At 44.8% G+C, this 68,749-nt stretch overlaps 8 protein-coding genes and 1 pseudogene across 8 annotated transcripts; 4 read left to right on the plus strand and 5 right to left on the minus strand.

Moving 5' to 3' along the window:
- The first annotated feature begins 8,564 nt into the window (after positions 1–8,564).
- On the plus strand, positions 8,565–10,409 carry LOC113454359 (uncharacterized). The gene is made up of 2 exons (XM_026725738.2): positions 8,565–8,696; positions 9,643–10,409. Exon 2 carries the CDS (start codon positions 9,655–9,657, stop codon positions 10,039–10,041), a length of 387 nt encoding a protein of 128 aa, XP_026581523.1. The 5' UTR covers positions 8,565–8,696; positions 9,643–9,654; the 3' UTR covers positions 10,042–10,409.
- Positions 10,410–11,525: 1,116 nt separating this feature from the next.
- LOC113454392 (feather keratin B-4-like) lies at positions 11,526–11,936 on the minus strand. The gene has a single exon (XM_026725768.1). It carries the CDS (start codon positions 11,934–11,936, stop codon positions 11,526–11,528), a length of 411 nt encoding a protein of 136 aa, XP_026581553.1.
- On the plus strand, positions 11,555–15,899 carry LOC148124589 (feather keratin-like). Its single transcript, XM_087914217.1, has 2 exons — positions 11,555–11,647; positions 15,454–15,899. The coding sequence occupies exon 2, from the start codon at positions 15,477–15,479 to the stop codon at positions 15,897–15,899; it is 423 nt and encodes a 140-aa protein (XP_087770343.1). The 5' UTR covers positions 11,555–11,647; positions 15,454–15,476.
- A 2,260-nt stretch (positions 15,900–18,159) lies between these two features.
- LOC113449175 (uncharacterized) lies at positions 18,160–20,047 on the minus strand. The gene is made up of 2 exons (XM_087914216.1): positions 19,973–20,047; positions 18,160–18,998 (listed from the first exon to the last, which is right to left on the minus strand). Exon 2 carries the CDS (start codon positions 18,974–18,976, stop codon positions 18,503–18,505), a length of 474 nt encoding a protein of 157 aa, XP_087770342.1. The 5' UTR covers positions 18,977–18,998; positions 19,973–20,047; the 3' UTR covers positions 18,160–18,502.
- A 7,457-nt stretch (positions 20,048–27,504) lies between these two features.
- Positions 27,505–29,478, minus strand: LOC148124590 (uncharacterized). Its single transcript, XM_087914142.1, has 2 exons — positions 29,383–29,478; positions 27,505–28,294 (listed from the first exon to the last, which is right to left on the minus strand). Exon 2 carries the CDS (start codon positions 28,278–28,280, stop codon positions 27,879–27,881), a length of 402 nt encoding a protein of 133 aa, XP_087770268.1. The 5' UTR covers positions 28,281–28,294; positions 29,383–29,478; the 3' UTR covers positions 27,505–27,878.
- An 8,167-nt stretch (positions 29,479–37,645) lies between these two features.
- KRTAP6-1 (keratin associated protein 6-1) lies at positions 37,646–39,345 on the plus strand. Its single transcript, XM_087914160.1, has 2 exons — positions 37,646–37,750; positions 38,588–39,345. Exon 2 carries the CDS (start codon positions 38,613–38,615, stop codon positions 39,051–39,053), a length of 441 nt encoding a protein of 146 aa, XP_087770286.1. The 5' UTR covers positions 37,646–37,750; positions 38,588–38,612; the 3' UTR covers positions 39,054–39,345.
- A 6,005-nt stretch (positions 39,346–45,350) lies between these two features.
- Positions 45,351–47,032, plus strand: LOC148124592 (uncharacterized). Its single transcript, XM_087914168.1, has 2 exons — positions 45,351–45,589; positions 46,471–47,032. Exons 1-2 carry the CDS (start codon positions 45,474–45,476, stop codon positions 46,940–46,942), a joined length of 588 nt encoding a protein of 195 aa, XP_087770294.1. The 5' UTR covers positions 45,351–45,473; the 3' UTR covers positions 46,943–47,032.
- A 9,179-nt stretch (positions 47,033–56,211) lies between these two features.
- On the minus strand, positions 56,212–57,869 carry LOC148124593 (uncharacterized). Its single transcript, XM_087914161.1, has 2 exons — positions 57,617–57,869; positions 56,212–56,757 (listed from the first exon to the last, which is right to left on the minus strand). Exons 1-2 carry the CDS (start codon positions 57,730–57,732, stop codon positions 56,226–56,228), a joined length of 648 nt encoding a protein of 215 aa, XP_087770287.1. The 5' UTR covers positions 57,733–57,869; the 3' UTR covers positions 56,212–56,225.
- Positions 57,870–62,895: 5,026 nt separating this feature from the next.
- LOC148124594 (uncharacterized) lies at positions 62,896–64,652 on the minus strand (annotated as a pseudogene).
- Between the last annotated feature and the right edge of the window lie 4,097 nt (positions 64,653–68,749).

Here is a 68,749-nt window from a genome sequence, read left to right on the forward strand (position 1 = left end):
GTTAATAGGTTTGCAAAATGGTTTCCCCAATCCTTCATTCCTTGGTGTGAGCTCACAAAGTTGTGTGTAGGATCTTGAGAGGACTTCCTTGTCCAATCGGATGGAGCCAAATGAATTGATCCTATAATTCATGGGGAATTCCCCTTAACAATCCCGACTGAATTGATGGTTTGGATAAAATTAGGTTAGCTCATTCCCTTCTAATGATCTAATTTAATAATTTATTTATTCACCCAAACACAATGAAGTGTTTTTGTACAAACCATGGCTTATGAACCACAAGGTCATGCAACCCACTATTCCAAACTCAAATAAAGCATGTTTTGTCAAGAAGGCCACCATATCAGCTAAATTAATATTATGGAAAGCCACCCAAGAGACTGTATTCTACCACACGGTGATGGCACCTTGGTGGCCGCCATAAGGAATGTTGGACTAGATGGACGTTCAACGATATGTTGGACTTCAGTTGGTCTTCAACCAGGGGGACAGAAGTTGCCTCCAGAAGTTGTGGGTGCCCATCCATGGAGGAGATGGAGAAGAGACTGGACAGGTATTTGTCTGGAGTGGTCTACGATCTCCTGTTTGAGGATGGAGTTGGACTCCAGAAGACCCCCCAAGGTGCCTTCCAACTCTATTATTCTGTATTCTTTTCTGGTGTTAAGTCCACCAAGTTTGGTGTGGGATGAACCCTTTGATGGAACTTCCAAACAGCTATGAAATTAAGTCCAGTCATAAACTCCCTCATGTGAAAGGCAGTTGAGGGTGTTAGTTAACATCATGCTGACTTTACAGCAAGATGCCTTTGATACACTAATGGCTTCAAAGAAGGAGAGAAAAAAACAAACAATTAAAGTAATTAGGATGTTACTTGCTCAACTTATCAAGATTCATAATTAATTGAGATTAGAAAATCTAGTGTGCTAGAGCTGCCTCATGATCAGAGAAGTATAAAAGGAGAAGACAGACAGGAGAGCTTCAACAGCTTCACTTGGACTTTCCAACCTTCTGATATCCAAGTAAGTTCTTGTAAGGCGTCTTCTTTACTTTTCTTTGCTTGGAGAATTGGCTCAATTCTGAACTGTCCTTCTTTGAAAGGTCCACTCTTGGATCTGTTGACAGAACGTCTCAAAATGAACAACCCAGGGTTGTCCGTCTTGAGAAGTTGGGTTGCCTTCTGTGGATGGAAGGCATGGATTTCCACCAGGATGTTTGATTGGACCCCTTCTAAATCATCTGATGGTGGCTGAGGAATTTGGGGAGTTGGAGTCCACCCTTTTGGTTCTGGGAGGATGACAAAAGTAGGAATGTTATCGTAGAGGAATGAATGAGGACATGTCTCTTCCTTCTGAGATCCTTCTCCAACTCAACAAGGGTTCTTCTGAGCTGAAAGTGATCTCCTTTCATTGTTTTGTGTCTCGTTTCAGATCTACCCATCTTCTTTAAAGCAAGATGTCCTGCTATCCAAACCAGTCCTGTTATGATCCAAGCCGTCCCAGACGTTTCTCCGCTGGAAGTAGCGGGTTGAGGAATAGAACTCGCTGGAGTAGCGGAAGCTGCTATGGCAGTTACGGCCGGGGTATCCGTTATGTACCCTCTTGCGGTTATGGTTATGGTGGTTATCAAAGCCCGGCCTACGGAGGTATCTGCTATCAGCCCATAGGTTACAACTGTGGTTATGGTTATGGTTATGGCAACAAATACTGCTCACCTGTGTACTACGGAGGCTACGGTTCCGGAGGTTATGACTATGGAAGTAGATATGGTGGTCTCTATGGCCGTCGCCAATCCATCTGCTACGACCCCTGTTATCGCCCTAGGTATCAATATGGGTCCAGGCGTGGCAGCTTCTGTGGGCCCTGCTAAGCTCTGAAGAATCCATGAAGATGCTGAGTGACCCAAGAAGCTCTCCAAGGGGAAGCCAAGAGGCCAAGTCTTCAGAACTTCCTGAAGGAACATATGATGGCTTGGTGCTTCTTGAAAGCCCCTTCATCATCTGCTTTTTCCCCCCAAGGACATTCTTCTCCAGATCTCTGTCCTTCGAGGACTTGCTGACCCACCTTTACAGGTGTGTGTGAAAATGTTTAATCTCTCCTTTGATTGCTCACCTGGTCTCTACAATCTGTCTTGATGCTTATTTGTTATTTCTGCTCCAGAATGAATCAAGACGGAGCATAAAATAAAGCTTGTTTTGCATGACAGTTTTGGTCTTCTTCTCATTTTGTGATGTGATCCACGTTTACTATCAGGTCCTCACTCCAGGGTGAAAGGGACAGAATAACAGAGTTGGAAGGGACTTTGTGGTCTGATCAAGGCTTCCTGAGACTGTAATTAAGCACATGCTTAGTTAAAACAAATCTTGTTTATTTCAACGCTGGGAATTATGTTCATTCCCAGCCTGTAGTGAGTCCCAAACAGTCCCTCGAGATAAGCACCCACCTTTCTCTCCTTTGAATGGCTGCCAACAACTAAAGTGCCAAATGAACTATTTAAAAAAACCAACCGAAGTACAAAGTCCACACAGAGCTTCAAGGATTAATCTGAGCAGAGCGAATGACCTTGCTTCCTGCAAAGGTTTCTTCACCTTTGCCTGTCCTTTATACCCTATGGGAGGGGCAATCACCTCCAAGACTTACTCCCGAGTTTCCCCTTTTGTCTTTGCTGCTCTTGCCTTCTAGCAGCTCTGCACGCATGTGCACTGGGAACAGGCTCCCCTTGTTTGGTGGTCCCTGAGGTCCAAAAGGTTGGCGACCCCTGGACTAGAAGACCTCCAAGGCCCCTTCCAGTTCTATTCTGATTGATTGACTGATTGAAGATGGTGGACTTTTGAATATCAGGGGAGAAAGTTGATATTTGGACTCTGGATGAGGCCCAGAAATAATTAATTGGGGGTGGTGGTGGTAGTGGGGTTGTAAGGTAGAAACAGCTGATCCCCAGTTGAAATTGGGAGTCAATACAGCTTGGACAGAATTAAATAGAACACAGGTTTAACATTTTATTTAAGGGGGAAAATGCTTTGAGTCAGCCTCTTCCCAATCCTGAAATCTCCTCACCCTGCTTTGCAAAATGTTTACGCTGATCAAATCTCCCCTTCACCTCTTGCAAAGAAGCCTCACTCTGCATGTGCTCAGGAGCCCATTTTTTGTGACTCACGAATTGCACGCTTAATCCTGACCTTCGGTATGTTTCTTTTTACTCTGAGAAGAAAAGCAAGATGTGGGAAGAGGAAAAAAGCAGGCTGTATTCTTAAAATTCTTGTTGTTATTGTGCTCTGAAACGCAAATGCTTCGTGAAGAATTCATTCACAGTGGGGTTCGAGTTCTTTCCATCCAAAACTGATCAATGAAAACTGGAAATGTCCGTTCAAATGCTCCTTTTAATACCTATTTTTCCCTATATTTTTTTTATACCTATCCATCTAAATATCATCTAAATATAACATCAGGGATATTATAGTGAAGTGTCAGCCTGACCTCTGGTGGAGTCTCTTTGTATTTCCAGATTTATTTCTGATTATTTTAAGGATGTGTTGCAGAGATGCTCCAGTAAAGAGTAGGAGCAGACAGGGAGATACGTTTAAACGAAAATTCCTAGTCCTTAAGATAGTTACTGTTTTGGAGAAAATGGTTGCCCTGAACGTTTGAGAGGTGGACCAAAACTGAATGATTGAGTATGCATTTTTTTTTTTTTTTTTGCAGGAGTTATACTTCTCGGAGCTGCACTTTTAAGCACACCGTGTGTGTGTGTGTGTGTGCATGTGTTTTGCATGTGTGTGTGTTTTGTATGTGCCTTCTCTGTAATTGCACTATTACTTCCCACATTTGCCATACAATTCTGGGCTAAAACACTGAATAATAACGCCAGCAATATGTCTACTATGGAAACAATACCAAGCTGGTTGAAAAACTGCCGCTTCATTTTGAAATAGGTTTCTAGTCCTTATGGTGTATAATCCTGGCTTGGTGCAAAGGCCTTTTGGCACCTGTCCTGCTGTCTAAACTTTAGGAACTTTTTCCTGAGGTCAAAACCAGAATCTTGACCATTTTTCATCTTCCTGCTCTCGTCTTTTCTGCAAAATGCTCTCATTTCTGCAAAATGACTGTGCATTTTCTTGCAGGTTTTTTTTTGGTGGGGGTGGATCTTGTGGGTGCTGCCAATCTCAGCACTCAAAAAGGCAAGATAAATAGGGAGATTGGCTGGCCCTCAAACTCACTGTGTGCCTCTCAAGATCGGGCTTTCATTCCTGCTTAAGTTGGTAATCCCACATCCCAGTGGCAGCCTTCAAGTCAAGAATCGATTTTAATTCTGGTTTCTGTAATATTATTTGGACAGTGCCTCTTGTCCCAAAGCTTTGGGCAACAGATGATCAGCTGGTCCAGGCTTAGCTAAACCAACCCTGGGGTTTATAATGGGCTCACGCATCAAAAAGGAGACTGGCAGATCTATTTTTCTCTAGCTGTTGACCTTTATTGATGGATTGATTGATGAAGATGTTTTTAACCACGAAACTCACTCTCAGTGACTCTGGGCACCTTACATTTTATATATGCACCAAGACAAATTTGTTATGTGTCTAATCACACTTGGACAATAAAGAAGAAAGAAAGAAAGGGTCCTCTATTCCAATTCAAACTGGGGATTGACAGAGAGAGAATCAAACAACTTTTTCTAATTTAGGTTTCGAACTGAAGTATATTTGAATATTAGGAACTCGGGTTGGTCATTGGGCTGAAGGTTTGATCTCTGAGCTTGGCCATTTGGTTGCAAACATTTCATCACCGTTCGAGGAGACATCTTTAGTGTGCTTTGAATTGTCCTCGTCTGACAAGCACAATTCAAAGCTGCGATGTCTCCTCCAACGGTGATGAAAAGTTTGCAACCAAATGGCCAAGCTCACAGTTCAAATCTTCAGCCAGGTTTCAAACGCTCCCTGTTTGCAATTGTTTTGTGCCTGAAATTTAATGTGGGATGAAATTTTCTCCCGTGGGGTGATCTGTAAATCTTTTCCGTGGTTCCTACTCAGTCAGATTGGGCCTACAAACGGTCCTTCACTAACAATCATTTGTTTTATGACTGGTTGTAAGTCCATATTTTGTGTGCCTTTGTAACTTTCAACGCACAGTTGAAATCTGGCTGATTGGAGAAGGAAGCAGGAATGGAGTAATCTGGGTGTAACTGCTCGATCAGCGAGTAGCAATTATTTTCCCCTGGGCTAATCACAACCACCACCTCTTGCCTTTGATATTGTTCTGTCCTGAAAGTGTACACCCTTGTTTCAGAAATCCAATCGGTGTTTTACATGCTCCTTGACTTGAAGATGACACGATAGGATTCTGGGGCTCAGGCCATGCTGTGTAAATGGGAGAACCAACCACACAGAAGGCCCTGAGTTGCGTGCTGCAATGCACAAAGCTTTGAATCAGAATAGAGCTGGAAGGGACCAGCCCAAACCCCTGCTCAGACCGTACACCCCATAGTACTTCAGGCAAGTGTCAACTCATGTGGTGGGAAGCATTGGCAGATGGTTCTTGCTTCCATAAATCAAGCCAAACGCAGCTTAGTGTAAAAAGGAAAGGGTCTTTTCATGGGTCTTTTCATGGGTGTACTAGTCGGTCTAGCTCATTGCTCAGTGACAATAAAGGACAACATCTTTTGCTTAACATATCCACCAACCTCCGGTTTTCCATTCTTAAGAAGTTGTAAGTTGGGTCCACAATAATCATGGTTGGATCTCATCGTGGTTTGGGTTTTCTCCATTCAGTTGAAAACAAAATCCATGGTTTGCCCTCATTTCTGGACCATAGAAGATCCATTAGGAGAAAGGAAGGTAGGGAGGTAGGAGAAAGGAAGAAATAGAGATGATTCATGGCTGGGTATTCCAGTTTCGTAGGGGAGGGGAGAATTCTTTGAGGTTCACTCCTTCAAGGATGGGGCAGTCTTAGTCCCACACCGGGCTTCCAGCGGTATCCATGGCCTACAATCCTTTCTCAGAACACGAGGTACTTCTGAATAAGACCTGGCACTGGGGCAAAAATGTAGCCACTGTGTTTTGGTTGGGTGTTTCTGAACAGAGACTCACCTCCCCTGGAGGCCACGGGAGAAAGACTTGATAAGATCTCAGCTGCTGTTTGCCCACAAATCCTGTGCTCTGCATTTTCCCACGCTCTTTTACATGAGCTCTTGTAATCCTTGTTTAATCAGCTTAGTGATGTCCTGGTATGGCCCATCATTCATGGGAAGGCCCGCCCAGTGTCCTTGCTATGGCTTGCTTGACCTCTTCAAAGAATGGAGAACTTTGGTTGCAGGAGGACTTCCCTAGCTAGCTTCTGTGGTTGGAGACTTCCCTGGCAAACTTTCTACGCATTTTCCTCAGCGTTGAAGTGCCAGGAATTCTAAAATGCCAGACTTGAATTTTGGGTCCAGAGCTTTGTAAACACCTTTATCGTTGTGCCAAAAAAAAAGAAAGAAAGTCAAAACAAGCATTTATTTCCCCTGGAGATATTCTCCATTGAGCAACACTTTCCCAGTCAAGCTCTTTCACATCCAGTTGTTTGAAACTGAACAAGGAGAGATTCAACCTGGAAACAAGGAGAAACTTTCTGACAGTGAGAACAATCAACCCATGGAACAGAAGTTGCCTTCAGAAGTTGTGGGAGCTTCATCACTGGAGGCTTCCAAGAAGAGATTGGACTGCCATCTGTCAGAAATGGTGTAGGGTCTCCCGCTTGGGCAGGGGGTTGGACTAGATGACCTATAAGGTCCCTTCCAACTCTGTTATTCTGCTATTCTTCCTTCCTTCCTCCCTCTCTCCTTCCTTCCTCCTTTCTCTCATTCCTTCCTTCCTCCTTCCCTCCTTTCTTCATCCCTGGAGGTTTCCAAGAAGAGACCAGACTGCCACCTATCAGAAATGGTGTAGGGTCTCCCACTTGGGTGCGGGGTTGGACTAGATGGTCCCTTCCAACTCTGATTATCTGTATCTATCTGTTTAATTTCTTTTAAATGACAATTTTCTTCTTCCAGAGAAGATCAGAGATCTGTGGGGTTACCATAAAGAAGTGTCGTTTATCAATTCATGTGGTGTGAGGCACTGAATGTGTAAACGAATCTTTTCTAAATAGTCAGACAGGGAGAATCTGTAATGGCAAAATGCGATGGGATTCCAACTTCCATCAACCTCGTCGGCTAAGAATGATGGGAATGGTTGCTCAGAAAGCCCAGCAGCTCCCCCTGCTGGATTGTAGAAGAACTTGATCATATAAATTGTGTTGACCCAATCCGATACTACACTTTGGATAATCTATGAATGTAAGGAAGGAAATAGGCTGAGTAGCCCTTTAGCATCCATATTAACCTTAGATTTCCGTCTGGTAGAATGCAAAGCTACTGTATGTGAAGAGGTGTGGTTTGTGTATGGCACTGTGCATTGGGACAAGCTAGAACATTCGATGACCTGGGTCAAGGTGGGTCATGTGAAGTCAATCCAGGTGCTCCAAGGCTGGATTCCAACCACTTAAGATGGTGTGCTACAGATCCAAGAAAAGTAACATTTTGTCCTACAAATTTGGCTCACTCAGATGAAGGAGCTATCTCAGCCTATGGAAGGAAGGAAGGAAGGAAGGAAGGAAGGAAGGAAGGAAGGAAGGAAGGAAGGAAGGAAGGAAGGAAGGAAGGAAGGAAGGAAGGAAGGAAGGAAGGAAGGAAGGAAGGAAGGAAGGAAGGAAGGAGAACAAAAATGGTGGAAGGAAGGAAGGAAGGAATAGAGAAGGAAGGAAGGAGAACAAGAAGGGAAGGAGGGAAGGAAGGAGGAAGAAAGGAAAGAATAAAGGAAGGAAGGAAGAACAAGAATAGAGGAAGAAAGGAAGGAATAAAGAAGGAAGGAAGGAGAACAAGAATGCTGGAAGGAAGGAAGGAATTTTAAACATCCTTAAATTTAGGTGGATTTAATGACTTGCAAGTCAACTGGCTGGAAATTTAAACACGGTATTCACTGGCTTCTTGAATTTCTGGAAATTATTTCTTTCTTTGCAGAAGTATCTCCTGCGTACCTTTCCCCAAATCACCTGACATTCTGCAATAAGCAGGATTTGGTAGCCCTTAAAAATCTTGGCCCGAGGCCCATCTTCTTAACAACCTTGGAAATACCAGCTTGTTTTTTCTCTCCGCCTCTTGTTCTTCCAAAACAGGCAACCCCCACCCCCACCCTCAGGCAAAACTCCCCATGGATTTTGCCGTAAGCAGTATCTGTTGGTGTTGGGGAGAGAAGTCTAGCTGCTTCAATACATTGCCAGCATGAGAGAGAGAGAGAGAGAGAGAGAGATTGGTGAGTCCCTGAAACTATTGCTGTAAGAAGAAAAGTTTGGACATCAACTTTGGCACCACAATAGAAGCGGCGTCAGTTGTTGCAAGCCCGTCTTCAGGGTGTAACATTTCTGGATTGATGTAACCTGGTGTAGATAATCCAACGGATGCCGAATGGCCAGAGAGGTAAACAAAATCGAAAATGATTTGATAATTTGTTTCATCTGTCCTCCTGTCCTCTCATTAAGAAAGGCCTGTGTGGGAGAGGGGTTGGCACGCCCCTCTCCCACCCCGTACGAGGTCAGGAGGAGTGTATAAAAGGACTTGAAACACAAGACTTCGCACAGTAAGCATCCACCTTCCGATCACCTTCTCCATTCTGTTTCTCCGAGAACCAGGTAAGCTAAATTCAAATCCCTCCCTTCTGCAGGAGTTGGGTTGGCTTTCTCCATGTCTCTGTTTGCTCCATCGTCCATGGAGTTCTGGCTGTGTGCATCTCTCCTGCGCCATGAATATTTTTATGGTAGGGTTTAAGAGGTTTACCTGGGACCTCTTGTGAAGAACATCAAGAGATCCCAGGTGGGTTGGATCCGAAGTCTCTCCAGGAGGCTGCATTTGGAGGCTTCAAGATCTCAAGATCTTTTCAGTCCCACTTGTTGTATCTCTGATTTCATCCCTCAAATCAAACCAGATCAAGCTTTATCATGGTCCATGGGTCATAGTTTTGCCTTTGTGCATTTCTCCTGCCCATGAAATTTATATGGCGGGGATTAAGAGGTTCTAGGTCCTAGTGAAGAACATCAAGAGATCCCAGGTGGGTTGGATCCGAAGTCTTTCCAGAAAAAGAGAAGAAGGGAGGAGAACCGATGAAGGAAAAGGAGGAGGATTTGTGGGATCCTTGGAGTTGTTTGAGCTTGGTTCTTTCCTTGCCAACATTTCATGACCCAACTAGGGAACATCATTAGTGCTAGAAGGGAGTAGGGTTTGCAAGGAAGAGAAGGAGAAGAGGAAGAAGGAAGGAGAACAAATGAAGGGAAAAAAGGAGGAGGAGGAGGAGAAGAAGAACTGAGGAAGGATTCCTTGATGTTCTCTAGCATGGTTGTTTCCTTGCAGACATTTCATGACCCAACTAGAGGACATCATCTGTACTAGAAGGGAGTGGGGTTTGCTCTGTATTTGTACAGTGGGAGTGGGAGTTTGGTTTTTCTCCTCGATTAGGTTGTTAATCCTCTAACTTCCCTTCCCATTTTAAGTAACAAACCCATTCCTACTTCTCACCCTTTCCACCTTGGTCTTAACTGCTCTCTCTCTCTCTCTCTCTTTTTGGTATCATCTGCCTTCCAGAACACTCCCAAGATGTCTTATTGTGGGTCCGTCTGCCATGTGCCTTATGCTTCCAATAGCGGATCCTGTGCGCTGGTCTCATCGTATGGATCCGGCACCCTCACCGGTCTTGCCGCCAACTACTACACAGGGGGCCACGTCAATTGTTCCAGCCAACTCACCGGATCGGAACTCATCATCCAACCTCCGGCCTCAGTGGTGTCCATCCCAGGTCCCATTATATCCTCCACTCACGATCCAGTCTCTGTGGGCCAGGTGACACCATGTAGCTACACTCACCCGCTGAACTCCTACGGGGCGTACGGCCGGCTTGGATACTGGGGCTATGGGAACTACGGGAACTACGGAAACTACGGAGGTTGGAGAAGGTACAGCCGCAAATGCCTGACGTACAACTGAGAACTTTGTGAAGGGTTGACTTCCCACGATGTGGAACCACCTGGAAAGGAAAACGAGATCTCCATTTTGGTCTGTTGTGTTGTTCTCGGTGTACGTGATGCTTGCTAAGTTCTTCCGGCCCCATCCTTTCCAGTTTGCGCCGAAGGTAGAGATGGTGTGCTACTAAAGCTGGAAAGTTCTCTCCCCATTTTTTGCTCCTCCTTTACTCATTTCAAATACACTGTTTTTAACTTTGAATAGCTGTGAAAAAAAAAAAAAAAACCAACAGAACAACGTTGCTCATTTCTGCCTTGTGTACATTATTCCTTAGCACATGTATCGCCTTCTGATCTCACACTTTCATAATAAAGCTTATTGCAGCATCATAACTTCTATTTCTCTTTCTCTCTCAATATATATATATATATATATATTTAAGGTTGTCTGTCAGAGTGTATATTTGCATATTGATTGAGATGGGTGGCTATAGGAATCCGATAAATTAAATGATCAATCCAGCTATATACAGCCTGATCTCAGATGGAAAAGTATTTCCTTAACAGACATTGGGGGGACCCACTTCAACCTTCTAAATACAAGTAGCCTTTGGCTTATGACCACAACCAAGCCCCAAATTTCTGTTGCTAAGTGAGACATTTGATTAGTGAGTTTTCCCCAGTTCACGGTGGTTGCTAAGTGAACCACTGCCATTGTTAAGTTAGTCGCACAGTTGTTAAGCAAATCCAGCTTCCCCACTGAAGATCAGAGGGTCGCAAAAGAGGATTCCAGGACATTGCAACCGTCATATATCCGGGTCAGTTGCCAAGCATTTGAAGATGTGACTGTGGGGGTGCCACAATGGTCACAAGTGTGAAAAACCCACCGTAAGGTCACTTTTCTCTTTGGCGTTGTGACACTGAATGGTGGCTAAATGAACTGTTGTAAGTCAAGAACTAGAGAGCTTATCTAGAGAGCTTTCTTCCTTTTATCGCTCACAACCCCAGATATCTCAATGTCATTAAAAAAGAAACCGAAGAGACCAACGTTAAGATGCAACGTTTTATTAAGAAGGAAGAGTAAAAGAAACCAGAGAGAACAGATTCTTAAACATGGGCACGGAAAAGAGAAAAGCATAGACAGAGAACACGTTGGACGATTTTCCCTTCGGAGAAATTTCGTGGCGGAGCGAAAACAAGAGTTTCTCTTGCCCCCCAAATGTTGTCTCTCTCATCCTGTGTGGTTCACCAGGAGAAGCACCACAAGCTCAGCTCCCTTTAAAATGTGGGTTGTGCAAAAGAGGCGGTGAATAAACAATAAACAAAAGCACAATCTTTTTTTTTTTAAAAAAGGGGGGAGAGCAAAGAATACATTCAGGCTAAGGAAAGTTGAGGGAGGATGATATGGAGTGAGGAACGTCTAGTAGATGTTTTCCTCAGCACCAAAGGTTCTGCCCTTGTTCCTTGCAGGTCCTCTGTCTTCCCCATCTTTGGACCATCCAGGTGAGTTTAACAGGGGCTATAGCAGATGCTGCCTCGGTTACCGACAAACCCATAACGGGAGCCCAGGCGAGGTTGGCCTCCAAGGCTCAGAGGCAACCCTTGACCGAAACTACCAGCAGGAGCACATGGTGAGTTGCCTCCAACGGCGACGGGGTCACAGCTGGCGGACAGGATGGGACCAGGGATGGTGACCACACAGGCAGGGGGCTGGATGGTCACCTCGGAGGGTGGGATCTGGTTGATGCAGGAGGGGACGATTCCGGCCAAGGTGCCCAGGCTTCCTGAAGGCTCAGCCAAGGAGAAGGGTGAGATGCCCAAGCTTCCGGGGACCAGTCCTCTGAAACCAGCAGATCCGAACCCAATGCTTGGGGTAGAGGCACAAGAGGGGACGGCACAGGATGGTCCACAGAAAGCCATGACGATAGAGATGACCTGAAAGAGCCCAAGAGAAGAACCATGGTTATATTATAATTGAGTAGCGTTGCAACGTCCATGGAGAAGAAACCTGGTCCTGTTCTCCATGGACCAGGTCTGTCTCCATCACCCACCCAAAGAGCAAAGAGAAATTGGGAGAAGACAGTTCTCTTCTTCCAGCAGACTCAACTCAACTCAACTCAACCTTACCTGTCTTGAAAGCTTGGAAGCTGAGAGATTCTGGCGAAGCTGTTAAGAAGACAGTCCAAAGCATGGACTTATATACCCTCAGAGGTCTCCTCCCCCATGGCCTTGATGAGGCCTGAAGCTTTAATGAGGCATTAACAAATTGTATCATCAGCATCACTTATAACAAATTACTTTAATAACCGTGAGGATTCAGGACAAATTTGTTTTCTTTAATAACCCCGTTTCCAATTTCTTAGAAGCTTACATTTGCAAGCTTTGTTCTACTTCCTTCCTTCCTCCCTCCCTCCATCCCTCTGTCCTTCCTTCCTTCCTTCCTTCCTTCCTCCCTCCCTCCCTCCCTCCCTCCCTCTGTCCCTTCATCCCTCTGTCTCTCCCTCCCTCCCATCCATCAATCTTCCTTCCATTTTTCCTCCCTAGAAACAATGGTTTATTTTCTCAAGATTAATCTGGAGGTCAACTAACCAGCTTCTAACCAGCTTTAACTAATCAGTTCTTGCTCGTGCTCCCATTTGCCCCATTTCATCTAACCTTGTCATGAAATTCACCCAATATATCTCTGCACTTGACGCTAAATGAATCAAACTCAGAGGATGTAGCCCCCACAAAACCATAGTTAAGGTTGATAATATTAGGAAGTCGGACAAAGGAAGATGCTGGCTTAAATAATATGATTCAGCACATTGCTCAAGGACAGACTAAAAACGCCTTTTCCTGAACTCATTTGTTTACAGAAAGGATGGTGGATTTTCCTCTTCCCCCAAAAAAGAATTAAACAGAGAAAAGGTCTTTAAAAAGATCCATTTGTATAAACTTGCGGTAAAGATGTCAGGTTTGAGGCGGGGATAACTCCAACACCTCCTTCTTTCTTGTGGTTTGTGGTTAACTTAAAAAATAATAATAATAATTAAACCTACCCTGAATGCTTGCAATCAAGGATGTTTTTCATTTTCCAAGCCTTTTTTTTTTTTTTGCAAAGATCAACGTATTCCTGAATGCTGAACTCATCTGAATTCTTTCTGTGAAGGGCTAAAGGCTAGTTTGAAAAACAATCAACTTTAATTGCCCACTGTCCATCTCTTGAAAGCCCAAGCTAATGTCTGAGCGACCCACGAGAAAGCATTGAAACTTGAGCTTAAATTGCATGTGACTCCTAGCCGAGTTTATAGGTATCACCCACGTATATTTCAGCTGACCTGGATTGTTTTCCTAGTTCTGTTTTTTTTTTTTCTTTTCTTCTTTTTTTTAAAAAAGCGTTGAGTGTTACGCTTGTTTAGCAAATTCCATCCCATGCAGGTGAATCTTTATAGCTCAGGGTTGAACAGTGGGGTCCTTGGTGCTCTCTTACCTTTGTGGTTTTCTTGCAGACATCTCATGAACCATCTAGGGGACATCATCATGGCTAGAAGGGAGTAGGGTTGGCGGGGAGAGGAGGAGGAGGAGGAGAAGGAGAAGGAGAAGGAGAAGGAGGAGGAGAAGGAGAAGGAGAAGGAGGAGAAGGAGAAGGAGAAAGAAGAGAAGGAGGATTGTGGGGTCTTTGGTGCTCTCTGAGCTCAGTGATTTTCCTGCAGACATTTCATAACCCAACTAAGTAACATCATCAATGCTAATGCAAGAAACCAACCAAACTCAGGGAGCACCAGGGACCTCTCAAACTCAAATCTGTTTAGGCTGAACAAACCCAGAATCTGAATTAATTCAGATACCCAATTTGAAAGGGGTTGTATGAATGCCACCATTGGTTTCTTCCAGTAAAAACTTATTTATCTTTATTTGAGTTGGGGTCCTCATGTTGAGCATTTTGTCTTCCAACTCAAGGGGGAAAAAAAAGCAAGGGGACAATCTCCTTAATAAATAAACAATCTCCCTCAATAAAGCATTATTTTTGCAATTAAAATATGTTAAATTCAGAAGGGAAAATGCTACACATGGTAGAATTGACTCTTAGTTCCAGGTGGGGATTGAAATGTCATCCTAAAAGAAACCTTATGAAAAGAGAGAGAGAGGGGGGGAGAGAGAGATGGAGAAATTAAAGGATGCTAATTTTTGTGATTCACAAAGCTATGAGATGATGACAGTGAAAACTTTAGGGGATGATTAAAATAATTGGGGCCTTGATGAATCCAGCAGAAGTCAGAGATGGGACAATTATGAATTAATGAAGGCCAAGGGGAGGGATTTGAAGGTGTATATAAGACACTAGACCCTCAGCAGTTCTCATACAGCTTCAGACCTCACCTGCATCAGGTAAGCATGTCTTGGGCACAGCTCTGATGAGCCTTTGGTGAAATGTATTTGCAACTGAACCAGTGGTGGGATACAATTTTTTTACTACTGGTTCTGTGGGTGTGGCTTGGTGGGCGTGGCAGGGGAAGGATACTGTAAAATCTCCATTTCCCTCCCCACCCCACTAACCTGCTTTCCAGCTCTGTTCTCCAGTGCAGGGCAACAAAAGAAGACCCAGCCAATCAGCTGGGACTCGGGAGGCAGAGAATAGATGGGGGTGGGGCCAGTCAGAAGTGGTATTTGCCGGTTCTCTGAACTACTCAAAATTTCTGCTACCGGTTCTGTTGAACCGGTCCAAACCGGCTAAATACTACCTCTGAACTGAACTCGACATAAATTTAATTGCACTCTCGGGAGGAATCGTTGCCTTTTTAAAAAAATTTCCATGAGGCTTTGACTTCCCAGGTTTTAGGAAGGCCTTGGGAATTCTGAAACTCTGTTAGCAAGACTGGGTAAATTTGGATGCTCAGCTCAGGATGGGGATTTAAAGATGGCGGGTATTCTTTTCCTAAATTTTGAGATTAAGAGGTCTGAGGATGGAGGATGTGTGCCGCAAAACAACAAGAAATATTTGGGTGTATATTTTTTTTCTGCTTGCTTTGCAAAGGGAGGGATTATTTAGTGGATCATCTGCTAGAAAAGAGTGGGGGAAGTCTCAAAATGAACCAAAAAAACTCCTGGGTTGTCTTGAATCAAATTTTGTGGCAGAAAAGAAGAATATGTTAGTTGGAGTCTTGATAATATTGGCCGGAGAAATAGGAGATTAACTGTATGCACCTGTATAAGTGATGCCCTTTAGTGTTTTGCTTTGGACTTTCTCTTGGCCTACTTATGTGCTAGACTTTGGGCTTTAAGTCTGGTCTTCAAGTGTGCAAGAATTGTGAGAAAAGGTGGCGTGGGAAAGCCCAGGAAGGAATCCCAAGGAGAAGCAAAGAAGGGTATTGGGATTGGGTTGACCAAGAGATCTACTGATGACAATGGCTCTCACGTATCTTGTAACCATGGTTCTCTTCTTGGCTTCTTTCAGCTCATCTTCATCACTCCACCACTATGGCTTTCTGTGGACCATCCTGTGCCGTCCCCTCTTGTGCTTCTACCCCAAACATTGGGTTCGGATCTGCTGGTTTCGGAGGACTGCTCCCCGGAAGCTTGGGTCTCTCACCCTTCCCCTTGGCTGAATCTTCAGGAAGTCTGGGCACCCTGGGCGGAATCATCCCCTCTTGCATCAACCAGATCCCACCCTCCGAGGTGACCATCCAGCCCCCTGCCTGTGTGGTCACCATCCCTGGTCCCATCCTGTCTGCCAGCTGTGACCCTGTCGCCGTTGGAGGCAACGCACCATGTGCTCCTGCTGGTGGTTTCAGCCAAGGGTTGCCCGCTGGTCTTCTAGGAGGTGGTTTGCTCGGGTCTCGTCTTGGTCGCCGTTATAACTCCATCGGGAAATGGGGCAACATCTGCTATTCTCCTTGTTAAACTCATCTGAGTGGCCAACCAAAGGATGAGTAGAAGATTGGCGGGCCCTGAATTCTTTTCAGGGTGTGCATTTATCATTCTGGACTCTGTTTTCAGTCTTGATTTCACAATCCTTTCTGATTTATTAATGCAGCTCAGGAACTGAGCTTCTAAAACCTTTGAGCTTTCACAATAATCCCTTCCGTTGAATTGGAGCTGAATTACAACGGAGATGACGTAGAATAGATACGAATCATCTCCCATTCTCAACCCAGGAGTAAAACAAAAGCTGTTTGCTTTTTTTCTTGTCCTTCATCTGTGCAAAATCCTGTTGGCTGCAGTTTTCTTTTCACATGCTACTCTTTCTTAATAAAAAAAATTCTTTGGCATCATAACTGGTCTTTGACATCTTCTTCTGAAGAGTCGCTTGTTGGGTTGGGCCAAGGCACTGAGGAAATTAACTTGTTCTTCCTGGTTCAAATAATATTTCGAAAAGAAACAAGGCACTTATTAAAAATAAATAAACCAAGATTGATGTGTTGGGCTTAACAGCCAATCCCTGAACTATTTTTAGCCTGTGGACTTCCTTGCCACAAGAAGACCCTCTAGTGTCTCCTTCAATGATGGACAAGTGGAAGAAACATCAAGAACTTAAACTTCCCACTCTTTCCCTCTCATTCTAGTTTCTCTTCTCTCCATCTCCTCTTTCCAGCCCTCTTTTTCTTCTTCTTCTACAGCCCTCTTGACATACTCAGAGGCTACATTTACATAGGCTTTCCAAAGGATCCCATTTTTTTCTAGCTTAGCATGGTAGATTGAATCCTCATTTGGTGGGGTAGCTTCATCTACTCTACTTAGCCACACAGCCCAACATACAAATACAGTTTTGTGTGAATGTAACTCTTAGTCTTTTGCTGATCTTCTTAACACAGAGAAGTTTGGATAATAAAGAACTTTTTTTTTAAAAAAAAAAAAGGTTGATAAATCTGACATCCCTAATAGGATATCTGGTTAGTTATCCCTTAAGAAGGAGGAAGAAAATAAAGAGAACAAAAAAAAAATTAAGGAGACAGGAATATTTGAAAATTTACCCATTGGGATCTGTAAACTACAATTGCTTTGGCTTATTGGTCAACAAACTCTGGTTCAAAGAAATTGAGTGTAGGATGGTCTATGAATCCAGCTAAAATTTCCTTTTAAACAATTGGTAGATTATTTTAAAGTTTTATTGTATTGGTGATGATTTAAAAGGAAGAAAAAGCAATACAGACTGGCTTTTAAAAAAAATGTTGCTTTGATGGGACACCATTAACAAAAGGAAGACTTCTATTTCAAAATGGGGATAATCAATGGTTGATTACTTCGGTGTGAGGTTTCTTTCTGCAGCATCAAATTTTGAACTTCAGCCCAAAACATCTTCCTCCTCGTTTTAAATAAACTTCGGAAGTGTATAATGGTTTATAGGAAAGTTGACTTAGCAGCTTGAGTCCACTATGGGGCAGCAAAAGGCTCTTGAAAGGATGAAGATTTTGCAGCCAATCTAGGCAATTCATTGTTTGGCTTTAAGGATGTCAGCTGATTTCAAGGCATGACTTTTATAAGCATGAATGAAATCAGAAAGAGAAGGGAGGGTGAAAGAAAAGTGAAAGGAGGAGAGATGGAGGTAGAGAGGCAGGAAAAGAAGAAGGAAGAAAGGGGAATGTGGAGAAAGAAGGAAGATGATCAGAGGAAGGAAGGAAGAAGATGGGAATGAGGAGAAAGAAGGAAGATCATCAGAGGAAGGAAGGAAGGAAGGAAGGAAGGAAGGAAGGAAGGAAGGAAAGAAGGAAGGAAGGAAGGAAGGAAGGAAGGGGAATGTGGAGAAAGAAGGAAGGATCAGAGGAAGGAAGGAAGAAGATGGGAATGTGGAGAAAGAAGGAAGATGATCAAAGGAAGGAAGGAAAGAAGGAAGGAAGGAAGGAAGGAAGGAAGGAAAAGAGAGGAAAATGTGGTTTGTTTAATTGTGGCTGAATGTATTGTATGAATTCAGGCCTTCTGATAGGAAAAATAATGGTCCAGACTTTTCATAGAGTCACACAACCAATGACCTGCTTCACCCATCATGGTTTATACCTCAACAGAGACAATTTGGGCAACTTTCACTTTCCACCCCATCCCACCCAGCCTACTTGGAGAAAATTTCCACAGCCACCCAAGACAAGAGTTTCCCCACCTTCAAATTACAACCAAACAAGAGCCACTGGTTTATTATGCAGAATCACATTTATTAAGGGGGCAAAGAATGAACATGGGGGCAAATCATTAGGTGTTCCAAGCAGACCAAAGCAAACAATCATCTCTCCTTTGACAAGTAATTTCACATGTCGGAAAGGACACAAGGTCTCCTAGATGTTGGCTGAGCTTCTTTCCTTCCAATCTCACATGAAGCTCTGGATTGATCAATTGAGGAGGAAGAGGAGGCTAATTGGTGCTAATGGTTGTTGGAATCACAGGAGAGAACATGGGTAACTCTAGAGTAGAAAGAAAAGAGTCATAAAAGCCACAGGCAGTCCAGAAAAGGGCTCAGATACACCTCAGTCGATCTTCTCAAATCCGTTTTTTGGTCATGGAGAGTCCAGGTTGACTTAACAAGGGAGGTTGCAGATGCTACCTCTGCGCCCCAGACCACAGATGCTGCCACGGCGACCGAGACGCCCCAGGCGGGCTCCGGAGAAGCCACCATAATGTCCGAAACCTCCGAAACTTCCGATACCTCCGATACCTCCAGGGGCACATGGGGTGTTGCCTCCGACGGCGACGGGCTCACAGCTGGCGGACAGGATGGGACCAGGGAGGGTGACCACCACTGCAGGGGGCTGGATGGTCACCTCGGAGGCTGGGATCTGGTTGATGCAGGAGGGCCTGACTCCGGCCAGGGTGCCCAGGCTTCCTGAGGATTCGGCCAAGGCCCCAGCTCCGTAGCCATAGCCCAAACCATGACCATAACCGAGACCGTAGCCAAGACCCCAACCGAGACCTTTGGAACCAGCTGATCCGAAGCCAACAGCTGGGGCGGAGGCGCAAGATGGCACAGCACAAGAGGGTCCACAGAAAGCCATGGTGTTGAGTTGTGAGGTGAATCTATTGCACAAAATAGAGAGAGTTTGTGAGAATTGCATCTGTTCCCTTTTACCAACACATCCCCTGCTTCTTCTATCAACCAACACGATAACTTTAATGAGATTTGATTTGCTCGGACTGGGGTGAATGGTAGCCTCTAACTGGTCTTCTCAAGCTAGGCTTCCTTGACCTGAAATGGTCAAGAGGCTCACCAGTAGAGGCCATGAATTTTGGAAGGCAGAGCTGGAAACCCATTCCTTCCCTTTCATAGAGGGGAGAAAAATAACCCCAACCAAGACCCCTGGCACCAGCTGATCCAAAGCCAACAGCTGGGGCAGAGGTGCAAGATGGCACAGCACAAGAGGGTCCACAGAAAGCCATGGCTGGATGGAAGAGCTGTTGGAAGAAGAAGAACCATGGGTTTTGTGATTCACACCCAGGGCATGAATGGAATCCAAGAAAATAACAGAAGACTCTTCCAGGTATGGTGGCCTTCAACGTAGGACCACTATTGAGGCTGTCATGAATGCATCTAGTTGCCAAGCACCCAAATATTGATCACATGACTGCCAGGATGTTGCTATCATGGTCATAAGACTGAGGATTGGTCACAAGGCACTTCATTGGGAATACTGCAACAATGTTTAGTCTGCCGTTAGGGGGAATTACATTAGTGGACAGTGACTTCCCATCTTGATGGAAAGCCCTAAGATGGATGCTCCACAGTTGTATGAATCTGGACGTTTTTGCTGGTATTTGAATGAAATATAAGTACAGTGAGTATATCATTCTGAGATCAAGCATGTTTTCTGGATACTGCTTTAAGGTCAGAATGAAACATTTTTCTAGGCTCTTCCTAAGAGGAGACAGAATTGTTTCAAATCCTTCCTCCCTCCCTCCCTCCCTCCCTTCCTCCCTTCCTTCCTTCCCAGACCAATTCACAAAACAAAGAGCCATAAGAAATCAGAAAGGCATCTCAGATACAAGGGACTTACCAGAGAGACTCTTGGAGAAGCAGTCAAGAGGAGGAGATGAAGCTGATGGAAACTCTCAGCAGGAGAAGCTCTTTTTATACTGTTTTTCTGTCCCCACCGCTAGCTTAGAAACGCCCCTTTTTGCTCCAGGGTTTCATTTGTGTTTGTGCAAAGTCTCATCAAACTTCCCCAAATTACTTTAATAAGATGAAATAAACTTATGAATTGAAGACTTGGCGTTTTGTCAGACTTGTGTGACATGGTTGTTATTTTGATCTTATCTTTGCTTCCCCTTTTCTTGTTGTGTTCTTTCCACGGAGATAAATGCACTTTATGCCTAGCCTTGCCAAACACAAAGCAGCATTCATATAGTTTGTTTATGATTTCAAATTGCAAAATTCCATTCTATTATTAAATTGCTACCGACATTTCTTTCTTTCTCCTCACGCCTGTTGCATCAGAAGCGGTGATTATCCCTGTTTCATCATTCAGAATAATTGATCTGACTTTCTGTAATCTCTCACAGTGTCATTCGATAAAGATTGGCTTGATTTTTAATTCAGCCTGTTCATTCAGAGGATAGAGGAGAGGGTTTGGAGAAAAAGGGAGAAAAAGAGTATCAAAGAGAAAGGGAGAGAGAGGGGGAGAGGAAGAGAGGAAACTATCTATGAAGTCTTCAAAGAGTGGTTGGATGATCAACTGTTGGATGTGTTGCAGTAGATCCTGTACAGAAAAGGGGTAAGAATAAAGAAGTCCCTTCCAACTCTGTGATTCTAGGAAAGAAAGATGGGAAATGCCCATTCTGTTAAGTCATATTAACTAGGGGTTATCAACAAACCATAGTTAGCAGGGCTTGGGAATCTGTGAGCCAAAGCAGTAACTGGTACTATGATTCCTGTTCTCACCACCACACCATCACCACCACACAGCTTGATTGCTACACTGTGCTCAGCATGGGGCTGCCCTTGAAGACGGTTCCAAGAGTACAGAATGCCAGGGTGCCAGTAGGTTGAGCATTATTCCTTGATCACCATATGGGCCAAAGTCTTCTGGACTGAACTCCAAGCCCAGTTCATAATCCTGGGTGATGGAGTTTAGAAGAGCCATCAAGAACCATCTCCTCCCAAAATATTCCATGGGAACGAGGGGACAAACTTGGAAGTCCTCTGATCTTCATACCACTTCAAATGTGCTCTAGAACACTTATGTTTTCGTGGCTCTTGGAAAGCTTACTAAAGTTGGGTTGGTTGAAATATTTGGGACAAACAGCTTTGGAATGAAGGCCATCATGGAGAAGGTTGAACACTGAGGTTCTGGAGTTGATGTTCTAATGATGGTGGCATCTTCAGGATGCTTTATCCTCCAGACATTACTGCAGAGTAGAGTCAACCCGGAGCAGGGGTTCTCAGGTACAAAGTGAGTTTGGGTTACTACTAGTTTTCAACAAGACCTTGGGAATGTTACTTTTTCCATTTTCCCATGTATTGGGTAGATTTAAGGATCCCTCCAGGGTCACAAGCTCCCCACCTTGAAGTCAAAGTTATCTCTGTGCTGATTCAAGGAAAAGTTACCCATTTTTGGCGGAGTTGCTACTGAGGACAACAATCCAACTTTGATCTTACCTTCATCTCCACCTGTGTGGGTGTTGCTCACTTCCATGATCAGATAAACAAAAACATTTGGCTTGAGGTCAATTAACTTGAAAGGGAGCACAGAAGAAATAGTTTTTATTGTATTTACGGTGACAAGATTATTATGCCTCGCAACGGCAATGTGACATTTGTGCTGAATGAAGTCCTTTTTTTCTCTTTTAAATGCCGGAAAAGAAAATTGTTGGAAGTCATATGAGGTTTTTATGGGCCCCAACTTCCTGGGGACGCCATCCAAATCATATAAAAGCCCTCTTTGCTCTCTGAAGCACCATCAGCTTCTGGTTGACTCCCCTGTCTTCACTACTTCTCTCCGAAGCAGGTAAGACTATCTACTTAGAGAGAATCCCTCCTGGTTGCGAGCAGATGAGGTAGATCTTCCAGCCAGAATCTGAGATTCTGCAAGATTTGGACCTCATCAGGGGCTAGAATGCTTCTGAATGCATCTGCTTTCAGAACCAGATTCTGGCATTCGATTTGAAGGAGTAGGAAGGCTTCATTTTGAGTTTGAGAAGATATAAGTAAGGGTTTGGAGAGAAAGGGAGAAAAAGAGAGTGTCAAAGTGAGGGAGAGAGGGGGGGGGGGGGAAAAGAGGGGGAAGAATGGAAGAGAGAGGGGGGAGAACGAAAGCAATCCAGTTTTTTGAGATAACTGAGGTAGATCTTCAAGTCAGAATCTGAGGTTCTTCAACATTTGGACCTCATCATAGGCTTGAATGCTTCTGCTTTTAGAACCAGCTTCACCCTTTCTATCTGAAGGACTAGGATGGGCTTCATTTTGAATTTTTCTCCTCTCCTTCTCTATTTGAGCTTACCATCCAAAGAGTTTATGGTTAGGATACCGGAAAGCCATCGGTTCTTTTTGAGATAGCTTGGATGGTCACGCTTATAAAATCCAGGTTGTAATGACAAAAGATGGAGGGTCTCCAGTTAACTGATAACTAGAATGAGAGATTGAGACCCAACCTTGACTTCTTACTCAGCGGTCAGTTGAGAAGTGGAGAACTAATCTTAATTTTGGAGAGGGTAATATGAAAAAAAAACTGGGAGGACCTTTTTCCTGATCTCCTTGAGGTTTGGCCACCAGCTGGCCAACAAAAAGAAGCACATTCTTCAGCCTTAAACAAAAGCATATGGCTTAGAGTTAATATTGACAAGACATTTTAATGATTGAAGAAGTCAGGAGATATATAAATGCAGATTCCTATCAAAGGTGAAAACAATTGAGCCTTTGGATTTGATGTTCCATTGTCTCCTATTTCTTCTAGAACTTTTTTCTTTGGACCTCACTGTAGTCAGAAGTCATTTGATCAAGGACCATCATGTTGGGTCCAAAGTGGAATTCCAAAAAAAGGAGAAGTTGAGGGAAACTGAAGTCTTGTCTTCAATTGTTTTTCTTCTTCTCCCTTCTAATAAAAAGGGGTCGATTTTCCAGCCCCCCGCCTTCTAAATTTCATGGCTCACCCTAGTGAATCACTGGGCTATTTTTATGTTGGGGAAGCCTATCTTGAGAAGATCAGTTAGTTCAACTCAGTTCTAGCTGATCCTGTTGAAGTGTTTGCTGGTTGAAGGACGAGGCGGGAGACGGAACGGGGAAGCTGAATGGAATGCAATTCTCATGATGTCTCCCCATTTGTTTTATCCTAGACTCACTTCACAACTCGACACAATGGCCTACTGTGGACCCGCTTGTGCTGTGCCTTCCTGTGCCTCTGCTCCAGTTGTTGGCTTTGGATCAGGTGGTTCCAGAGGTCATGGTTGGGGTCTTGGCTATGGTCTGGGCCATGGCTATGGCTTGGGCTATGGCTATGGAGCTGGTGCCTTGGCTGAAACCTCAGGAAGACTGGGCACCCTGGCCGGAGTCATCCCCTCCTGCATCAACCAGATTCCAGCATCCGAGGTGACCATCCAGCCTCCTTCTTCAGTGGTGACCCTCCCTGGTCCCATCCTCTCCGCCAGCTGCGAGCCCGTCGCTGTTGGAGGCCACTCCCCATGTGCCCCCGGAGGGCTGAGAGGAGGCTGGGGCTATGGAGGCTGGGGCTATGGAGGCTGGGGCTATGGAGGCCTTGGCTTCAAGGGTTATGGTGGTCTTCTTGGGAAAAGGTACCCATGGAACCGTAGAGGAAGCATCTGTCTGAGCCGTCGTGGTAGCATCTGTCTGTAGATGGATGACATTGGCATGGAAGATCCCTCCTGATACTACAATGGCGTTGGACTCATTCCTCTTGTTGGTTTTCCCCAATTTTGCTTTAAAATGCTCAAGTTCCCACTCCCTTTGCATATATATATGTGTTATACATAAAACATACCTTCACCAGCTCTTGCGTGTCTCTTAACGTTGCTTCTCTCTGTTTTCCAATAAAATCAAATGTGAATCATTTGAAACCCACGTCTCTGTCTTCCTTTGATCTCAATTCTCTCTAGCATGGGTTGCAGTGAATTAAATTTCCATGAGGACATGGATCCTTGTCTTTAAAGCCATGACTACCTTCAGGCCATCCAAAGAACTTCAGTAGAGCTCAGATGAACCAAGTCAAAGTCCTTCTTAATCTAACACAGGGGTCTTCAAAACTCAACAGCTTTAAGACCGGTGGACTTCAACCCCTGTAATCCTTCCTCCAGTCATGTTAGCTCAGGAATTCTGGGAGCTGAAGTCCACAAGTCTTAAACTTGCCAAGTTTGAAGACCCTTGGCCTAACAGTTGGTTTCTGCCAAAGGTCAACCTTTTTGGTGCTTGCAAGCTGACATCATAGCATATAGAATAGAAGATAGAATAATAGAGTTGGAAGGGACTTTGGAGGTCTTCTAGTCCAACCCCCTTCTCAAGCAGGAGACCCAATACTATTACAGATAATTGGATGTCCAGTCGCTTTTTGAAAGCCTCCAGAGATGGTGCACCCTCAATGTCTGAAGGCAAGATGTTCCATGGGTTGTCTATGGAGATTCTTGGAGAACCGAAGAAGCTTCTTGGATGAGAAGTGAAATGTCTTCAAAGAAGGCCCAGTTGCCTCTTGAAAAAGAACTTTGGATTCCATTGAAAGGCTCTCACCTTTAGGAAATTTCTAGGTTGCTTCTCTCCAGGGTGAGTTTCCATCCATTGTTCCTCCACCCATTGTCAGATTCCATCGCTTGTTTCTGCAGGCATGTGTCTTTCATGCCATCACAGTCCCCCATCCCTGAAAGTAACATTGGAACTGTAAAGACTAATAGCTCATGGTTGCCTCCTCCTCCATGGTGGTATCTCCTCGCCTTTTAAAACAATTAAATGGCCCATCACCAGATTATGCCATCTTCTCTCTTTCTCATAACTTTCTTCCAGCTCCTCTTCCCCCTCCTCTTCTTCCTCTCCACAAACCCAACTTCTTTCTAGAACTGATGATGTTACCCAGTTTGTAATAGTAGTGCAGACTTTGTAAATAGTTGGACAGTGTTGAGGAATTATTTGTTTAGCAGAGGGATGGCGTTCGGGGAAAAAAAACTGTCTTTTTTTTTCTTTGAAGACATTTCACTTCACTTCTAACATTCTCTTAGATATGTCTCTGAATGACCTAGCTCATTCAGACAAACAGGTATCTGGTGAATTTCACCATCTGTTGGAAATATTTGGATGAACCTCTCACAGAAAGAAATGGCCAAATAAATCATCGAAATTTGCAGGAGAAAAGACATCATAAAGCTCAAGAATCTTTGGTGCATGCAGAAATAAAGAGAAGGCAGACGTATCCCAACAGTTCACAGGGCATCTCTAGTAGTTATGCAAATAAGTACTTTTGTCTTTTTAAAAATATATATATTTTTATTGTTTACAACTGTAAATATACACACCCCCCACATCCCAGACACAAACTGTTTCAACTCCTTCACTCAAAAATGACACTATCGAGCACTGCACACCAAAACACAAGGACAGTTTTTTTTCCCCCGAACGCCGTCACTCTGCTAAACAAATAATTCCCTCAACACTGTCCAACTATTTACAAAGTCTGCACTACCATTACAAACTAGGTAACATTATCAGTTCTAGAAAGAAGTTGGGTTTGTGGAGAGGAAGAAGAGGAGGAGGAAGAGGAGCTGGAAGAAAAAGAAGGCACTGTCCACATCTCTTCTAAAGATAGAAGACATTTAGGAGAATTAAAAATTTATTGAGTTGGGGGGTATCTTTGCATCTCTCTTGAGAGCAGGAGGAGGAGGAGGAGGAGGAGGAGGAGGAGGAGGAGTACTATGGGGTTCTTGATGCTCTCTGAGCTTGGTTGCTTTTCCTACAGATGTTTCATTACCAAACTAGTTAACACCATCAGTGCTTGTCTCATTATTGTCTTTCATTCATTCAATTACTCATTCATTCATTCCCTCATTCAAAGGAACCACAACACCTGGCCCACACAAAAGGGCAGAAGTTCGTCTGATTGAGCAGGGGGCTGGACTAGAAGACCTCCAAAGTCCCTTCCAACTCTGTTATTCTATTAACCTCCTTGGGAACTCCAGAATATTCCATGAACTCCAGAACCTTCTATTCTTCTTCTGGACGCTGTTCATCCAGCCGTTCTAACAAAGCTTAGCTTCTTACACAAATGTAGCAGCTACATCATTCCTTGACTAAGCTAAGATATTGTGTAAACGTGGTTTCTCCACCAACATGGTTTTTCCACCAATAGCTTGGAGGAAGGAGAGTCCCCTCCTATTTTTAGTGTATGTCTTGTGTGTTTTGAGGTACAATACCCACAAGGAAGCACTGTGTGACCAGTTTCATCCGTTTTGGCAGACCAGCCACATGTTTTTCGATGGGAGGTCCAAACCTTCTTTTGAGAATTCAACTCATTCATGTTTTGGATGACTATATATAGTGGATGAAGCTTCACGAGACATCTAGATCTTGCACATTATACCTGTTATTCTACTCATAGCTTTGTGGCTATAGTTCATGAATGCGTTCCCTTTCCTTCCTTTTATGGAGCTGAAGAAAGATCTGAGGTAGACTCCAGTTCCTTTGTCCTGTCCTCGTAGGACACATCCTCAGGCCCTTTGTCTTCTTTGTCACCTCCTTCTGAACTATCTCCAGGCTAAATATCCTTCTGGAGACATAGTACCCAGAACTGTTCTCCAGGTGGAGTCTCAAAATACAGGGAAGGAGAACCAGATGTCAGCCTTGGAAGCAGGGGTGGTATTTAGCAGGTTCTGACCAGTTCTGGAGAACCGGTAGTTGAAATTTTGAGTAGTTTGGAGAACCAGCAAATATCACCTCTGACTGGAGATTTTACAGTATCCTTCCCATGCCACTCCCACCGAACCACGCCCATAGAACTGGTAGTAGAAAAAATGGAATCCTACCACCGCTTAGAAGCTTTGAGGCTGCCACATTCGGTGCCTGGGAATTTGGGAGGGGGGATTTCATCGGGAGGTGGAAGATTAGACTCAACAACCTTCTTTGCCCTGCACCTGGAGGGGGGCTTGTAGAGGAATGTCTCCGGTTTGCGACAAAGATTTGATTGGGCCATGTGATGGACTGATGGGTGCAGGGGATGGATCTTTGAATTTCTTTTGGGGAAGGGAAAACCCAGAATTCTCAGATTTGGGTTTTCCCACATGTGCCAATATGACAACTCTAATCAAATGGAGCTTTGAGGAAATGCCTGCCTTGGAGTTTGTTGGTTTGGAGTTTGTGACTCAGAATGCTGACACCAGAACTGTGATACTCCTTGTAGCAGCCTTGACTGAGGCCCGGCCGAGTTTATATGGATGAGTGCAAAGGGCAAACCCAACCAATGATCTGCTCCACCCACCATGGCTTAATCATCATCAGGGGAACCTTGGCCACTCTTCTCTTTTCACCTCTACCCCACCCAGGCTCCATGGAGAAGTCATCACCCATCTTCAAATGACAACCAAGGAGAACCACAAGTTTGCAATGCAGAATGTTTTTTTTTTATTAAAGTGCCAAGAAAGAACATTGGAAGAAGCCACCGAGGATTCCAAATAGTGCACAGAAATGAAGACCTCCTTTTTAGAAAAATAATTTTAGAGGAAATGAGGCCCTAGATGTTTGGAGAACGTCCTTCGTTCGTGTGAAGCCCTTGACCAATCAATTTGGCAGGGGGCTAATTTCACAGGAAGGCACAGTGCTAACTATTGTTGGAATATCAAAGAAGAATCCAAGTGGTGGAGTAACTCTAGAGTAGATGGAAGAGAGCTGTGAAAGCTAAATGCAGGCCCATGGAGGGCCCAGACACACCTTAGCCAACCTTCTGAAAACCGTTCTGGTCAGGGAGAGTCCGGGTTAACTTAACAAGGGTTGCAGGGAAGACTGCAGATGCTCCCTCGGCGACCGAGACGCCCCAGGCGGCCTCCATAATAGCCACCGTAACGTCCATAACCTCCAGCAGCACATGGGGTGTGGCCTCCAACAGCGACAGGCTCACAGCTGGCGGAGAGGATGGGACCAGGGAGGGTGACCACAACTGCAGGGGGCTGGATGGTCACCTCGGAGGCTGGGATCTGGTTGATGCAGGAGGGGATGACTCCGGCCAGGGTGCCCAGGCTTCCTGAGGATTCGGCCAGGGCTCCAGCTCCATAGCCCAGTCCTCTGTAGCCGTATCCCCAAGGTCCACATCCAGATGACCCAAGTCCGATGACAGGGGCGGAAGCACAGGATGGGACAGCACAAGAAGGTCCACAGTGAGCCATGCCTGGTGATAGGACTGAAAGAAGAAGGAGACAATGTTGATGTACACCAACCAAGGGTGGCCAAAAGGAATTGTGGAAGAACATAGTTATGGTATCCCATCCAGGAGTGGTGGGTGACTTCCAAAGTCAATAAAGTTAGGGATCTTCTGAATTATCCATTTGGTTTAATTTAACGGGTCTGTGAATGTTTGAAGCTCTTTGGGCATTATACCATAGCATCAGTTTTCTAGATCCAATGTTCTAAGAAGTCAACAATCCCCAAGTCTACTTGGCATAGGAAGATCCAAGTCCTCCAAATTCTAATTAGTCCACTACACCAACTTTAGATGTTCTCCAATATTTATACATTATATTTTCATTCTCTGAGCTTTGTAGCACATATAAACCATCAGAATCTCCCATGTTAGAACCTAATGCAAATGTAGTGGTAGCACCCCAAACATCTATCTTGAGTTCTGAATTACCCCAAAATTGGAGGTGTTTGGTTGGGTTTGAGAGCACCTGAGGATCATTAAGAAGCATTGGAATTTGTAAACTTTGAGGAATAACTAGGCTCATCGAGGGCTGAAAGAAAGATACTCTTCAACCTCTTCTCCAAAACAGCAGAAGACAGAACAAGAGGGAACGGATGAAAACGAATGAAGGAGAGATTCAATCTGGAACTAAGGAGAAACTTCCTAACAATGTGGACAATTAACCAATGGAACTGCTTGCCTCCAGAACTTGTGGATGCTCCAACACTGGAGGTTTTAACGAAGAGATTGGACAGTCATTTGTCTTTGTTATTCTATTATTCTGATACTGATTATAATTGTTCAGGCTGAGCTCAGTTTCTGGTGGCTACACGGCCAGAATTGTGTAGTTTTCATGACAAAAAAAAAACCCCAAAAGACTTGTCATTGCTTTTCTCCCAAGCATTGTTCCAACTTTCCAGTCTAGCCTATAGATTCCATGGTGGTGTCCCACCATAGATTCCCTGACTAAATCCTGTTTAGCCTTCCAAGCAAATTCAGACAGACAGATTCTACTAAACAAGTCTTGAGTATTCCAAAGCTGTCAATAAACTTTCTGTTTCCTACAAAAGTAAGAGAGATCAACTTACCTGTTCCTCTCAGGAGAAGAAGGCAAGAGAAGGCGAAATGTGAAGTTGTTGGAAATCCTGTGGAAGACTGGTGTTTTTATACTGTCTTTCTAGTCTTCCAGTGAGCGGACAAGAATGCCTTTGCCTCACCAACTGGTAATTAATCACCATTAAAATCTGCTGTTCCTGTCCTTTGAAAAAAATTACTTTAAAACCCTGAAAGTATTCCATGGAAAAGATTCTGCTGTTGTCAGCACAGGATAACACAAATGGCCTGAAACATGTTAGATAACTTCCTTCCTTCCTTTCCTTTTTACTTTTTTTACAAAAGCTTGCAATTTTCAAGTTGGGAAGTGGAATGTAGGGAGAAGACTGAGATTTGCAGAGGGGCAAAAACTCTGTAGGACCTTTCAGTTGAATCTGAGAGCAAACAATGGGATTGAGTTCCTTTATTTATCGTTCCTCATGTATCACATCTAGCCTCCTTAGTTTTGACCATGGTTTGTTGAACAAACCACAACAGGTTCTCAGCTGCCTACCTGATTTTTTGTCAGCCAGTGGGTCACGGTTAAAAGGACGTTGTAGAATTATCAGGTCAACAAAGCTTTGGAGAACCACTTCCAACAATGACCATGTAGTAGCAGATAGGTCAATGTTCACATGTATTATGGAGTGCTGATCCTTCATTTTCTGGAGAAGTACCTGGCCCACTGTAGAGAATACACCATATCCATGAATATCCATGCTGTGTCCCAATATAAAGAGTCCCATTTGGAGGCTAAATTTGGATGATCTGGAACTTGCACTCTCTCTGAAGCCATATTCATACAACAAACTCCATGTAAAATAGGGTTCCTAGGTTTTGGTTCTATGTGCTGAACAAACTTGGATGCTCTGACTGACCAATCAATTGACAGAGTGTGTAAACCCCAACAATTGGGACCTAGTCCATAGATCAGGGTCAAAGAAGCCATAGTTTACTGGAATGAGTTTTAACAATAATGATATGGGATGCTGTGTTTCACAAATGATTGTGCAAGTACATTAATGTAGAATCCTGGTCTGATACTAGAAGGAAGGTGGAACCATTACTCGAAACCTACCAGCTCCATTCACACAACTGGTTTGCTGAGCGCTCACAATACACATAACCTAAATGAACTTCACCAGCTGGATTTGTTCAACATGCCAACACAAAAGTCCTCCCCACACTTAACACTAACCTAGTCATAGAATGGTGGAGCAATCTTGAGGAACATCTAGTCTAACCCTCTGCAATATGAAGAAAAACCAATTAAACCAGACCTGAGAGGTGGACATCCAGCCTCTTCTCAAAAATTTCCAGAGGTGGAGAACCCACAAAGAAATGTGTCGGCATTCCAAGTAATGCATTCCTAGAAAACAAAATGTTTTACTGGTGTACACAACTGTCCATGAAAATTCTAGATGGCCAGCTGGGGAGAAAAGTTATGGCAAACCTAGACAGCATACAAAAAAAAGCAGAGACATAACCTTGCCAACAAAAGTGCATATAGTCAAGGCTGTGGCTTTCCAGTTGCAATGTATGGCTGTGAAAGCTGGACCATAAGAAAGGTTGAGCACCAAAGAATTGAGGCCTTTGAACTCTGGTGCTGGAGAAGACTCCCGTGAGTCCCTTGGACTGCAAGGCGATCAAACCGGTCAGTCCTAGAGGAGATCAACCCTGACCACTCTTTAGAAAGCCAGACCCTGAAGATGAAACTCAAAGATTTTGGCCACCTCATGAGAAGGAAGGACTCCCTGGAGAAGAGCCTGATGCTGGAAATGATGGAGGGCAACGGAAGAAGGGGACAACAGAGAAGGAGGGGGCTGGATGGAGTCATGGAAGCAGTCAGCGTGAGCTTAAATGGACTCCAGGGGATGGTAGAAGACAGGAAGGCCTGGAGGAACCTTGTCACGATGGGTCAGACACAACTTTGTGAATAACAACAACATACTTTTTTTACTTCTGGACCTCCTTTATCTTCTATGGAGAAGAGTTCCTGACTAATTTCCTTAGGACATTCTGAGCACTGATTTTTTTTATTTTTTGGTAGTACCTGATAGAAGTGCATCTACTGGTTATTCATGTGGTTCAAGTAGCATCAAGAAATACAGGCTCAAAAAGTGTAAAGGGTTGCCATATAAGTCCAACCTTGAAGTTTGTGAGAAGAAGGGTCTCCTCAGTGACGTTCTCCTTGGTGGTAAGGACCTTTTCAAAGCCGTGCTTTAACATGAGAAGAGGGTGAAAAACCTTCGTTCTCCAAGGTTGCGGATTGGTTTCTGGACATCTCATTACCAGGCTGGGCAACATCTTCAGCCAAGTTTAGATGTCAGTGTTCTTCTGTTTATGAGGGCTTAAGTGTGGGTGTATCAAGTGAGGGTCTTCGGATGGGTCAGGTGTGAGTCATCAGTGAGTCTTGTGATGGGTTTTGTGATAAGGAGGTCAGGGTCATTGGGAGATGAACTGATGGTGGGGAGGGGGGACTTGTGTGGGTTGGTTGAAGGTCAGTGGTGCCCCTAGTTGGCGGTGGGGTTGATTTGAATTCTGAGGGGTTCATAGGCTTGTTGTAGGTCCCTGTGTCTCTTGATGGAGTTGCTGATGGAGTGCCAGGCTTCGATGAACTCACAAGCATTGTGGGTGGTAGCGTGGCCAATGATTGTGTTGCTCACAAGATCCTCACTTGACACAACCACAAACCCTCATAAACAGAAGAACACTGACCTCCTCTAAACTCCACTAAAGATGGTACCCAGCCTGGTAATGAAACATTTGGAAACCAACCCACAATATCACTCAGCAACGGTGCTTAGACTTATATACAGTTTCACGGGGCTTTTTCAGCCCTCTCAAAGTGGTTCGCAAGCTCGAAGGATGAACCTTCATCCTACACCTGAGCTACCGATAATCTGTGACTATTGCAAACCTCAGAGCCAACTTTTTTGGGCTCCTTTCAGGAAAAAAACTAGCCAGCCTTAATGTTTTTCTCTTGGAGAACTGAATCCTACACAGGATTATTCCGATAGTATGACTTCCCAGAGTTAGAATTCACAGTCAGCATCACGAGTAAATTGGCAAATTCTTTGCGGTGGGAACTATCTGCTTCCTTTGAAGTCCTGCACTTCCTTTTGGGTGTTGCTAGCTTTTTTATTATTATTTATTTCCTGGTAGAACAGCCTTAAACAGTTTTCCAGAAATGTTGATACAATCAGAATTAATCTGAAGTGTTTTGACCCCTGTAGCAACCTGACCTTTGTTTCGGGTAGCATCTTGGTGATAATTAAAGGTGCGGGACTTGTTGTATAATTATTTACTCATAAAGGAAATGGGTATGAACATATTTTTAAAAGCTTGGCAATGGACCATGTCATTTACTGTAGCAGGTTGATCTGTACCGTGATTGGAAAGATTAAAAAAATTTAGGAATGTAAACTTCTATGAAGTTTTCCTGAGATGCTTAGCCAAGCCACATTCCAATTAAACTGGAGATATTTTTTTCCCTCCAGGTAGAATGAATTTAGTCATGCCACAACACATTTGTGAATCCATATTGGGATGGAAGTGGGGTCAGAGGTTACTGTGTTGAAAAGGGATAGAAACAAAATTGAGTGGGGATGAGGCAGCGGGAAGAAAGAAATGGACAAGTACACTCAGGTCCAGAAAGAGTGAAATGGACTAGCTGTGCAATCTCTTCTACTCAATGAGTACCTATGGAGATTCTTAGCCATCCAGGTCATGGTCCCAAAGGTGCTTTTTCAAGAGACAACTGGACCTTCCTTTGTTTCTCCTTGAAGATGTTTCACTTCTCATCTGAAAAACTTCTCCAGTTCTTCAGTTCAGAACTGAAGAAACTTCTGGGATGAAAAGTAAAATATCTTCAAGGAAAAACAAAGGAAGTCCACTTGCCTCTTGAAAAAGCACCTTTGAGACACTCAACAAGTAGGAAGAAGCTCATTCAAGTCCAGAAAGGATGAAATTGACCAGCCATAAGTCTCTGTTAATCAGCAAACTAAGAAGAAGCTCACTCTGGTCCAGAAAGGGTGAAACTGACCAGCCATGAATCTCTCCTACTCACCAAACTAAAAAGGAACACACTCAGGTCCAGAAAGGATGGAATTTACCATCCATGCAATCTCTTCCACACAACAACTTATCTTCAAAGGCTTCCTTGCTGTTTACAGTCATTTGTATCTTCCACTCACTTAATCATTTTCAGCACTATCTCCGACATTATCTCCTGTTCTTCTCCACACATGTATGCCATCCCCACCCTTCGCCAGTAGTTAGGGAGGGTGGAACCTCTTGTTCCCAGTGTGTAAATTTTCCCATGGACACACAATTTCATTTGGGCTGAGTCGGTGAATTGCAAGGCACAACTTTGGCTTCAAAAGAGGAAGCTGGATAAACTAGCCATTGTAGACCAATTTAATTTGCATTGAGGGTTGTGACTTCCCACTATTATTCATATGAATAAGAATTTGCTTCTCGCCATTAAATCCCCATTTGGTGGCAAATATTACTGAGCTTGAAAGTTTCCATGGCATTTAATTAAACCCCTTCCTCTTATATCAAGCTGAGGCTGTGCCCAAACATTGAACTTTTACAAATTTACAGATAATAACATTGAAAAACCAACAATGTCAAATGTGTATTTTTATTTGTTAAGGGTAAGATGTTCCTTGTGTCCATGATTGGCAAAATGCCCACCACCACGTGTGCTTTTTAACCCTTTCATCTGACCTTCATCTAATCTTGAAAGAAAAAGAGAAACTGGGGTATTTGTGTTGAGAATTGACCTTTGGGTGAGCTTACATGCCAACGAAGATCTTCAATCATCTCTGGGTTCATTAAATGATACAAAAAAATCTAGTAAATTTTCCCTCTAATATAATTCCAAAATGTATCTAATATGAAACAGATAAAAAATACGGAACATTATGGAGCAAGAAAATAGATTTATTTAAGAATGACCACCTTAAAACAGGATGCATCTTGTGAACTTGTGAAGAGACAGCTTCGAGGTCTCCTGGAGTGAGATTTGGGGTACAAAGATATAGATATCCATATGTGGCCCTTGGAAACCGTGTCCTAACTCTCAAATTTTTATTTATTTATTTATATGTATATATAAATATCATATATGTAGAATAGAATAACAGAGTTGGAAAAGACCTTGGAGGTCTTCTAGTTCAACCCCTGCTTAGGCCTACTACACCGCTACACCGCTTGAGACATTTGTCCAATCTCTTCTTGAAAACTTACAGTGTTGGAGCATTTACAACTTCTGGAAACTCAACCATCACCTCCTTCTTCTTCCTACTCCTTCTCCTCCTCTTCCTCCTCCTCCTCTTCTCCACAACCCCCCTAACTTCCAGCCCTCTTGATGTTGCGTCTACAAGAAAACAGCCAAACTCAGAGACCACCAAGGATCCCACAGTTTTCTCCTCCTCTTCCTATCAAGAAAGAAACAAAGATATCCTCCAAGACCCCTAACTCAATACATTTTTAATTCTCCTAAAAGTCCTCCATCTTTGGAGGAGATGTGGAAAGGACCTTTTCATTCTCCCAGCAGGAGAACTGGGCCAAAAAGCAGGATTTTTTCCTGCAACATTTGGGGCCCAATTTCCTTCCTTTGCTAATATTCTTTGTGACAACTCTAAAAGACCAGAGAAATATTTTTGAGTCGACATTGAATGGGGGTGGATGCTGGAGCCCTGACACTTTGGAATTTCTTCAATTACACCAAGTAGTCAGCAACTTGGAAGGAAGATCCTCTCAATAAGATCCTATCTCAAAGTTTTCTAAGAAGAGATAAACATCTGACCACCGGAATGTCATTTTTGTCAACTGTTTATTTTCTCGGTTCTATTCCTGCTGACGTGTTGTTCCAAGGAAATTCAACCAGCCCGATTGGAGATGGAAGCTAGAACAGGAAGAGATGGATAATTGCTGATTGCAATTCTATGGTAAATCTTTGATGTCTTCTGTTGTTTAAATGAGCTGGAGAGAAGACAGCTATGTGGAATGGCAAACATCTTGTCCACACGCCTGTTTGGGCTAAACAACTTGTGAAAAAATCCACACAGGTCAGCTTTTTGCGTTGATACACCTGTCATCCACGCACAACATGATGGTGGGCTGTGAATTAAAAGCCAAACAGAACTCCATTATCCTTTTCCACATGGTATTTGCCCCACCAAGAATGTCCTTAGCACTGATCCAGGGAGATTGTCTTTCTTTATTTCGTTTTTTCTTTCTGCGAAATTATTTTAATCTTACCGAAACTAAAGATAAGTAAATCCTCTTTGGGTTGCACAAAAACATTCCAGAAACCCATGACAAAAGTCCTGTGATTTTTCTGGGAATCAATGCGTATTTAAAAGGAAATTCAAACCATCAAATGTAGCTTGAAGTATATTTAGTAAAAAAAAAAAGCCCATCAGTAGATGAAAAAAACTACTTTTTTTTGTGTTACCAACTCATCTGCACTACTATTACTATTAATCTTCTCATTACTCTTTATCATCCATTCACTCCCACTTGTGACTATATGACTGTAACTTTGTCACTTGCATCCTTACAATTTATATTGATTGTTTCCTAGTATGATTTCATTGCTTCTTGTACCCTATGACTATCATTAAGTGTAGCACCTTATGATTCTTGACTCTTGATGAAGGTATCTTTTCTTTTTATGTACACTGAGAGCATTTGCACCAAGACAAATTCCTTGTGTGTCCAATCACACTTGGCCAATAAAGAATTCAATTCAATTCTATTCTATTCATTGTATCCCACAATTTTTTTCCGGGAGTTCCTTGACACATCTAGTACAATGGAGGTTGTGTCAATCCATCATTCTGGTTTCTTTGGTTCTGGAAACAGTATGGTTATGAGCTGTGTCGCAACACCACTCCAGAGGGAGAGGAGGTGGGGGGGGGTATTTTGTTTTTACTCCTCCCCCCAGTTTTCCGATTTGTGGTTTTGTTTGGTTTTCAGCCTGAAATCGATGCCTGCAAAAACTCAGGGGTAGCGGTAAAACTCCGTGTCCCCAAAGCATCTCATGTCAATCTTACATTCAGCTACAGAGATGTTTTGAAATGGTTGATTAATCTCTGTTGACAACAGAAACAAGGGAAACAGGCCTGAACAAACGAAATGGCACCCCTCTTTTTTAAATAAATAAATTTCAGAAGTGGAAGAGAAATGGAAATGATGTTATATGTGGATTTCCCCGAGAGAACCAGGATTTAGTTACAGCTGCTATTTCTGTTGGAATGAAGAAGCATCGAGTTTTCAGGATTTAGACCTGGAGATTCCAAGACCATCCCCTTGAGGAAAAAATCTGGAGATTTGCTCTTTCCCCGTGTTAATTTGTATAATCTTGAAATGTTGTTGATCTTTCTCCTTCCTTTTGTTCTCCTTCTCTTCAACATCCTTCTCCTCCTTTTCCTTCTCCTCCTTCTCCTTGTCCTCCTTTTCCTTCTCCCTCTCCTCATTTTCCTTCTCCGCCTCTTTCTTCTGCTCCTCAACTTCCTTCTCCTCCTTCCTGTTGATGGTGGGTGAAGCAGATCCCTGGTTGGCTTTGCCCTTTGCATTGATCCATATAAACTGGGCCAGGTCTCGGTCAAGGCTGCTAGAAAGTCTATCACAATTCTAGCTCTCTTTCCCCTCGATTCTGCCTCGCTGACACACCTGGATAACTTTGTACAATTCTGGGCACCATGTTTTTGAGAAGGATATTCAGTTTGGAAAAGGTTCAGGGCAAGGGGACAAAGGAGACATGGGGGCTTGTGATATAAGTTCTCCTGCTTGAATAGGAGGTTGGACTAAAAGACCTCCTAGGTGCCTTCCAACTTCTTTCTTCTGCTCCTCAACGTCCTTCTCCTTCTTCTCCTTCACTTCCTTCTCTTCTCCTTCCCATACCAAACCCACCCCAGATCCTGATTTCATATTCCATAACCCTTACCTATTTCTTACGACAATAGGTTGAAAGGGTCGGTGGAAGAAAAAGAATTGAGAAGCAATTCTCAATCTTTTCCTATTCTTCTCCTGCGGGAGTCAAAAGAGTGAATCCCCGTGGCTCCTGCTGTGGTGAGACACACCCCGTAAGATGTGCTTTGTACAAAATATCCGTAAACCCCAAACAACTGAAAAATAGAGGAACACCCACACGGCATTCTAAGCAACTAAAATTGTAATTATCATCTTGACATGTTATGAGTCAGACTGTGAGGGTGGTTCATTAAGGCCTGTGGGGAGTCTTCTTCAGATGCCACCAGAATGGTATAAAAGCCGTCTCTACTCTGGGAGATCTTCACAGCTTCTCTGACCAGCTTGCTCCCTTTCTATTTCTTCTCCTCCGAGCAGGTAAGTCAATTTCTTTACTGGACAGAGTTAACTTAGAGAGTTGGAACTGCCAAATAGGAAAAAAGAGTGAGGTTTGATTAACCTCCAAACTCTTACTAGGAGGAATAGTCTCTGTGAAGGAAGATCTGGAGGAGAAATAACTTTTGGGGATTCATCTGAATGGAGAGGAATTTGAGCCCAGGACATTCTTCTGATCAGCTTTAGTTAAGATCTTAGAAACCTCCTAGGGGAGGAAGAGCCCTGCACTAAGAAAGATACTAGAGTACAGGCAAAGTTCTCAATGATAAACAAGGACAGGATACGTAGAAGGGCACTTCATATCTTCACAGTCTCTATGCCAGAAGCTCTCAGAGCTTCTCCAAAACGTAGTTAAGTGGTCTTCAGAAAAACGCTGATAATTTTTAGTAGTTCCTCTGGTAATTCTTTCCTGTAGCGGATCTTCACAGTTCTTGGAATTCAGAGAGCAATTCCAGATGGAAACTTTCTTCCATTTTAGTTTAGGTTATGACAAAGGCTGGGTTTGCTTGGTGGAGCAGGTTGAAGTTCTAGTGTTTGCAGTCATACAAGATGCTAAGGTTGAGTAGCTGGAAGCTGTGATTAATTTGAAAGGGGGGGGGTTGACTTTATGACTCATTATTCTGTGCACCTAAAGGATGGATTATCATCTAATTAATCATGCTGTGCAAAACCAGACAGAAGATTGACATGAATCAAATGAGCAAATGTCGTTTGTGCACATGGTCCCATCCTCTGGAACCTTCTCTGAGTCTTCATGATTCTTTGGCATGCTCTCTCTCCTCCCATGGTCAACTTGGTTGTGTAAATGTTTCATTTCAGACCTACCTTAACTGTCCTACAAAAAATGGCTTGCTGTGGACCATCTTGTGCTGTTCCATCTTGTGCTTCCGCCCCCGTTGTCGGACTGGGGTCAACTGGCTGTGGACCATGGGGATACGGCTCATGGGGATATGGCTACAGAGGTCTTGGCTCTGGTTATGGCTCTGCTAGGTTAGCTGAGTCCGCTAGGAACCTGGGCACCTTGGCCGGAGTTGTCCCATCCTGCATCAACCAGATCCCAGCATCTGAGGTGACCATCCAGCCCCCTCCAGTCGTGATCACCCTCCCTGGTCCCATCCTCTCTGCCAGCTGTGAGCCTGTCGCCGTCGGAGGCCACACCCCATGTGCCCCCGGAGGTGTCGGACATTATGGTGGCTACTACGGAGGCCGCCTGGGGCGTCTCGGTCGCCGTGGCAGCATCTGCTCTGTCGGACGCAAAGGTAGCATCTGCACCCTCCCTTGTTAAGTGAACCTGGACTGTCCATGACCAAAAACGGATGTGAGAAGATCGTCTAAGTCCTATCTAAGCCCTGCTCTGTGTGTATACAGCTATCACAGCTCCCTCTACTCTAGACTTATCCCATTGCTTGTATTCTTTTCTGGCATCTCAACAAGCACTTAAGGCAGTTAAGTCATCAGTCAAGGGCTTCATGTGAAGAATGAAAGCTCTGCAAACATCTAGGGGCTCTGAGATTATTTGTCAAAGGGGAAGTCTTCATTTCTTTGCACTGTTTGGAACCCCTGATGGCTTCTGCCAATGTTCTTTCTTTGCCCTTTAATAAAAGTCATTCTGCACTGCAAACTTGTGGTTCTCCTTGGTTGTCATGTGAAGGTGGGCGAAGTCTTCTCTGGGTGGAGGTTTTCTCCATGGAGCCTGGGCGAGTAAGGGTGGAGAGAGAAGGGTGGGCAAGGTTCCTCTGCTGAGGAATAAGCCGTGGTGGGTGAAAGAGATCGTTGGTTGGGTTTCCCCTTTGCATTCATCCCCATAAACTGGGCCAGGTCTCAGTCAAGGCTGCTAGAAAGTCTATCACAATTCCGCTTCTCCTTCCCCTCGATTCTGCCTTGCTGACAACACATCTGGAGAAGTTTGCATGATTCTGGGCACCACAGATGAGAAGGATATTCAGTCTGGAAAAGATTCAGGGCCAGGTGACAAAGAAGACATGGGAGCTTCTTTGGTCCAGGTTGTCCTACTTGAGCAGGGATTGGACTAGAAGATCTTCAAGGTTTCTTCCAACTCTATTCTGCTTGATTGATTGTCTTGAGGACTGAACATCTCATGTTCCTTAGGCCTCTCATCATAAGATATTTATGATGAGAGGCCTAAGGAACATGAGATGTTCAGTACCAAGTCAGCAAACCTGTGGGAACCACCATAGGTCCACTCTAGGATCAGGCTCATGTCCACAAAGGGAAGGTAAAATCAAAATACACCCTCTTACGGGCTCCAAACCAGAGTAACAATTACAGGTTGCCAGATCTAAAATTTAATGGATCAAATAAAGTTATCCAAAGCATGGAGGCCAATGAGTTTGATTCCCTGAAGAGGCTTTGAACTCTCATGGAACAATATCTGGCTTCTCACCTCTGAAGATGCCCTATAAAGGTGAAACGGCTAACGTCATACTTCCTATGGTCACTTTTTTTTCTGAGAACCCACAGGATGGATGGATGGATGGATGGATATATATATATGCTATGTTTAAAAAGAGAAATGTCTCTTTCCTCAAAGATGGTGGCAAAGAGGGCATCTCATGGTGGCATGACCCAACAATAGGTCAACCTATTCTCCAAAGCACCTGAAAGTAGGACAAGAAACAATGGATGGAAACTAAACAGGGAGAGATCCAACTTACAAATATGGAGAATTTTCCTGATAGTTAGAACGCTGAATCGGTGGAACAGTTTCCCTCCAGAGGTTGTAAATGCTTCATCACTGGAGGTTTTCAAGAAGAGACTGGACAGCCATTTCTCTGGAATGGTCTACAGTCTCCTGCTTCAGCGAGAAGACTAGAAGACCTCCAGGGCTCCTTCCCACTCTGTCATTCTGCTATTTCTATTAAGGACTGGGGGTGACATGATAGCAGTCTTCCAATATCTATGGGGCTGCCACAAAGAAGAGGGAGTCAAGATATTCTCCGAAGCACCTGAATGCAGAACAAGAAGCCATGGATGGAAACTCATCCAGGAGGGATGATCCAACCTAGAACTAAGGAGTAATTTCCTACAATTAGAACAATAAACCAATGGAACAGCTTCCCTCTGGAAGTTGTGGGTACTCCAACACTGGAGGTTTTCAAGAAGAGACTGGACAGCTTGAAATAGACCTCCAAGGTAGAGGTGGTATTCAGCAGGTTCTGACCGGTTTTGGAGAACTGGTAGCAGAAATTGTGAGTAGTCCAGAGAACCGGCAAATCCCACCTCTGACTGGCTCTTCCCCCACCTATTCTCTGCCTCCCATTGAGTCCCAGCTGATTGGCTGGGTCTTCTTTGGTTGTCCTGAACAGGAGAACGGAGCTGGAAAGCAGGTTAGTGGGGTGGGGAAGGAATGACGATTTTACGGTATCCTTCCCCTGCCACGCCCACCAAGCCACACTCATACAACCAGTAGTAAAATACTTTGAATTCCACCACTGCTCCAAGGTCCCTTCTGTTATTCTGTTATTGTGTCCTTCTGTGGTATCTCTTTCCCATTTTTAAACTCTTTGTTATCAGAGCTTATGGTAGGTTGCCCTGTAGATGCCATTCCAGCCTGACTTGACTATTCAGAACAGACAAATCAAAGTCCACAAGATAGAAAGAGCTTGTGGAATTCCTTCTTACTGTAGACAATCATGATGACCAGAGAGTAAAAGGTTTCAGCAGGAATGAGGTCCTCTTGCTAGCTCTTCTCCCGGATTGCTCATCAAAGCTTGAGAACATAGAATTTAGGATAACACTTACAGTAAATTCTTCCCTCTACTGCAGCTTCTCTGGAGATATGCTATGGCCTTGGCAAGGAGACCATGTTTCCTACATCCCTCATCTCAGCCAGGGGTGATCCCTAGGTCGAGTCTCTTCATGGAAAGGCTGTGCTAAGGAGCTGCACCCTGAGTTGGCTGAAGCCATCATGGGATGAAGGACCTGCTGCATTTCCGTGCTGTGCTAAATCAGTTAGAACAGCTGGATGAACAAGGATTGGAAGAAGAAGGGAACATTCTGGAGTTCATGGAATCTTCAGGAATTCCCCAGAAGAATTGACTGATTGACTGACTAACCCAATAAATATTCAAATTTTTGATCCAAGTGGGGAAGAACCAGCAAGGATCACTGTTGGAGGAGAGGATCAGTGGCATTTCTGCATGATTTGGGTTCCAACCTTCTGCCAACGTCCTTGTGTTTTCTGAGAGGTTCAACCAAACCATTAACAACTGAAGGTGAACCTCAACAGATACTCCTTTGTCTGAATGGGTTCGGATTCTGGGCTGCCCAAAGGCAAACCTTGAAGACCTAAGAGTGCAAGAGAGGGAGAGAGAAGATGGTGAAATCTGCTGGTGGCCATTAAGTGGCCATTAATGGTGAATGAGATGCCATCATGGAGGAGATGCCTACTATGAGTCTTGAAAATTCATCATTAGCTGCAGGGAGACCATCTGTCCAATGTACTGTAGTGAACTATGGTGGTACCAAAGGGGCAGATCTCTAAGCTTCTCTTTGCAATCACCGTAGTGGTTGACCTTTGGGAGAAACCAACGGTTGGACATAGAAGGACCTCGATTTGGTTCATCTTAGTGTCCTTGGAAGCCCCGAAGGCAAGCTCTTCTCTTTTGAAGACAAGAGTCTCCCACTTTAATTTAATTCACAGTAACCCATGCTGCCAAGGATAGAGCGCAAAGGAGGACAGAGACGTGGGTTCAAATAAAGCACATTTTATTGGAAGACACAGAAGGGACATTAAGAGACACACAAGAGCTGGTGAAGGCTGGTTATATATAAGCAAAGGGAGAAGGATGTTGAGCTGTTTTAAAGCAAAGTTGGCGGGGGGAAACGAAGACTAAGAGAAGTCCAACAGGGTCATAAGAGGTCTTCCACATCCATTTTATCCATCGAAAGGCAAACGCAACCGGTTTGTCAAAAATCGATACAGTCCAGAATGAGGCTCAGGTACGCTTTATCCAACCTTCTGAAATCCGTTTTTGGTCATGGAGTGTCCAGTTGATTTAGCAGGGGAGGTTGCAGGGGAGAGCGCAGAGGCTGCCACGGCGACCGAGACGCCCCAGCCGGCCTCCAAGGTAGCCAGCACCTAAGCCTCCAATACCTCCAGGGGCACATGGGTTGTAGCCTCCGACAGCAACGGGCTCACAACTGGCGGAGAGGATGGGACCAGGGATGGTGACCACAACTGCAGGGGGCTGGATGGTCACCTCGGAGGCTGGGACCTGGTTGATGGGTTTGGGGATGACTCCGGCCAGGGTGCCCAGGCTTCCTGAGGATTCGGCCAAGGCCCCAGCTCCATAGCCGTAACCCAAACCAGAGCCGAGACCTCCATAGCCGAGACCTCCATAGCTGAGACCTCTGGAACCAGCTGATCCAAAGCCAACAGCTGGGGCAGAGGCACAAGATGGCACAGCACAAGAAGGTCCACAGAAAGCCATGGCTGGATGGAAGAGCTGTTGGAAGAAGAAGAAGAACCATGGGTTTTGTGATTCACACCCAGAGCATGAATGGCATCAAAGAAAAAAAAAACAGAAGACTCTTCCTGGTATGGTGGTCTTCAACGTAGGACCACAATTGAGACTGTCATGAATGCATCTAGTTGCCAAGCACCCAAATATTGATCACAGGACTGCCAGGATGTTGCTATCACGGTCATAAGACTGAGGATTGGTCGCAAGGCACTTCATTGGGAATACTGCAAGAATGTTTAGTCTGCCGTTAGGGGGAATCACATTAGTGGACAGTGACTTCCCATCTTGATGGAAAGCCCTAAGATGGCTGCTCCACAGTCGTATAAATCTGTACATTCCCCTTCCTTTCTTTCCTTCCTTCCTTCCTTCCATCCTTCCTTCTATGCTTCCTTTCATTCCTCCTTCCATCCGTCCATCCATCCTTTCTTCTAATCTTTCTCCCTTCTCTCTCTCCTCCCTCCCTCCCTCCCTCCCTCCCTCCCTCCTTCCTTCCTTCCTTCCTTCCTTCCTTCCTTCCTTCCTTCCTTCCTTCCTTCCTTCCTTCCTTCCTTCCTTCCTTCCTCCCTTCCCACCCCAATTCACAAAACAAAGAGCCATAAGAACTCAGAAAGGCATCTCAGATACAAGGGACTTACCAGAGAGACTCTTGGAGAAGCAGTCAAGAGGAGGAGATGAAGCTGATGGAAACTCTCAGCAGGAGAAGCTCTTTTTATACTGTTTTTCTGTCCCCACCGCTAGCTTAGAAACGCCCCTTTTTGCTCCAGGGTTTCATTTGTGTTTGTGCAAAGTCTCATTAAACTTCCCCAAATTACTTTAATAAGGTGAAATAAACTTATGAATTGAAGACTTGGCGTTTTGTCAGTCCAACAAGATCTAATTGCCACTTTGATCTCTTTCTTTCTTTCTTTCTTTCTTTCTTTCTTTCTTTCTTTCTTTCTTTCTTTCTTTCTTTCTTCTTTCTTCTCTCTTCTTTTTCTTTCCTTTCTTATAAATACACTTTATTTCTACCCTTGCGGAACACAAAGCAGCATTCACATATCCTGTTCATAATTTCAAATCTCAAGAGTTCATTCAATTATTCAGTTACAAATGACATTATTTTCTCCTCATCCCTGTTGCATCAGAAGCAGGGATTAAGCATCAGTAGATTCACTGATCTGGTCTACTAGGAATAACAGCATTCAATAAAGATTTATTTGATTTTCAGTCAACATGTCCATTCAGAAGAGAGAGGACAGATTTTGGAGAGAAAGGAAGAAGAAGAGAGTGTCAAAGAGAGGGAGAGAGAGAGAGAGAGAGAGAGAGAGAGAGAGAGAAAACACACAAACATAAGGTTTGGAAGCTTTCATAGGGGGCCTTCAAAGAAAGGCTGAATGATCACCTCTTAGAGTGATGTAGTAGAACCTGTGTACAACAAGTGTGAGAATATAGAGGCCCCTTCAACTCTGTTGTTCTGGAAAAGAAAGTAGGATTTATGTACCCTGCTAACCCATCTTAACTAATTTATTTGAACAAACCATCATTATCAGAGCTTGAGAACTTGTATGCCAACAGCAGTATAGGTTCTTGACGTTGCTTCAAATGTCTCCAGATCAGACATGTTTTCATGGCTCTATGGAACCTTAACTAAAATTGGGTTGGTCAAAATATTTGGGTTAGGTAGTTCAGAAAGGGGAACCATCATGGAGAAAGTTCCACTGTGAGGTTCTGGAACTGGTGATGAGACCTCCAGGATGCTGCTCCTTCCAATCATCACTGCAGAGGAGAGTCAACCTGGAGCAAGTAGCTTCAGGATCAAAAGGAACTTGGGTGAACTAGTTCTGGGGAATACTCATTTTTCTATGTTCCCATGTGTTGGATAGGTTCAGCAATACCTGCAGAGTCATAAGCTCTCCACACCTTGAAGTCAAAGGAATCCTTGGGTCTCCGTGCCGATCCACAAAAATGTCATTTTCGCAGAGTCACTGCTGACAACAACAATCCGGCTTTGATCTTGCCTTCATCCCCACCCCATGGGTGTTGCTCACTTCCAAGATCAGTTAAACAGAAACATCTGACTTGCATACTACAAAGGAAGAACAGAAGAAGTAGTAGCTTCTTTGTGGTGACATGATTATTGCACTTTACAGTGGCATTGTCACAATTTGTGCTGAATGAAGTGCTTTTTGTTTTCTTTTGAATGCCGGAAATGCAAATTGTAGGAAGCCTAATGAAGTTTTATGAGCCCCAATTTCCTGAGGACACAGAGGGAATGGTATAAAAACCCTCTCTGCACTCTGGAGTGCCATCAGCTTGTAGTTGACTCTCCTGTCTTCACTACTACTCTCCGAAGCAGGTAAGGCTATCTACTTAGAGAGAATCCCTCCTGGTTGCGAGCAGATGAGGTAGATCTTCCAGCCAGAATCTGAGATTCTGCAAGATTTGGACCTCAACAGTGGGTAGAAAGCTTCTGAATGCATCTGCTTTCAGAACCAGCTTCCGGTGTTCTGTTTGAAGGAGCAGGAAGGGTTCATTTCGAGTTCCAGAGCTCAGGGTTTAGAGAGAAAGGGAGAATAAGGGAGCGTCAAAGGGAGGGAGGGAGAGGGGGAGAATGGGAGAGAGAGGAATGAAAGCAATCCAGTCTTTTTGAGATAGCTGAGGTAGATCTTCAAGTCAAAATCTGAGGCACTTCAAAATATGGACCTCATCATAGGCCAGAATTCTTGTTCAATGTTTCTGCTTTCAAGAAGTCATTTGGGGGGTTTGCTATTTGCTATTTTTTGGGGGCCAGGTTATAGAACCAGAGTGCCTCTGCTTTTTTCCAGAACCTTCTTTTCTTCTTCTTTTACTTCACACCATTAGCAGTTGAAGCCAGTTGGTCAAGAGCCATCACATTGGCTCTAAGTCGGACTTCTGAAATAACTGGGGAGCTAAGAGAAAGGCACGTTTTTAAAGTTGGATTATTTCTTCAACTATTTTTCTCCCCTCTAAGAAAGGGAAGGAATGGGTTTCCAGCTCTGCCTTCCAAAATTCATGGCCTCTACTGGTGAGCCTCTTGACCATTTCAGGTCAAGGAAGCCTAGCTTGAGAAGACCAGTTAGAGGCTACCATTCACCCCAGTCCGAGCAAATCAAATCTTTCTAAAGTTATCGTGTTGGTTGATAGAAGAAGCAGGGGATGTGTTGGTAAAAGGGAACGGATACAATTCTCACAAACTCTCTCTATTTTGTGCAATAGATTCACCTCACAACTCAACACCATGGCTTTCTGTGGACCCTCTTGTGCTGTGCCATCTTGTGCCTCCGCCCCAGCTGTTGGCTTCGGATCAGCTGGTTCCAGAGGTCTCGGTTGGGGTCTCGGCTCTGGAGGTCTTGGCTACGGTTTGGGCTACGGAGCTGGGGCCTTGGCTGAATCCTCAGGAAGCCTGGGCACCCTGGCCGGAGTCAGCCCCTCCTGCATCAACCAGATCCCAGCCTCTGAGGTGACCATCCAGCCCCCTGCCTGTGTGGTCACCATCCCTGGTCCCATCCTCTCCGCCAGCTGTGAGCCCGTTGCTGTTGGAGGCTACAACCCATGTTCCCCCGGAGGTATCGGAGGTATTGGAGGTTTCGGAGGTCTCGGAGGTTATCGTGGCACCTATGGAGGCCGCCTGGGGCGTCTCGGTCGCCGTGGCAGCATCTGTGCTCTCCCCTGCAACCTCCCCTGCTAAATCAACCGGACTCTCCATGACCAAAAACGGATTTCAGAAGGTTGGATAAAGCGTACCTGAGCCTCATTCTGGACTACATCGATTTTTGACAAACCGGTTGCGTTTGCCTTTCGATGGATAAAATTGATGTGGAAGACCTCTTATGACCCTGTTGGACTTCTCTTAGTCTTTGTTTCCCCCTGCCAACCTTGCTTTAAAACAGCTCAACATCCTTCTCCCTTTGCTTATATATATAACCAGCCTTCACCAGCTCTTGTGTGTCTCTTAATGTCCCTTCTGTGTCTTCCAATAAAATGTGCTTTATTTGAACCCACGTCTCTGTCCTCCTTTGCGCTCTATCCTTGGTAGCATGGGTTACTGTGAATTAAATTAAAGTGGGAGACTCTTGTCTTCAAAAGAGAAGAGCCTGCAAAGAGAAGCTTAGAGATCTGCCCCCTTGGCGCCACCACAGTTAATGTCTCCCTGCAGTTAATGATGAATTTTCAAGACTCATAGTAGGCATCTCCTCCATGATGGCATCTCATTCACCATTAATGGCCACCTAATGGCCACCACCAGATTTCACCATCTTCTCTCTCCCTCTCTTGCACTCTTAGGTCTTCAAGGTTTGCCTTTGGGCAGCCCAGAACCTGAACCCATTCAGACAAAGGAGTATCTGTTTAGGTTCACCTTCAGTTGTTAATGGTTTGGTTGAACCTCTCAGAAAACACAAGGACTTTGGCAGAAGGTCGGAACCCAAATCAAGCAGAAATGCCACTGATCCTCTCCTCCAACAGTGATCCTTGCTGGTTCTTCCCCACTTGGATCAAAAATTTGAATATTTATTGGGTTAGTCAGTCAATCAGTCAATTCTTCTGGGGAATTCCTGAAGATTCCATGAACTCCAGAATGTTCCATTCTTCTTCCAATCCTTGTTCATCCAGCTGTTCTAACTGATTTAGCACAGCACGGAAATGCAGCAGGTCCTTCATCCCATGATGGCTTCAGCCAACTCAGGGTGCAGCTCCTTAGCACAGCCTTTCCATGAAGAGACTCGACCTAGGGATCACCCCTGGCTGAGATGAGGGATGTAGGAAACATGGTCTCCTTGCCAAGGCCATAGCATATCTCCAGAGAAGCTGCAGTAGAGGAAAGAATTTACTCTAAATGTTATCCTAAATTCTATGTTCTCAAGCTTTGATGAGAAATCCGGGAGAAGAGCTAGCAAGAGGACCTCATTCCTGCTGAAACCTTTTACTCTCTGGTCATCATGATTGTCTACAGTAAGAAGGAATTCCACAAGCTCTTTCTATCTTGTGGACTTTGATTTGTCTGTTCTGAAAAAAAGTGACCATAGAAAGTATGACGTTAGCCGTTTCATCTTTATAGGGCATCTTCAGAGGTGAGAAGCCAGATATTGTTCCATGAGAGTTCAAAGCCTCTTCAGGGAATCAAACTCATTGGCCTCCATGCTTTGGATAACTTTATTTGATCCATTAAATTTTAGATCTGGCAACCTGTAATTGTTACTCTGGTTTGGAGCCCGTAAGAGGGTGTATTTTGATTGTACCTTCCCTTCGTGGACATGAGCCTGATCCTAGAGTGGACCTAGGGTGGTTCCCACAGGTTTGCTGACTTGGTACTGAACATCTCATGTTCCTTAGGCCTCTCATCATAAATATCTTATGATGAGAGGCCTAAGGAACATGAGATGTTCAGTCCTCAAGACAATCAATCAAGCTGAATAAAGTTGGAAGAAACCTTGAAGATCTTCTAGTCCAATCCCTGCTCAAGTAAGACAACCTAGACCAAAGAAGCTCCCATGGCTTCTTTTTCAACTGGCCCTGAACCTTTTCCAGACTGAATATCCTTCTCATCTGTGGTGCACAGAATCATGCAAACTTCTCCAGATGTGTTGTCAGCAAGGCAGAATCAAGGGGAAGGAGAAGCGGAATTGTGATAGACTTTCTAGCAGCCTTGACTGAGACCTGGCCCAGTTTATGGGGATGAATGCAAAGGGGAAACCCAACCAACGATCTCTTTCACCGACCACAGCTTATTCCTCAGCAGAGGAACCTTGCCCACCCTTCTCTCTCCACCCTTACTCACCCAGGCTCCATGGAGAAAACCTCCACCCAGAGAAGACTTCGCCCACCTTCACATGACAACCAAAGAGAACCACAAGTTTGCAGTGCAGAATGACTTTTATTAAAGGGCAAAGAAAGAACATTAAGAGAAACCGTGCAGGTGTGCCAAAGCACTCCAGAGCCATCCACATTTCCTGTTTGAGAAGGGGAAGAGACAAGGTCCTCCATTACTTAATTCGAAAACCTTCCCTGCTTCGTTTAGCAGGGGGCTCATTTCACAGGAAGGCATGGTCGTCGCTGCTGAAGAGGGCTAGGAAAGAGGTGAAAGTGACTTGTGAAAGCGAGATGTGGGTCAATGTACGATCCAGGCATGCCTTGGCCAATCTTCTAAAGTCCAGTTTGATCGTGGAGAGTCCTGGTTTATTTAACAGGGGAGGCTGCAAGGATTGCAGATGATGCTGCCACGGTCACCGAGTCACTCCAGGAAGCCTCCGTAGAAGCTACGATAACGTGCGAAACCTCCGGTACCTCCGAAACCTCTGATACCTCTGAGACCTCCGAAACCTCCTATACCTCCGATTCCTCCGAAACCTCCGATACCTCCGATACCTCCAGGGGCACATGGGTTGTAGCCTCCAACGGCAACGGGATCACAGCTGGCGGACAGGATGGGACCAGGGATGGTGACCACACAGGCAGGGGGCTGGATGGTCACCTCAGAGGCTGGGATCTGGTTGATGCAGGAAGGGCTGACTCCGGCCAGGGTGCCCAGGCTTCCTGAGGATTCAGCCAAGGCCCCAGCTCCATAGCCCAAACCGTAGCCAAGACCTCCAGAGCCGAGACCCCAACCGAGACCTTTGGAACCAGCTGATCCGAAGCCAACAGCTGGGGCGGAGGCACAAGATGGCACAGCACAAGAGGGTCTACAGAAAGCCATGGTGTTGAGTTGTGAGGTGAATCTATTGCACAAAATAGAGAGAGTTTGTGAGAATTGTATCCGTTCCCTTTTACCAACACATCCCCTGCTTCTTCTATCAACCAACACGATAACTTTAGAAAGATTTGATTTGCTCGGACTGGGGTGAATGGTAACCTCTAACTGGTCTTCTCAAGCTAGGCTTCCTTGACCTGAAATGGTCAAGAGGCTCACCAGTAGAGGCCATGAATTTTGGAAGGCAGAGCTGGAAACCCATTCCTTCCTTTTCTTAGAAGGGAGAAAAATAGTTGAAGAAATAATCCGACTTTAAAAACGTGCCTTTCTCTTAGCTCCCCAGTTATTTCAGAAGTCCGACTTAGAGCCAATGTGATGGCTCTTGACCAACTGGCTTCAACTGCTAATGGTGTGAAGTAAAAGAAGAAGAAAAGAAGGTTCTGGAAAAAAGCAGAGGCACTCTGGTTCTGTAACCTGGCCAAATAGCAAACCCCCCAAATGACTTCTTGAAAGCAGAAACATTGAACAAGAATTCTGGCCTATGATGAGGTCCATATTTTGAAGTGCCTCAGATTTTGACTTGAAGATCTACCTCAGCTATCTCAAAAAGACTGGATTGCTTTCATTCCTCTCTCTCCCATTCTCCCCCTCTCCCTCCCTCCCTCCCTTTGACGCTCCCTTATTCTCCCTTTCTCTCTAAACCCTGAGCTCTGAAACTCAAAATGAACCCTTCCTGCTCCTTCAAACAGAACACCGGAAGCTGGTTCTGAAAGCAGATGCATTCAGAAGCTTTCTACCCGCTGTTGAGGTCCAAATCTTGCAGAATCTCAGATTCTGGCTGGAAGATCTACCTCATCTGCTCGCAACCAGGAGGAATTCTCTCTAAGTAGATAGCCTTACCTGCTCCGGAGAGTAGTAGTGAAGACAGGAGAGTCAACTACAAGCTGATGGCACTCCAGAGTGCAGAGAGGGTTTTTATACCATTCCCTCTGTGTCCTCAGGAAATTGGGGCTCATAAAACTTCATTAGGCTTCCTACAATTTGCATTTCTGGCATTCAAAAGAAAACAAAAAGCACTTCATTCAGCAGAAACTGTGACATTGCCACTGTAAGTTGCAATAATCATGTCACCACAAATAAGCTACTACTTCTTCTGTTCTTCCTTTGTAGTATGCAAGTCAGATGTTTCTGTTTATCTGAGCAACACCCATGGGGTGGGGATGAAGGTAAGATCAAAGCCAGATTGTTGTTGTCAGCAGTGACTCTGCGAAAATGACAACATTTTTGTGGATCGACACGGAGACCCAAGGATTCCTTTGACTTCAAGGTGTGGAGAACTTATGACTCTGCAGGTATCCCTGAACCTATCCAACACATGGGAACATAGAAAAATGAGTATTCCCCAGAACCAGTTCACCCAAGTTCCTTTTGATCCTGAAGCTACTTGCTCCAGGTTGACTCTCCTCTGCAGTGATGATTGGAAGGAGCAGCATCCTGGAGGTCTCATCACCAGTTCCAGAACCTCACAGTGGAACTTTCTCCATGATGGTTCCCCTTTCTGAACTACCTGACCCAAATATTTTGACCAACCCAATTTTAGTTAAGGTTCTATAGAGCCATGAAAACATGTCTGATCTGGAGACATTTGAAGCAACGTCAAGAACCTATACTGCTGTTGGCATACAAGTTCTCAAGCTCTGATAATGATGGTTTGTTCAAATGAATTAGTTAAGATGGGTTAGCAAGGTACATAAATCCTACTTTCTTTTCCAGAACAACAGTGTTGGAAGGGGCCTCTATATTCCCACACTTGTTGTACACAGGTTCTACTACATCACTCTAAGAGGTGATCATTCAGCCTTTCTTTGAAGGCCCCCTATGAAAGCTTCCAAACCTTATGTTTGTGTGTTCTCTCTCTCTCTCTCTCTCTCCCCTCTCCTCTCTTTGACACTCTCTTCTTCTCCCTTTCTCTCCAAAATCTGTCCTCTATCTTCTGAATGAACATGTTGACTGAAAATCAAATAAATCTTTATTGAATGTTATTATTTCTAGTAGACCAGATCAGTGAATCTACTGATGCTTAATCCCTGCTTCTGATGTAACAGGGATGAGGAGAAAATATTGTCAGTTGCAACTGAATAATTGAATGAACTTTTGAGATTTGAAATTATGAACAGGATATGTGAATGCTGCTTTGTGTTCCGCAAGGGTAGAAATAAAGTGTATTTATAGGAAAGGAAAGAAAAAAAGGCAGAAGGAAGGAAGGAAGGAAGGAAGGAAGGAAGGAAGGAAGGAAGGAAGGAAGGAAGGAAGGAAGGAAGGAAGGAAGAAAGAAAGAAAGAAAGAAAGAAAGAAAGAAAGAAAGAAAGAAAGAAAGAAAGAAAGAAAGAAAGAAAGAAATCAAAGTGGCAATTGAGTCTTGTTGGACTGACAAAATGCTAAGTCTTCAAACTCATGTTTATTTCCTATCATTAAAGTAATTTGAGGCAGTTTGATGAGACTTTGCACAAACACGAATGAAACTCTGGAGCAAAAAGGGGTGTTTCTAAGCTAGCGGTGGGGACAGAAAAACAGTATAAAAAGAGCTTCTCCTGCTGAGAGTTTCCATCAGCTTCATCTCCTCCTCTTGACTGCTTCTCCAAGAGTCTCTCCGGTAAGCCCCTTGTATCTGAGATGCCTTTCTGAGTTGTTATGGCTCTTTGTTTTGTGAATTGGGCTGGGAAGGGAGGGAGGGAGGGAGGGAGGGAGGGAGGGAAGAGAGAGAGAAGGGAGAAAGATTAGAAGGAAGGATGGATGGACAGATGGAAGGAAGAATGAAAGGAAGGATAGAAGGAAGGATAGAAGGAAGGAAGGAAAGGAAGAAAGGGGAACGTGCAGATTTATACAACTGTGGAGCAGCCATCTTAGGGCTTTCCATCAAGATGGGAAGTCACTGTCCACTAATGCGATTCCCCCTAACGGCAGACTAAACGTTCTTGCAGTATTCCCAATGAAGTGCCTTGTGACCAATCCTCAGTCTTATGACCGTGATAGCAACATCCTGGCAGTCCTGTGATCAATATTTGGGGGCTTGGCAACTAGGTGCATTCATGACAGTCTCAATTGTGGTCCTACGTTGAAGACCACCATACCAGGAAGAGTCTTCTGTTTTTTTTTTCTTTGATGCCATTCATGCTCTGGGTGTGAATCACAAAACCCATGGTTCTTCTTCTTCTTCCAACAGCTCTTCCATCCAGCCATGGCTTTCTGTGGACCCTCTTGTGCTGTGCCATCTGTTGCCTCTGCCCCAGCTGTTGGCTTTGGATCAGCTGGTGCCAGGGGTTTCGGCTCTGGAGGTCTTGGCAACAATCTGGGTTACCGTTTCGGTTATCGCCATGGTTTGAGCTTTGGCTTCGGAGCTGGGGCCTTGGCCGAATCCTCAGGAAGCCTGGGCACCCTGGCCGGAGTCATCCCCAAAGCCATCAACCAGATCCCACCCTCTGAGGTGACCATCCAGCCCCTGCAGCTGTGGTCACCATCCCTGGTCCCATCCTGTCCGCCAGCTGTGAGCCCGTTGCCGTCGGAGGCTACAACCCATGTGCCCCCGGAGATATCGGAGACTTGGGTGCTGGCTACCTAGGAGGCCGCCTGGGGCGTCTCAGTCGCAGTGGCGGCATCTGCGCTCTCCTGCAACCTCCCTGCTAAATCAACTGGACTCTCCATGACCAAAAACGGATTTCAGAAGGTTGGATAAAGCGTACCTGAGCCTCATTCTGGACTGCATCGATTTTTGACAAACCGGTTGCGTTTGCCTTTCGATGGATAAAATTGATGTGGAAGACCTCTTATGACCCTGTTGGGCTTCTCTTAGTCTTCGTTTCCCCCTGCCAACCTTGCTTTAAAACAGCTCAACATCCTTCTCCCTTTGCCTATATATAAAACCAGCCTTCACCAGCTCTTGTGTCTCTCTTAATGTCCCTTCTGTGTCTTCCAATAAAATGTGCTTTATTTGAACCCACGTCTCTGTCCTCCTTTGCGCTCTATCCTTGGTAGCATGGGTTACTGTGAATTAAATTAAAGTGGGAGACTCTTGTCTTCAAAAGAGAAGAGCCTGCCTTCGGGCTTCCAAGGACACTAAGATAAACCAAATCGAGGTCCTTCTAAGTCCAACCGTTGGTTTCTCCCAAAGGTCAACCACTACGGTGATTGCAAAGAGAAGCTTAGAGATCTGCCCCTTTCGTGCCACCACAGTTCACTACAGTACATTGGACGGATGGTCTCCCTGCAGTTAATGATGAATTTTCAAGACTCATAGTAGGCATCTCCTCCATGATGGCATCTCATTCACCATTAATGGCCACTTAATGGCCACCAGCAGATTTCACCATCTTCTCTCTCCTCTCTTGCACTCTTAGGTCTTCAAGGTTTGCCTTTGGGCAGCCCAGAACCTGAACCCATTCAGACAAAGGAGTATCTGTTGAGGTTCACCTTCAGTTGTTAATGGTTTGGTTGAACCTCTCAGAAAACACAAGGACTTTGGCAGAAGGTCGGAACCCAAATCATGCAGAAATGCCACCGATCCTCTCCTCCAACAGTGATCCTTGCTGGTTCTTCCCCACTTGGATCAAAAATTTGAATATTTATTGGGTTAGTCAGTCAATCAGTCAATTCTTCTGGGAATTCCTGAAGATTCCATGAACTCCAGAATTTTCCATTCTTCTTCCAATCCTTGTTCATCCAGCTGTTCTAACAGATTTAGCACAGCACGGAAATGCAGCAGGTCCTTCATCCCATGATGGCTTCAGCCAACTCAGGGTGCAGCTCCTTAGCACAGCCTTTCCATGAAGAGACTCGACCTAGGGATCACCCCTGGCTGAGATGAGGGATGTAGGAAACATGGTCTCCTTGCCAAGGCCATAGCATATCTCCAGAGAAGCTGCAGTAGAGGAAAGAATTTACTCTAAGTGTTATCCTAAATTCTATGTTCTCAAGCTTTGATGAGAAATCCGGGAGAAGAGCTAGCAAGAGGACCTCATTCCTGCTGAAACCTTTTACTCTCTGGTCATCATGATTGTCTACAGTAAGAAGGAATTCCACAAGCTCTTTCTATCTTGTGGACTTTGATTTGTCTGTTCTGAAAAAAAGTGACCATAGGAAGTATGGCGTTAGCCGTTTCATCTTTATAGGGCATCTTCAGAGGTGAGTAGCCAGATATTGTTCCATGAGAGTTCAAAGCCTCTTCAGGGAATCAAACTCATTGGCCTCCATGCTTTGCATAACTTTATTTGATCCATTAAATTTTAGATCTGGCAACCTGTAATTGTTACTCTGGTTTGGAGCCCGTAAGAGGGTGTATTTTGATTGTACCTTCCTTTGTGGACATGAGCCTGATCCTAGAGTGGACCTATGGTGGTTCCCACAGGTTTGCTGCATTGGTACTGAACATCTCATGTTCCTTAGGCCTCTCATCAAAATATCTTATGATGAGAGGCCTAAGGAACATGAGATGTTCAGTCCTCAAGACAATCAATCAAGCTGAATAGAGTTGGAAGAAACCTTGAAGATCTTCTAGTCCAATCCCTGCTCAAGTAAGACAACCTAGACCAAAGAAGCTCCCATGTCTTCTTTTTCAACTGGCCCTGAACCTTTTCCAGACTGAATATCGTTCTTATCTGTGGTGCCCAGAATCATGCAAACTTCTCCAGATGTGTTGTCAGCAAGGCAGAATCGAGGGGAAGGAGAAGCGGAATTGTGATAGACTTTCTAGCAGCCTTGACTGAGACCTGGCCCAGTTTATGGGGATGAATGCAAAGGGGAAACCCAACCAACGATCTCTTTCACCCGTCATGGCTAATTCCTCAGCAGAGGAACCTTGCCCACCCTTCTCTCTCCACCCTTACTCGCCCAGGCTCCATGGAGAAAACCTCCACCCAGAGATGACTTCGCCCACCTTCACATGACAACCAAAGAGAACCACAAGTTTGCAGTGCAGAATGACTTTTATTAAAGGGCAAAGAAAGAACATTAAGAGAAACCGTGCAGGTGTGCCAAAGCACTCCAAAACCATCCACATTTCCTGTTTGAGAAAGGGAAGAGACAAGGTCCTCCATGACTTAATTCGAAAACCTTCCCTGCTTCAATTAGCAGGGGGGCTCATTTCACAGGAAGGCATGGTCGTCGCTGGTGAAGATGGCTAGGAAAGAGGTGAAAGTGACTTGTGAAAGCTAGATGTGGGCCAATGTATGATCCAGGCATGCCTTGGCCAATCTTCTAAAGTCCAGTTTGATCGTGGAGAGTCCTGGTTTATTTAACAGGGGAGGCTGCAAGGATCGCAGATGATGCCACAGCCACCGAGACGTCCCAGGCGGCCTCCGTAGGTGCCACGATAACGTCTGAGACCTCCGAAACCTCCGAGACCTCCGAGACCTCCGAAACCTCCGAAACCTCCGAGACCTCCGAAACCTCCGAAACCTCCGATACCTCCGATACCTCCAGGGGCACTTGGGTTGTAGCCTCCGACGGCAACGGGATCACAGCTGGCGGACAGGATGGGACCAGGGATGGTGACCACACAGGCAGGGGGCTGGATGGTCACCTCGGAGGGTGGGATCTGGTTGATGCAGGAGGGGTTGACTCCGGCCAGGGTGCCCAGGCTTCCTGAGGATTCAGCCAAGGCCCCAGCTCCGTAGCCCAAACCGTAGCCAAGACCTCCAGAGCCGAGACCCCAACCGAGACCTTTGGAACCAGATGATCCGAAACCAACAGCTGGGGTGGAGGCGCAAGATGGCACAGCACAAGAGGGTCCACAGAAAGCCATGGTGTTGAGTTGTGAGGTGAATCTATTGCACAAAATAGAGTTTGTGAGAATTGCATCCGTTCCCTTTTACCAACACATCCCCTGCTTCTTCTATCAACCAACACAATAACTTTAATGGGATTTGATTTGCTCGGACTGGGGTGAATGGTAGCCTCTAACTGGTCTTCTCAAGCTAGGCTTCCTTGACCTGAAATGGTCAAGAGGCTCACCAGTAGAGGCCATGAATTTTGGAAGGCAGAGCTGGAAACCCATTCCTTCCCTTTCTTAGAGGGGAGAAAAATAGTTGAAGAAATAATCTGACTTTAAAAACGTGCCTTTCTCTTAGCTCCCAGTTATTTCAGAAGTCCGATTTAGAGCCAATGTGATGGCTCTTGACCAACTGGCTTCAACTGCTAATGGTGTGAAGTAAAAGAAGAAGAAAAGAAGGTTCTGGAAAAAGCAGAGGCACTCTGGTTCTATAGCCTGGCCAAATAGCAAACCCCCAAATGACTTCTTGAAAGCAGAAACATTGAACAAGAATTCTGGCCTATGATGAGGTCCATATTTTGAAGTGCCTCAGATTTTGACTTGAAGATTTACCTCAGCTACCTCAAAAGACTGGATTGCTTTCATTCCTCTCTCTCCCATTCTCCCCTCTCCCTCCCTCCCTTTGACGCTCCCTTATTCTCCCTTTCTCTCTAAACCCTGAGCTCTGGAACTCGAAGTGAACCCTTCCTACTCCTTCAAACAGAACACCGGAAGCTGGTTCCGAAAGCAGATGCATTCAGAAGCATTCTAACCCCTGTTGAGGTCCAAATCTTGCAGAATCTCAGATTCTGGCTGGAAGATCTACCTCATCTGCTCGCAACCAGGAGGGATTCTCTCTAAGTAGATAGCCTTACCTGCTTCGGAGAGTAGTAGTGGAGACAGGAGAGTCAACTACAAGCTGATGGCACTCCAGAGTGCAGAGAGGGTTTTTATACCATTCCCTCTGTGTCCTCAGGAAATTGGGGCTCATAAAACTTCATTAGGCTTCCTACAATTTGCATTTCTGGCATTCAAAAGAAAACAAAAAGCACTTCATTCAGCAGAAACTGTGACATTGCCACTGTAAGTTGCAATAATCATGTCACCACAAATAAGCTACTACTTCTTCTGTTCTTCCTTTGTAGTATGCAAGTCAAATGTTTCTGTTTATCTGAGCAACACCCATGGGGTGGGGATGAAGGCAAGATCAAAGCCAGATTGTTGTTGTCAGCAGTGACTCTGCGAAAATGACAACATTTTTGTGGATCGACACGGAGACCCAAGGATTCCTTTGACTTCAAGGTGTGGAGAACTTATGACTCTGCAGGTATCCCTGAACCTATCCAACACATGGGAACATAGAAAATGAGTATTCCCCAGAACCAGTTCACCCAAGTTCCTTTTGATCCTGAAGCTACTTGCTCCAGGTTGACTCTCCTCTGCAGTGATGATTGGAAGGAGCAGCATCCTGGAGGTCTCATCACCAGTTCCAGAACCTCACAGTGGAACTTTCTCCATGATGGTTCCCTTTCTGAACTACCTGACCCAAATATTTTGACCAACCCAATTTTAGTTAAGGTTCTATAGAGCCATGAAAACATGTCTGATCTGGAGACATTTGAAGCAACGTCAAGAACCTATACTGCTGTTGGCATACAAGTTCTCAAGCTCTGATAATGATGGTTTGTTCAAATGAATTAGTTAAGATGGGTTAGCAAGGTACATAAATCCTACTTTCTTTTTCCAGAACAACAGTGTTGGAAGGGGCCTCTATATTCCCACACTTGTTGTACACAGGTTCTACTACATCACTCTAAGAGGTGATCATTCAGCCTTTCTTTGAAGGCCCCCTATGAAAGCTTCCAAACCTTATGTTTGTGTGTTCTCTCTCTCTCTCTCTCTCTCCCCTCTCCCTCTCTTTGACACTCTCTTCTTCTCCCTTTCTCTCCAAAATCTGTCCTCTATCTTCTGAATGAACATGTTGACTGAAAATCAAATAAATCTTTATTGAATGTTATTATTTCTAGTAGACCAGATCAGTGAATCTACTGATGCTTAATCCCTGCTTCTGATGTAACAGGGATGAGGAGAAAATATTGTCAGTTGCAACTGAATAATTGAATGAACTTTTGAGATTTGAAATTATGAACAGGATATGTGAATGCTGCTTTGTGTTCCGCAAGGGTAGAAATAAAGTGTATTTATAGGAAAGGAAAGGAAAAAAGGCAGAAGGAAGGAAGGAAGGAAGGAAGAAAGGAAGGAAGGAAGGAAGAAAGGAAGGAAGGAAGGAAGGAAGGAAGGAAGGAAGGAAGGAAGGAAGAAAGAAAGAAAGAAAGAAAGAAAGAAAGAAAGAAAGAAAGAAAGAAAGAAAGAAAGAAAGAAATCAAAGTGGCAATTGAATCTTGTTGGACTGACAAAATGCTAAGTCTTCAAACTCATGTTTATTTCCTATCATTAAAGTAATTTGAGGCAGTTTGATGAGACTTTGCACAAACACGAATGAAACTCTGGAGCAAAAAGGGGCGTTTCTAAGCTAGCGGTGGGGACAGAAAAACAGTATAAAAGAGCTTCTCCTGCTGAGAGTTTCCATCAGCTTCATCTCCTCCTCTTGACTGCTTCTCCAAGAGTCTCTCTGGTAAGCCCCTTGTATCTGAGATGCCTTTCTGAGTTGTTATGGCTCTTTGTTTTGTGAATTGGGCTGGGAAGGGAGGGAGGGAGGGAGGGAGGGAGGGAGGGAAGAGAGAGAGAAGGGAGAAAGATTAGAAGGAAGGATGGATGGACAGATGGAAGGAAGAATGAAAGGAAGGATAGAAGGAAGGATAGAAGGAAGGAAGGAAAGGAAGAAAGGGGAACGTGCAGATTTATACAACTGTGGAGCAGCCATCTTAGGGCTTTCCATCAAGATGGGAAGTCACTGTCCACTAATGCGATTCCCCCTAACGGCAGACTAAACGTTCTTGCAGTATTCCCAATGAAGTGCCTTGTGACCAATCCTCAGTCTTATGACCGTGATAGCAACATCCTGGCAGTCCTGTGATCAATATTTGGGGGCTTGGCAACTAGGTGCATTCATGACAGTCTCAATTGTGGTCCTACGTTGAAGACCACCATACCAGGAAGAGTCTTCTGTTTTTTTTCTTTGATGCCATTCATGCTCTGGGTGTGAATCACAAAACCCATGGTTCTTCTTCTTCTTCCAACAGCTCTTCCATCCAGCCATGGCTTTCTGTGGACCCTCTTGTGCTGTGCCATCTGTTGCCTCTGCCCCAGCTGTTGGCTTTGGATCAGCTGGTGCCAGGGTTTCGGCTCTGGAGGTCTTGGCAACAATCTGGGTTACCGTTTCGGTTATCGCCATGGTTTGAGCTTTGGCTTGGAGCTGGGGCCTTGGCCGAATCCTCAGGAAGCCTGGGCACCCTGGCCGGAGTCATCCCCAAAGCCATCAACCAGATCCCACCCTCTGAGGTGACCATCCAGCCCCCTGCAGCTGTGGTCACCATCCCTGGTCCCATCCTGTCCGCCAGCTGTGAGCCCGTTGCCGCCGGAGGCTACAACCCATGTGCCCCGGAGATATCGGAGACTTGGGTGCTGGCTACCTAGGAGGCCGCCTGGGGCGTCTCAGTCGCAGTGGCGGCATCTGCGCTCTCCCCTGCAACCTCCCCTGCTAAATCAACTGGACTCTCCATGACCAAAAACGGATTTCAGAAGGTTGGATAAAGCGTACCTGAGCCTCATTCTGGACTGCATCGATTTTTGACAAACCGGTTGCGTTTGCCTTTCGATGGATAAAATTGATGTGGAAGACCTCTTATGACCCTGTTGGGCTTCTCTTAGTCTTCGTTTCCCCTGCCAACCTTGCTTTAAAACAGCTCAACATCCTTCTCCCTTTGCCTATATATAAAACCAGCCTTCACCAGCTCTTGTGTCTCTCTTAATGTCCCTTCTGTGTCTTCCAATAAAATGTGCTTTATTTGAACCCACGTCTCTGTCCTCCTTTGCGCTCTATCCTTGGTAGCATGGGTTACTGTGAATTAAATTAAAGTGGGAGACTCTTGTCTTCAAAAGAGAAGAGCCTGCCTTCGGGGCTTCCAAGGACACTAAGATAAACCAAATCGAGGTCCTTCTAAGTCCAACCGTTGGTTTCTCCCAAAGGTCAACCACTACGGTGATTGCAAAGAGAAGCTTAGAGATCTGCCCCTTTCGTGCCACCACAGTTCACTACAGTACATTGGACGGATGGTCTCCTGCAGTTAATGATGAATTTTCAAGACTCATAGTAGGCATCTCCTCCATGATGGCATCTCATTCACCATTAATGGCCACTTAATGGCCACCAGCAGATTTCACCATCTTCTCTCTCCCTCTCTTGCACTCTTAGGTCTTCAAGGTTTGCCTTTGGGCAGCCCAGAACCTGAACCCATTCAGACAAAGGAGTATCTGTTGAGGTTCACCTTCAGTTGTTAATGGTTTGGTTGAACCTCTCAGAAAACACAAGGACTTTGGCAGAAGGTCGGAACCCAAATCATGCAGAAATGCCACCGATCCTCTCCTCCAACAGTGATCCTTGCTGGTTCTTCCCCACTTGGATCAAAAATTTGAATATTTATTGGGTTAGTCAGTCAATCAGTCAATTCTTCTGGGGAATTCCTGAAGATTCCATGAACTCCAGAATTTTCCATTCTTCTTCCAATCCTTGTTCATCCAGCTGTTCTAACAGATTTAGCACAGCACGGAAATGCAGCAGGTCCTTCCATCCCATGATGGCTTCAGCCAACTCAGGGTGCAGCTCCTTAGCACAGCCTTTCCATGAAGAGACTCGACCTAGGGATCACCCCTGGCTGAGATGAGGGATGTAGGAAACATGGTCTCCTTGCCAAGGCCATAGCATATCTCCAGAGAAGCTGCAGTAGAGGAAAGAATTTACTCTAAGTGTTATCCTAAATTCTATGTTCTCAAGCTTTGATGAGAAATCCGGGAGAAGAGCTAGCAAGAGGACCTCATTCCTGCTGAAACCTTTTACTCTCTGGTCATCATGATTGTCTACAGTAAGAAGGAATTCCACAAGCTCTTTCTATCTTGTGGACTTTGATTTGTCTGTTCTGAAAAAAAGTGACCATAGGAAGTATGGCGTTAGCCGTTTCATCTTTATAGGGCATCTTCAGAGGTGAGTAGCCAGATATTGTTCCATGAGAGTTCAAAGCCTCTTCAGGGAATCAAACTCATTGGCCTCCATGCTTTGCATAACTTTATTTGATCCATTAAATTTTAGATCTGGCAACCTGTAATTGTTACTCTGGTTTGGAGCCCGTAAGAGGGTGTATTTTGATTGTACCTTCCCTTTGTGGACATGAGCCTGATCCTAGAGTGGACCTATGGTGGTTCCCACAGGTTTGCTGCATTGGTACTGAACATCTCATGTTCCTTAGGCCTCTCATCAAAATATCTTATGATGAGAGGCCTAAGGAACATGAGATGTTCAGTCCTCAAGACAATCAATCAAGCTGAATAGAGTTGGAAGAAACCTTGAAGATCTTCTAGTCCAATCCCTGCTCAAGTAAGACAACCTAGACCAAAGAAGCTCCCATGTCTTCTTTTCAACTGGCCCTGAACCTTTTCCAGACTGAATATCGTTCTTATCTGTGGTGCCCAGAATCATGCAAACTTCTCCAGATGTGTTGTCAGCAAGGCAGAATCGAGGGGAAGGAGAAGCGGAATTGTGATAGACTTTCTAGCAGCCTTGACTGAGACCTGGCCCAGTTTATGGGGATGAATGCAAAGGGAAACCCAACCAACGATCTCTTTCACCCGTCATGGCTAATTCCTCAGCAGAGGAACCTTGCCCACCCTTCTCTCTCACCCTTACTCGCCCAGGCTCCATGGAGAAAACCTCCACCCAGAGATGACTTCGCCCACCTTCACATGACAACCAAAGAGAACCACAAGTTTGCAGTGCAGAATGACTTTTATTAAAGGGCAAAGAAAGAACATTAAGAGAAACCGTGCAGGTGTGCCAAAGCACTCCAAAACCATCCACATTTCCTGTTTGAGAAAGGGAAGAGACAAGGTCCTCCATGACTTAATTCAAAACCTTCCTGCTTCAATTAGCAGGGGGCTCATTCACAGGAAGGCATGGTCGTCGCTGGTGAAGATGGCTAGGAAAGAGGTGAAAGTGACTTGTGAAAGCTAGATGTGGGCCAATGTATGATCCAGGCATGCCTTGGCCAATCTTCTAAAGTCCAGTTTGATCGTGGAGAGTCCTGGTTTATTTAACAGGGGAGGCTGCAAGGATCGCAGATGATGCCACAGCCACCGAGACGTCCCAGGCGGCCTCCGTAGGTGCCACGATAACGTCTGAGACCTCCGAAACCTCCGAGACCTCCGAGACCTCCGAAACCTCCGAAACCTCCGAGACCTCCGAAACCTCCGAAACCTCCGATACCTCCGATACCTCCAGGGCACTTGGGTTGTAGCCTCCGACGGCAACGGGATCACAGCTGGCGGACAGGATGGGACCAGGGATGGTGACCACACAGGCAGGGGGCTGGATGGTCACCTCGGAGGGTGGGATCTGGTTGATGCAGGAGGGGTTGACTCCGGCCAGGGTGCCCAGGCTTCCTGAGGATTCAGCCAAGGCCCCAGCTCCGTAGCCCAAACCGTAGCCAAGACCTCCAGAGCCGAGACCCCAACCGAGACCTTTGGAACCAGATGATCCGAAACCAACAGCTGGGGTGGAGCGCAAGATGGCACAGCACAAGAGGGTCCACAGAAAGCCATGGTGTTGAGTTGTGAGGTGAATCTATTGCACAAAATAGAGTTTGTGAGAATTGCATCCGTTCCCTTTTACCAACACATCCCCTGCTTCTTCTATCAACCAACACAATAACTTTAATGGGATTTGATTTGCTCGGACTGGGGTGAATGGTAGCCTCTAACTGGTCTTCTCAAGCTAGGCTTCCTTGACCTGAAATGGTCAAGAGGCTCACCAGTAGAGGCCATGAATTTTGGAAGGCAGAGCTGGAAACCCATTCCTTCCCTTTCTTAGAGGGGAGAAAAATAGTTGAAGAAATAATCTGACTTTAAAAACGTGCCTTTCTCTTAGCTCCCCAGTTATTTCAGAAGTCCGATTTAGAGCCAATGTGATGGCTCTTGACCAACTGGCTTCAACTGCTAATGGTGTGAAGTAAAAGAAGAAGAAAAGAAGGTTCTGGAAAAAAGCAGAGGCACTCTGGTTCTATAGCCTGGCCAAATAGCAAACCCCCCCAAATGACTTCTTGAAAGCAGAAACATTGAACAAGAATTCTGGCCTATGATGAGGTCCATATTTTGAAGTGCCTCAGATTTTGACTTGAAGATTTACCTCAGCTACCTCAAAAAGACTGGATTGCTTTCATTCCTCTCTCTCCCATTCTCCCCCTCTCCCTCCCTCCCTTTGACGCTCCCTTATTCTCCCTTTCTCTCTAAACCCTGAGCTCTGGAACTCGAAGTGAACTCTTCCTACTCCTTCAAACAGAACACCGGAAGCTGGTTCCGAAAGCAGATGCATTCAGAAGCATTCTAACCCCTGTTGAGGTCCAAATCTTGCAGAATCTCAGATTCTGGCTGGAAGATCTACCTCATCTGCTCGCAACCAGGAGGGATTCTCTCTAAGTAGATAGCCTTACCTGCTTCGGAGAGTAGTAGTGGAGACAGGAGAGTCAACTACAAGCTGATGGCACTCCAGAGTGCAGAGAGGGTTTTTATACCATTCCCTCTGTGTCCTCAGGAAATTGGGGCTCATAAAACTTCATTAGGCTTCCTACAATTTGCATTTCTGGCATTCAAAAGAAAACAAAAAGCACTTCATTCAGCAGAAACTGTGACATTGCCACTGTAAGTTGCAATAATCATGTCACCACAAATAAGCTACTACTTCTTCTGTTCTTCCTTTGTAGTATGCAAGTCAAATGTTTCTGTTTATCTGAGCAACACCCATGGGGTGGGGATGAAGGCAAGATCAAAGCCAGATTGTTGTTGTCAGCAGTGACTCTGCGAAAATGACAACATTTTTGTGGATTGGCATGGAGACCCAAGGATTCCTTTGACTTCAAGGTGTAGAGAGCTTATGACTCTGCACGTATCGCTAAACCTATCCAACAAATGGGAACATAGAAAAAAGAGTATTCCCCAGAACCAGTTCACCCAAGTTCCTTTTGATCCTGAAGCTACTTGCTCCAGGTTGACTCTCCTCTGCAGTGATGATTGGAAGGAGCAGCATCCTGGAGGTCTCATCACCAGTTCCAGAACCTCAAAGTGGAACTTTCTCCACGATGGTTCCCCTTTCTAAACTACCTAACCCAAATATTTTGACCAACCCAATTTTAGTTAAGGTTCTATAGAGCCATGAAAACATGTCTGATCTGGAGACATTTGAAGCAACATCAAGAACCTATACTGCTGTTGGCATACAAGTTCTCAAGCTCTGATAATGATGGTTTGTTCAAATAAATTAGTTAAGATGGGTTAGCAGGGTACATAAATCCTACTTTCTTTTCCAGAACAACAGAGTTGAAGGGGCCTCTATATTCCCACACTTGTTGTACACAGGTTCTACTACATCACTCTAAGAGGTGATCATTCAGCCTTTCTTTGAAGGCCCCCTATGAAAGCTTCCAAACCTTATGTTTGTGTGTTCTCTCTCTCTCTCTCTCTCTCTTTCTCTCTCTCTCTCTCCCTCTCCCTCTCTTTGACACTCTCTTCTTCTCCCTTTCTCTCCAAAATCTGTCCTCTATCTTCTGAATGAACATGTTGACTGAAAATCAAATAAATCTTTATTGAATGTTGTTATTCCTAGTAGACCAGATCAGTGAATCTACTGATGCTTAATCCCTGCTTCTGATGTAACAGGGATGAGGAGAAAATAATGTCAGTTGCAACTGAATAATTGAATGAACTCTTGAGATTTGAAATTATGAACAGGATATGTGAATGCTGCTTTGTGTTTAGCAAGGCTAGAAATAAAGTGTATTTATAAGAAAGGAAAGAAAAAGAAGAGAGAAGAAAGAAAGAAAGAAAGAAAGAAAGAAAGAAAGAAAGAAAGAAAGAAAGAAAGAAAGAAAGAAAGAAAGAAAGAAAGAAAGAAAGAAAGATCAAAGTGGCAATTGGATCTTGTTGGACTGACAAAATGCTAAGTCTTCAAACTCATGTTTATTTCCTATCATTAAAGTAATTTGAGGCAGTTTGATGAGACTTTGCACAAACATGAATGAAACCCTGGAGCAAAAAGGGGCATTTCTAAGCTAGCGGTGGGGACAGAAAAACAGTATAAAAAGAGCTTCTCCTGCTGAGAGTTTCCATCAGCTTCATCTCCTCCTCTTGACTGCTTCTCCAAGAGTCTCTCCGGTAAGCCCCTTGTATCTGAGATGCCTTTCTGAGTCGTTATGGCTCTTTGTTTTGTGAATTGGGCTGGGAAGGGAGGGAGGGAGGGAGGGAGGGAGGGAGGGAAGAGAGAGAGAAGGGAGAAAGATTAGAAGGAAGGATGGATGGACAGATGGAAGGAAGAATGAAAGGAAGGATAGAAGGAAGGATAGAAGGAAGGAAGGAAAGGAAGGAAGGGGAACGTACAGATTTATACAACTGTGGAGCAGCCATCTTAGGGCTTTCCATCAAGATGGGAAGTCACTGTCCACTAATGTAATTCCCCCTAACGGCAGACTAAACATTCTTGCAGTATTCCCAATGAAGTGCCTTGTGACCAATCCTCAGTCTTATGACCATGATAGCAACATCCTGGCAGTCCTGTGATCAATATTTGAGTGCTTGGCAACTAGGTGCATTCATGACAGTCTCAATTGTGGTCCTACGTTGAAGGCCACCATACCAGGAAGAGTCTTCTGTTTTTTTTTCTTCGATGCCATTCATGCTCTGGGTGTGAATCACAAAACCCATGGTTCTTCTTCTTCTTCTTCCAACAGCTCTTCCATCCAGCCATGGCTTTCTGTGGACCCTCTTGTGCTGTACCATCTTGTGCCTCTGCCCCAGCTGTTGGCTTCGGATCAGCTGGTGCCAGGGGTTTCAGCTCTGGAGGTCTTGGCGACGATCTGGGTTACCGTTTCGGTTATGGCCGTGGTTTGGGCTACGGCTACGGAGCTGGGGCCTTGGCAGAATCCTCAGGAAGCCTGGGCACCCTGGCCGGAGTCATCCCCAAAGCCATCAACCAGATCCCACCCTCCGAGGTGACCATCCAGCCCCCTGCAGCTGTGGTCACCATCCCTGGTCCCATCCTCTCCGCCAGTTGTGAGCCCGTTGCTGTTGGAGGCTACAACCCATGTGCCCCTGGAGGTATCGGAGGCTTGGGTGCTGGCTACCTCGGAGGCCGCCTGGGGCGTCTCAGTCGCAGTGGCGGCATCTGCGCTCTCCCCTGCAACCTCCCCTGCTAAATCAACCGGACTCTCCATGACCAAAAACGGATTTCAGAAGGTTGGATAAAGCGTACCTGAGCCTCGTTCTGGACTGCATCGATTTTTGACAAACCGGTTGCGTTTGCCTTTCGATGGATAAAATTGATGTGGAAGACCTCTTATGACCCTGTTGGACTTCTCTTAGTCTTCGTTTCCCCCCGCCAACCTTGCTTTAAAACAGCTCAACATCCTTCTCCCTTTGCTTATATATAAAACCAGCCTTCACCAGCTCTTGTGTGTCTCTTAATGTCCCTTCTGTGTCTTCCAATAAAATGTGCTTTATTTGAACCCACGTCTCTGTCCTCCTTTGCGTTCTATCCTTGGTAGCATGGGTTACTGTGAATTAAATTAAAGTGGGAGACTCTTGTCTTCAAAAGAGAAGAGCCTGCCTTCGGGGCTTCCAAGGACACTAAGATGAACCAAATCAAGGTCCTTCTAAGTCCAACCGTTGGTTTCTCCCAAAGGTCAACCACTACGGTGATTGCAAAGAGAAGCTTAGAGATCTGCCCCTTTCGTGCCACCACAGTTCACTACAGTACATTGGACGGATGGTCTCCCTGCAGCTAATGATGAATTTTCAAGACTCATAGTAGGCATCTCCTCCATGATGGCATCTCATTCACCATTAATGGCCACTTAATGGCCACCAGCAGATTTCACCATCTTCTCTCTCCCTCTCTTGCACTCTTAGGTCTTCAAGGTTTGCCTTTGGGCAGCCCAGAACCCGAACCCATTCAGACAAAGGAGTATCTGTTGAGGTTCACCTTCAGTTGTTAATGGTTTGGTTGAACCTCTCAGAAAACACAAGGACTTTGGCAGAAGGTCGGAACCCAAATCAAGCAGAAATGCCACCGATCCTCTCCTCCAACAGTGATCCTTGCTGGTTCTTCCCCACTTGGATCAAAAATTTGAATATTTATTGGGTTAGTCAGTCAATCAGTCAATTCTTCTGGGGAATTCCTGAAGATTCCATGAACTCCAGAATGTTCCCTTCTTCTTCCAATCCTTGTTCATCCAGCTGTTCTAACAGATTTAGCACAGCACGGAAATGCAGCAGGTCCTTCATCCCATGATGGCTTCAGCCAACTCAGGGTGCAGCTCCTTAGCACAGCCTTTCCATGAAGAGACTCGACCTAGGGATCACCCCTGGCTGAGATGAGGGATGTAGGAAACATGGTCTCCTTGCCAAGGCCATAGCATATCTCCAGAGAAGCTGCAGTAGAGGAAAGAATTTACTCTAAGTGTTATCCTAAATTCTATGTTCTCAAGCTTTGATGAGAAATCCGGGAGAAGAGCTAGCAAGAGGACCTCATTCCTGCTGAAACCTTTTACTCTCTGGTCATCATGATTGTCTACAGTAAGAAGGAATTCCACAAGCTCTTTCTATCTTGTGGACTTTGATTTGTCTGTTCTGAAAAAAAGTGACCATAGGAAGTATGGCGTTAGCCGTTTCATCTTTATAGGGCATCTTCAGAGGTGAGTAGCCAGATATTGTTCCATGAGAGTTCAAAGCCTCTTCAGGGAATCAAACTCATTGGCCTCCATGCTTTGCATAACTTTATTTGATCCATTAAA

The sequence above is a fragment of the Pseudonaja textilis genome, chromosome 16, assembly GCF_049901715.1.
Source record: "Pseudonaja textilis isolate UNSWEBS1 chromosome 16, rPseTex1.2, whole genome shotgun sequence".
In the NCBI taxonomy this organism is placed as follows: domain Eukaryota; kingdom Metazoa; phylum Chordata; class Lepidosauria; order Squamata; family Elapidae; genus Pseudonaja; species Pseudonaja textilis.

What these genes read in the sequence shown, in the direction of transcription:
- LOC113454359 (XM_026725738.2), top strand. Translation starts at nt 9,655, where the DNA reads ATGTCTTATTGTGGGTCCGTCTGCCATGTGCCTTATGCTTCCAATAGC.
- LOC113454392 (XM_026725768.1), bottom strand. Translation starts at nt 11,936, where the DNA reads ATGGCTTTCTGTGGACCATCCTGTGCCGTCCCCTCTTGTGCCTCTACC.
- LOC148124589 (XM_087914217.1), top strand. Translation starts at nt 15,477, where the DNA reads ATGGCTTTCTGTGGACCATCCTGTGCCGTCCCCTCTTGTGCTTCTACC.
- LOC113449175 (XM_087914216.1), bottom strand. Translation starts at nt 18,976, where the DNA reads ATGGCTTTCTGTGGACCCTCTTGTGCTGTGCCATCTTGCGCCTCCGCC.
- LOC148124590 (XM_087914142.1), bottom strand. Translation starts at nt 28,280, where the DNA reads ATGGCTCACTGTGGACCTTCTTGTGCTGTCCCATCCTGTGCTTCCGCC.
- KRTAP6-1 (XM_087914160.1), top strand. Translation starts at nt 38,613, where the DNA reads ATGGCTTGCTGTGGACCATCTTGTGCTGTTCCATCTTGTGCTTCCGCC.
- LOC148124592 (XM_087914168.1), top strand. Translation starts at nt 45,474, where the DNA reads ATGAGCCCCAATTTCCTGAGGACACAGAGGGAATGGTATAAAAACCCT. An exon ending in ACTACTACTCTCCGAAGCAG is followed by an intron (nt 45,590 to 46,470) that starts GTAAGGCTATCT and finishes TTTGTGCAATAG; the next exon opens with ATTCACCTCACAACTCAACA.
- LOC148124593 (XM_087914161.1), bottom strand. Translation starts at nt 57,732, where the DNA reads ATGAGCCCCAATTTCCTGAGGACACAGAGGGAATGGTATAAAAACCCT. An exon ending in ACTACTACTCTCCGAAGCAG is followed by an intron (nt 56,758 to 57,616) that starts GTAAGGCTATCT and finishes TTTGTGCAATAG; the next exon opens with ATTCACCTCACAACTCAACA.